This window comes from Bombina bombina, chromosome 2, assembly GCF_027579735.1.
Source record: "Bombina bombina isolate aBomBom1 chromosome 2, aBomBom1.pri, whole genome shotgun sequence".
In the NCBI taxonomy this organism is placed as follows: Eukaryota; Metazoa; Chordata; class Amphibia; order Anura; family Bombinatoridae; genus Bombina; species Bombina bombina.
This window is the reverse complement of record NC_069500.1, coordinates 1,118,386,157-1,118,458,245: the sequence shown is the minus strand read 5'-3', so window position 1 is coordinate 1,118,458,245 and position 72,089 is coordinate 1,118,386,157.

Below are 72,089 nucleotides of genomic sequence, written 5' to 3'. Positions count from 1 at the left end.
CAAAACTGAGCACACATATCATTCTCCAAGCAGATATTTAGACATGACATTTCAAAAAGCCACTGGCCTTATTATAGGGTATGATCCTCAAATCCCCTCTTTTTTTAAGTTCAAATGTGAGGGAGAGAAGGGAAGTAGTATCTTTGTCTTAGAATATATATCAAGTTAGTTGTTGGTGACTATTTGTGATGTGAAGGAATCTCCATCAACCAAAGGGTCTCTCCCTGAACAGTGTTATAAATTGAGCCCCCGGGTCGCGGCCACGGCCGCAGACCGCCAAGCAGGGTGTGCAGAAAAACAAGAGGAGCCATATGTCTTTACTACAGTTGTCCCTTTACTGTTTAAAGTAAACTATAGCTAGAAGGGGATTGCTATTGTCAACGCACATGCCTTGTAACAATTAGGTTCATCATCTAATCTAAATAAATTGCGTACCTTACCCATAACAGAACTTATTAACATTTTATATGGTTGCCAGATAGCCTGCCACTGGGGTCTGACGGCCCCTGTGTTACATTAATGCCGCATCAGCCCTCCGCCATTGTCTGATCGTAAAATTCTGATTCCGGAAAGGCCAGCAGTTTCTTCAGGGGGAGTCCATTTATCCAAGTCTGTCCCCATAAGAGTTTTCTTTGTTTGCCGTCGGGGGGTTGTTCAAATGGAAGGATGAGCTGCAAAGGATCGCGGAAGCTGGCCAGATCCCTAAGTCGTCCTCCATGACCCTTCTGACCCACATCCGCCTGGGTATTATTCGGCAAAAGGTCTGATGGCTCTGCTCTCTTAGTTGCTCGGGCCCTCTCGGGGTGATCTTTCATTGTGGGATTATATTCTGCAGTCGGGGTCCGGCGCTGACTCTCAATCCGATCCAGTTGGTTTGGTAATGAGGTGGCCGCTCAGGAGTTCTTTGCGCGTGGGGGCTCTCCCCTGAACCCGGTGTCATTGACGGGAGAGTTACTGTGGGCCAGCAAAGATTTCCTGTTGTGGTGTGGTTCAAATGGCCAGAAAATGCTGTAACTGAGCAGGGAAGAGCCCCGGCGCGCTGCGTCTACAGTGTGCATGGCTTTTTCAGCGCCATTTTGGCAAGTAGGTCTCTTGTCTTCTTCTGTATCTTTTATTTGTATGGCAGCGTGACCCAATTTGGCCATGAGGTTGTCAAATGGGGCTCTCTCCATGCGCGATTCTAAGAGCCTTTCAATATTTGCAAAGCATCCTTTATTTTGCGGCTCCATGTTCTCCTTATATTTCTTCCCCCTTTCAGGGTAGCTTGGATACTAGCTATATAGGTGACTGCTTCGGTAAACGGGAGGCTCCCAATAGTGAATTTAGTGGGAAGTGAAAATGACAGCGTCCATTCAAGCTTGATGATAAGTCCAGTTAAGGTCAAAGTGATATTAGAGTTTGAAGAGGATCAGTAAGCCAGGAACCCTAGCAGCACTGATAACCCGGCTCTTCCCGGGGGGGAGGTGAATGCCTAATATGCGGCTGACACCTTAGGCCTTAAGTTCCAATCTGTGATCTCAGCGTCATTCAAAACAGCGAGAAAGCGATATTTAGAGTCACAAGTGACAAAGCTTCAATGTCTCTATTATATTTGCTGGTTTCTATCTGTTATAAAATGATAATTGGCAGATTATCAAAATCTCTGCTAAGAGCTCCCAGAGAGTGCGTCCTATTCAGAACGCTGCTTGGACACGCCCCCCAGCAATTGCATTTTTACTCATATACTGAATTTTTATTTCATATTTCTTATATATTTTATTTTTTCCCCCTGACTTAATCAACTTAAGCACATTTGTTGCGCAAATACATTTTTTTATTTCTCTATCCACTGGTAATTTTTGAGGTGTGGGAGACCCTCTGCTGTTATTTGTTTGTTGTTGCATCCATTTTGCGCTGGTCTTTAAACTTCTTTGGTGTACTAAAGTGTCTTTACATAGAGATGAATGGGGACTATGTTTTCACTCTAAATATATATGTAATGCACAGTTTTTATGAAAATTATAATTTGGTTTTGACTAAACGAATATCCGAACGAAAATAAAACGCAACAAAAAAATACTGACAAAATTAGTCAGTAATCATTAGTTTCCTTTAATTGTTTTGGGGGGTTAATACTTACCTTTTGAATGTTGGAGATCCACACTAACCCGGTCCTCTTCTTGCTAGAGCCTCAGCCTTGATTGGCGCCCTGAACCTGCGCTAAAGTTAGTGGAGGTCGGTCCTGGGAGCTGAGCGCATTAAGCTTGCTTTTAGTGCGGCTTGAGCTCTGGTAACAACTTTTTCACCTGTAGCTTTAAACATTTACATTTATTTTAACAAAAATGTATGTAAATGTTTAACTAAGATTCAGTATTCAATTATTTTTATAAAACAAATACCAAATTTATATATATATTTTAAATTAAAAATAGCTTTTTTTTTCAGAGTTAAAAATGAAGCTATTTCAAATATTTCTTAACTCACCTTCAGCTTTAGTGCACTTTGATTAACGTATGTTCAGGTTAGCATGTGAGTGAAAGCCAGAATAGACTTTTGTAGTGTGACCCATAGAAGTATATCGAGAAAGTGAGTTAGTGCAGCTACGCTATCTGACCTCCCGGTGTAAGTGTGCCTTAGGGTTTTACTCTAATGAAGACTTTTTACTTGTAAAATAAGCACAAGAATATGAGTGTTATTGATTTAATTTGAGCAGTGTTAGCACTCAATAGCACTAATATTTGTGTGCCCCACTTGTTATCTAGCCCTATCTGTTTTGTGAGTTCATTATCATTGCAAGAGACATAAGCACCTTGTAATATTTTTCTGTTGTCTTGCAATAGTTTTACACAACAGACTTGTTGCCAAACTACCCTCATAACAACTTATATGAACTTACTTAAATAGACAAGGATTACCACTGCCATTTTATTAACAAAGCTTTTATTGTTCTGCAGTTCCTTATTTGGCCACCACAGCTAAATGCACTATAGTAAAAGGGACACACACTAGGGTATCACACCAGTACTAAATAGGGGGCGCTTTAACAGGGTGATAGCCAAATATCGACAATATATAACAAATCACAAAATGAACATTTAGTTGATCGGTATAAGTGAATCCCATGAAGAAAGTCCCAATAGATGTCACGAGTAGATCTTGGTTGCTCTGAAATAATCGTCAGATGATAATGCAGGATATTCCTATAACAGAAAACAAACAAAGACACCTCAAAGTCTACTATCATCAGCAAACATAATTAACTAAACCCTAATATAGATGTGTAAAAATAAGTGATAAACTTTAATGTGATATGAAAAATATATGAATACAGATATAATGCCTATAGGAGGAAGAAATGTGAATACCCAAATGTATAAATATATTGAAATATACTATGTGGTCTATTAATCCACAAAGGATCCAAAAATATGAGACAGAAGAATCATCATGTGATATGTGATCCCAAAGTCTATCTAAGAATATATATGTGTGTACCAATAAGTGTATATATGCTAAAAGTTGATACTAATCTAATAAATTTAAACGAATACCTCTCAAATATACATACCACTTGGGGGCTTATACCTCTCCACTATATTCCACTGGGGATCAAAATGGTAACCAATAGGTTCATACTGGTAACCAAGTGCCTATAAGTGCTATACAGAATACTGCCCTAAAATACTAGCAAACTACCTAATAAGTGAAATAAAAAAGTAATTAATAATTTAAAGGAAACCTATACCAAGAGTGTGTGTTAAAAAGCAGCCAAGTCCACATTTAAATTTAAACCATTGGGATGTAATGTGTTCAATTTGAAAATCCAAAAGGTCTCTCTCTGGCATAGTCTTAAAAATATATTAAATCTATGAGAATTGGGAATATGTTCAATAGGTGTGATGGACAAACAATCAATAAGTGATTTACAATGTCTAGATACACTATGATAATGATATTTGTTGTAAATATTTCTAACATGTTCCAATCATCTATAGCTCAACCGTCTACAAGTGTGTCCTATACTTAAAACCACATTTGCAGGATAACAAATATATTACATATGTGGATGCACATGTAATATGATTAACTATAGCAAAAGTTTGTTTGTGATTATGTGATGTAATTACACATCTTGCATTTCTTAGATTTACATTTAAAAGATCCATTTCTAGAATCCAATAATTTCCCTATAAGACAAGGTTTCAAAGAGTGCTTCACTACCTTACTTAGTTACAAATTATTTTTTAATGTTGGGGCTCTTTTAAAGACTATTCTCATTTTATCGTCAATAATTTTTCTCAAGATTGGATCCTTTTTAAGGATATTCCAATATTTGGCAATTGCTTTTTTGATTTCCCTATGGTGACTATTATATTGGGTAATAAACATAAGATTATTGGTACTATTATTTTCTGGTAGCAATGTTCCCATATTTGTGCCTTCTTTACCTAAATTACTCCGTACTAGATTTCTCCTGTTTTTTCTTGCTCGTAGATAGCTCTTTTCAACCATTTCTAATGGATAACCTTTTTCCTTGAAATGCTCTTTTAAGATATTACTTTGCTCATCGAATGTCAATATGTCACTACAATTCCTCCTAATTATCTTAAATTGTCCATAAGGAGCAATTGATTTCCAAGGGAGATAATGGTTGCTTTTATAATCCAAGAAGCTATTACCGAAAATTGTCTTAAAATTAGTTTGTGATCTAATTTATCCATAATCAGAAAATGACAACAGTAGGTCCAGATATACAATAGACTCTGTCTGTATAGAGCTAGTAAACGTGAGACCCATCTCATTTGAGTTTAGATTAAATTAATCTATTATGTTGAGAAGTCATCCATAAAACATCCATAGAAGACCAGACTCGACCTAAAGTTTGAATTATATATGTATTTGAATTCAAAAGTACCCATCTCTTCCCCATGGCCGTTCCTTTTGTTTGTAAAAAGAATTGGTCCTGGAACATAAAATAATTATTGTCCAAGGCTATTAAATGTAAAATAAACTGTTTTGTAAACATTGTAAATACCAATCCCTTTCCAAATATTTAGAAATAGCTTGTAATTCCATATTGTGTGGAATGTTGGAATACAAGGCTTGGACATCACTAGTAATCTCTAAATGATCACTCCCAATATGAAATTGCAGAAATGGAATAAGTAAATCAGAGGAGTCTCTGATATAAGAATCTAGGCCCAAGACATATTTCTTTAAAAAATAATCAACATAATAAGAAGCATTGTCAGTTAGGCTTCCTATACCGGCAATGATGGGTCTGCCTGAAGGAATTTTTTGTATCTATATGAATTTTTGGGAGGTGATAATAAAATGTGATGTTTGGTGTCTTAGGGACTAAAACACTTTTTCAGATTAGGATACAATCCCTTCTTTAAAGGCCAATTCAATAATCCCAACCAAAATGTTAAGATAACCATCTGTAGGATCATCCTGTAATTTTCTATAATATGAATCATCATTCAGAATTCTTTCTACTTTATTAAAATAGTCAGGGAGGTCTTGTGAAATGATTCCACCACCCTTATCAGCTTGACAAAGAACTAAATTATGGTTTGATCTCAAGGAATGCAAAGATTTCCTTTAATTTGGATTAATCTTACAAGTACCCATCTGTTTTTTTGTTTTTTTTGGATATTTGTAAGCTCCTCCATTACTATTTCTCTAAATATTTCAATATGATTATTTGATTATAACATTTTGGATTAAAATTGGATTTATTCCTAAATGTTGTATGAATATAGTCATTACTCAAATTAGCCACTAGCTCATCAGGATCACTATATATTATATTTTTCTGGATTCTGGTATCCATATTGTCAGTAAGAATTAGTAAAACCGTATGTTTTTTTTTTTTATTTCTCTTAAGCAAAATATTTTTACAATGCCAATTTTCGGGTGAACCTAATATAATCTACATAAAGATCAAAAACATTATGAGAGTTTGTTGGTTTAAATTCTAAACCATTAACTAGGTATCTTATTTTTTCATCATCAGATAATTGGTGAGAGGATAGATTGTATATCCCTCTGCTTAATTTCTGTAATCATTCTTTCTTGTAGGTTGTGCCATTTCCTCTTGACCCTTGTTTGCATTCTCTCTTTTTCTTTTTTCTGAGGGGTTTGGGTAGCTAAGGGTTCTAGGTAGCTTGCCATTTTCTTCTGGGACCAAGACTGTTGTTTTGGTCTCTGCTCTAAAAAACCCCTGCTGTTTTGATTTTTTAAGGTTCTATATATGCATTAGCAGATGTGGATGGAAGAGAAATGTCAGTCTCTTCCTCTACTTTATTTCTCAAAACTTCAAAAAGATTATTCGACTCATAGTTAACTCTAGTTGTTGATTTATTTTATAAAGAACCTATTTTTGGTTTACAATGATTTTCAGATCTTTGAGACAAGAAAATAACCCCTTAGGGTAGATTTATCATTGATCGAGCGGACATGATTCGCTATAGCATATGCTGTCGGCATTTATCATTGCACAAGCATTTCTAGTGAAATGCTTGTGCAATGCCGCACCCGCAATGCCGCACCCTGCTCACTGCCGGCCACAGAGAAATTAAGGAGCAGTGGTCTTACGATCGCTGCTTCTTAACTTCCATTTCTGGTGGACCAGAAACTTTGGCCGTAGAAAGCAGCATCCGATGCTTGATAAATCTACCCCCTTGTCTCCAGTGCTTATTATTTTTTCCTACATGGGCGGAGTATTGGGTCTTATTTTAATTTCTCAAAGTTCTGTTTCCATTTTGATTTCTATAGTTTTTTTTTTCTTTTTTACAGTTATCCATTCATTTGTATTCTTATAGTAACTTTTTATGTTTTTTTCCACTTTTACTCTTTGTTCTATTAAGTCTGTTATAAGTATATACCTCACCTTTCAAATAATCTTCATCATCCCTATCCATTTTCTGATTTTTATTTGAGATTAGATCTTTCTGAAAGGTGTCAGTTTTCTTTATAACTATTTTATTTAACTCCTCGTATTCAGGAGATGTTTTGAACTTATTTAGACTATTTTGGATGGTTTCAATAATTGTGCTTGTTTTTTCTACTAAGCTTTCTCTTTCCCTATGGGAGATTGAAATTTGCATCAGATTAAATGAACAATCATTTAGGGTTTCTTACCATTTCAGCAATAGATTTTGATCATTTTTAAAAGAATCATTTTTCAATAGTCTTAATCCTTGTGATATTTGATTTTTTTTTAATATACTTTTTCAGCATATCGATATCCAAACAATAGTGTTTAAAAGTGCATATACAGCGCCAACATCCAAACAGATACAAGCTCCCAAAGTGAGACCCCTAAAAACTAAAAAAATGAATACAAATATAGAAAGAGGGAGCACCAGCTATAGGCTAAAGTATCAGAATAACAGAATAATATTAAAATATTAAAATACATTTATTACCTTCACATAAACTAGGGTACCCTATGTACATATAACAATTCAATTGAAAACAATTAAAAAATTATTAAAAAAATAGTTAAAAACAATAAAGTGCCCCTCAGGTGAGAGGGGAATACCAAAACATATAAACACAAAAAAATGTGTATTAAAGGTCCCAAATGATATAAAAAAAGTCTTAAAAAGTGATGATATCCTTAACAAATCCAATTAATCCTTTGTGTATGATGGGGTATCCAAGAAATCAAAAATCAAAATAAAGATGGTTATCAAAAAATATATGATAAAAATAAAAATCAAAAAAATAAAAATCAAAATTGGAGAGAAGTGAGTCAAGTGAAAAAAGTGAATAAGAAATCCAATAGGATCCAAAAAATTGTAATACCTGTGAAAAACAAAAATCACATAGTGCAATAATGAATATAATATGAATATAAACTTAATTGAAAATAGGCTTACCCTATATGTAAACTCGAGCAGTGATTACTTATAACAGGTACATCAATGCGTTTCGGCCCCAAAGCTGGGCCTTTCTCAAGATGTCTACTGCTGGTGAAAGTATGGCTTAAATAGCCTATAGGGACCAATCAAGATGGGTGTAATTTCCCGCCTTAAATTGCCATTACATGTATCATGACAACCCTCTAATGCCCTTAATAAAGATGGTGGACACTGTCTCTTTTACTCCCTGTAATTTCCCACCTTAAAATGCCATTACATGTATCATGGCAATCCTCTAATGCCCTTAATAAAGATGGTGGCTACTGGCTCTTTTACTTCCTGTAATTTCTCGCCTTAAAATGCCATTACATGTATCATGGCAATCCTCTAATGCCCTTAATATGGTGGCTACTGACTCTTTCACTTCCGGTTCCGGCTCCGAGGTCACAGCCGGTTGCATGATGGAATTCGGGGACATGTAGTTCTGATATATACAGAGGATATTGATTTATTGTCAACAATGAACAATGTCTACACTCAATATTTGTCAGTTTCTCTAGTTTGGCAAGCAGAGAGCAGACATAATTTATCTAGTTTACCTTCTATAAGGGGAGTGGTATCTAACTAATCTGTATTAGACACCATCAGCAATCTTTTGTTAATGCTTACCTTAATTGACAACATCCTGGCAGCACCCTATAATCTTATACAAAATACCACTATAGAAAAATGGACACACACTAGTGTATCACACCAGTACTAAATAGGGGGTACTTATTAGGTAGTTTGTTAACACTTTAGGGCATTATTCTGTATAGCACTTATATGCAATTGGTTAACAATATTAACCTATTGGTTACCATTTTGATCCCTAGTGGAATATAGTGTAGAGGTATAGGTCCCCTAGTGGTATATATATTTGAGAGGTATTCATAGGAATTTATTAGATTATTATCACCTTTTAGCATATATACACTTATTGGTACACACATATATATTCTTATATAGATTTTGGGATCACATACCACGTGATGATTCTTCTGTTTCATATTTTTAAATCCTTTGTGGATTAATAGACCACATAGTATATTTCAATATATTTATACATTTGGGTATTTATATTTGTATTCATATATGTTTCATATCACATTAAAGTTTATCACTTATCTTTACACATTATATTAGGGTTTAGTTAATTATATTTAGTTATTTTTATTTATTTTTATTCTTTTTATATGAGAGTTACATATTGTTATGTATCACAATAAAATATACATGTACATTTATAATTGATCGTATCTGCCAGAGATGAATATAAATTGTATTTATTAGTTGTATTATCTAGTGTTCTAATTACACATGTATTATATTGTTGCATTTTTGTATATGTGGTATTTGGTTGCTATTGTCTCTAACCTGATACTATTGTGTCAGTGCTCTATTTATGTTATAGGAAGAGGCAGGCACAAAACATTGTTATGTTCTATTGGAGCAAAGGCTTTTAAGTAAAGAACAGTTGTTTGTATTATTACATCCTGATGAAATTACATTGATCACCTAGAAACAGGTTGCTGATTTTAAACAATAAATTCTTTTAACTATCCGCTGCTCTAGTTCCATTTTTGGAGTGTATTGACACAGTATTGTTGAGGGCAGCTGCTTTGAACGTCGAATTTGTCTCCCTCTGTGCCAGTCTTTTACTACTACCGAGAACGCAGCACTCCAGCTGTACCAGACTCACCTGATTTGCTGTATTAAGAGGGTGGAAGGAGCCAAGACCAGAGGGAGCAACGGGGGAGAGATGGTACTCAGGACCACTTTGGTTGGATTCACTGCTGCTGCATCTACTGTGTGTGGGGTCAGCCTAGCGGCTCAGAAGTCTTGGGCTGCTGTTTTAGCACAATTGTGTACTTTCCTACAAGTGTGTGGCTTGCCCTATTGTTGCCCTGATGGCAGTACACTTAGAGGCGCTTCTGTTTGTTTCATATTATAGGAATCTCCTGCATTATCAGCTAAATGCAGTTAGGGGAAGATAAATGGCATGATTAGGCTTGTTAAGAGTGCAGTGTGGACTCGCAATATTCAAGTTAACATAAGAAGGGGGCAAAATAAGTAAAGATTTATATTACAATTTCTATGTGGTTTACTTCCCTTTAAACAAGAACTAAATGGGGTAGATTTATCATAGTGTGAGCGGACATGATACAATGTAGCGTATAATGTCCGCTGCACATCAATAAATGCTGAGAGCATACGCTGTCGTCATTTATCATTGCACCAGCAGTTCCTGTGAACTGCTGGTGCAATGCCACCCCCTGCAGATTTATCATTGCACAAGTTCAGATTGGCCGCTAGCAGGAGGTGTCAATCAACCCGATCGTATTTGATTGGGTTAATTTCTGTCTGCGGCCTCAGAGCAGGTGGACAAGTTATGGAGCAGTGGCCTTTAGACCACTGCTTTATAACTTCTCTTTCCAGTGAGCCTGGAGCTCGCACAGAAACGGGGGCATCAAACTCCATACGGAGCTTGATTAATTGGCCTAATGTCATTGTTTTCTGAGATATGAAGTGATTTACATTATTATTTACATAACTGGAGATGGCTGTCTCAAGAAATACCCCTATCAGACAAAATAATGTAAACATAAACATTGTTTTTTAGCAAAACTTTCACTACTTTTTAATAAATATCTTCATGCTTAATTAACATTTAATTAACAGAAAGACAGACAGACCCCCTGTGCTAAAAATATCACACAATTTAATACGGCCAACATTTTTTTAGTGAGCCCTATTTAATGGATACTGCAGGTGTACTGTGTACCATCATCGTTCATATTACTCGCTCATATCAAGTGGTGAGTAAAGTGTTCCACTTGAGTGCAACAAATAATAGCGATAAAACATTTAGCGCTCATGGAGACCTGTATAAAAGTGTTAGGACTAGAATATATACATAACAAAAATGATTTAAATGAAAGAATTTCATATATATACACACACACACATACTATGACTAGGTGTAGGACTGGGCAGGGCTCATAAGTATATACAGTATATATATATATATATATATATATATATATATATATATATATATATATATATATATATATACATGTGTGTGTATGTATTGTATATATGTCTATTTAGGTGTTTACTTGTATGTGTGTGCTCATATACACAAATGTATGTATGTGTATATGCAATTTATGGATAGACCAATTGTTTCTGCTGAGGGCTCTTAACTACATCCATCGGCTGCACATGTCTACAATTATCTTCAACATGTAATTAAGAATAATAAAACATGTATTTTGTCTGGCTATATGATTTAAAGGATTTCAGGAAAACAACTTTACCATCCATACAGCAATATACCATTAAATGAATACTGACATAGACAATGGGTTACGTTGTTTACATTCTTATTTGCACCTTCTAAATTTAAGGGAGACATTGACCAATCACATAAGTACGATTTAGACAACCATTAACATTGAGACCTTAGAACAAACTCTGGTTAGACCTATGCAGCAGTATTTCATTCTGCACCTAGTATTATTAAATGTTGTCATACCTTACCTCTACGTAAACATAGGGATTGTAACAAAACAATTCTATAATTAGAGACATGCTGAATCTGCATATTCTACACCTTGCACCTCTGTTAATCTGATCATTTTATGATCATAGTTCATAATTGATTATTATTTTCTTTTATTGTATAATATATTTTTTGTATATCTTTCTGCGGGGTCAAGTTGGTGCTTGGCATCTCAAATATTGCTCTTTTTGTTCATTTTATATGATTGCTCTTTGCTGTGTATAATTCCTGAGTCAATTCAAATCAGAATATGACCCGTTAAGTGTGGCGATTTAAACATCAGCTTGGGTGGTTTGGCTTACTTTTCTGTACTATATTAAAATACATATTTTTTACATTCAGATTTACATTCAAATTCTAAACTGTAGGATTTTTCTTAGGCTATTTTGTGAAAATGTTTGTAGGAATTACAAACAATTACACTGAAGAGAAACATACTTGATAAATTAAAAATTAAAGCACCCTTCTGAACGAGCAAGACGTTGCTGGGTTACATTTATCTTGGACTTTTTAGCAGTTTATCAAAACATGTATATATGTTTATCTATCTACTTTATGAAACTTTTTAATTAATATCAGTGGGTATACAATCTTTTCTTTTTTTGTTAAAGAGAATATAATCTTTAAAAAATGGTGCCAAAAGTATATCATATTAAAAAAAAGCACTATTTTTTCATTGGTCTTACTTTGGAATCATGGTAAATACTTACTGTGTCCTGGCAATGTATTTGATGCAGATTTATTCCTTCTAAGAAATGAGCCTTAAAAGTGCTGTAATCATTCCTAGGCCACATCATGCTGGGGATTGCAATTTTACATGCACACCCTAGGATGGACATGGAAAATGAAACTGGGCTGTGGGCAGCAGGCAGCTGGCAGAGGTATAGTGTGTCATCAAAATGTTACCCCATGCCACCTTAAGCTTACACTCCACTGGTTTGGTATCATGTTTTAAGCTATCCCTCAATAGTGATGTCGCGAACAGTTCGCGGAGAACAGTTCCCGGCGATCTTAGCTTGTTCGCGTTCGCCGCGGCGGGCGAACATATGCGATGTTTGATCCGCCCCCTATTCGTCATCATTGAGTAAACTTTGACCCTGTATCTCACAGTCTGCAGACACATTTCAGCCAATCAGCAGTAGACACTCCCTCCCAGACCCTCCCAGCTCCTGGGCAGCAGCCATTTTAGATTCATTATGATCCTGCATTCTAAGTGAGAGGAGTGATAGTGCTGCTGCTGGTGATTTTATAGGGAAATTGATAGCTAGGCTAGTGTATTCAGTGTCCACTACAGTCCTGAAGGACTCATCTGATCTTTGCTGTAAGGACAGCACCCCAAAAAGCCCTTTTTAGGGCTATAACTTCAGCCCAAAAGGCCCTTTTTAGGGCTAGAACTTCAGTCGTTTTCTTTTTGTAATCTAATTGCATTTGCTTATCAGTTTGCTAGTGTAATCTAATTTCATTTTCCATCAGGCCTGTGTGTCAGGCCCACAGCATATACTGTGATTAATTGCTCTGTGCCACCACTCATATCTGGTGTAACATTAGTGTAAATTTTAAAAAAAAAACTTTTACATCAGTTCGCTAGTGTAATCTAATTTCATTTTCCATCAGGCCTGTGTGTCAGGCCCACAGCATATATTGTGATTAATTGCTCTGTGCCACCACTCATATCTGGTGTAACATTAGTGTAAATTTAAAAAAAAAAAAAACTTTTACATCAGTTTGCTAGTGTAATCTAATTTCATTTTCCATCAGGCCTGTGTGTCAGGCCCACAGCATATACTGTGCCTAATTGCTCTGTTTTCCACCACTCATATCTGGTGTAACATTAGTGTACATTTTTAAAAAAAAAAAACTTTTACATCAGTCTGCTAGTGTAATCTAATTTCAGTTGCCAGGCCAGCCTGCCACTGCCAGCCTCAGTGCCACCACTCATATCTGGTGTAACATTAGTGTAAATCTTTTTTAAAAAAAACTTTTACATCAGTCTGCTAGTGTTATTTAATTTTAGTTGCCAGGCCAGCCTGCCACTAGTGCCAGCCTGTGTGTCAGGCTCCCAGCATATACTGTGCCTACTTCCATCCTCAGTGCCACCACTCATATCTGTTTTAACATTAGTGTAACTTTTAAAAAAAAAAAACCTTTTACATCAGTCTGCTAGTGTTATTTAATTTCAGTTGCCAGGCCAGCCTGCCACTAGTGCCAGCCTGTGTGTCAGGGTCCCAGCATATACTGTGCCTACTTCCATCCTCAGTGCCACCACTCCTATCTGTTGTAACATTATTGTAAATTTTGTTAAAAAACCTTTTACATCAGTCTGCTAGTGTTATTTAATTTCAGTTGCCAGGCCAGCCTGCCACTAGTGCCAGCCTGTGTGTCAGGCTCCCAGCATATACTGTGCCTACTTCCATCTTCAGTGCCACCACTCATATCTGGTGTCATTAGTGTAATTTTTTTTTTTAAAAAAACTTTTACATCAGTCTGCTAGTGTTATTTAAGTTTAGTTGCCAGGCCAACCTGCCAGTGCCACTAGTGCCAGCCTGTGTGTCAGGCTCCCAGCATATACTGTGCCTACTTCCACCCTCAGTGCCACCACTCCTATCTGTTGTAACATTAGTATAACTTTTTTTAAAAAAAACTTTTACATCAGTCTGCTAGTGTTATTTAATTTTAGTTGCCAGGCCAGCCTGCCACTTGTGCCAGCCTGTGTGTCAGGCTCCCATCATATACTGTGCCTACTTCCATCCTCAGTGCCACCACTCATATCTGTTGTAACATTAGTGTAAATTTTTAAAAAAAAACTTTTACATCAGTCTGCTAGTGTTATTTAATTGCAGTTGCCTGCCTGCCAGCGTGTGTCCCAGGCCCACTTTCCAACTAGTGCCACCAATCATATTTGTTATAACAGTAGTGTAAATATTTAAAAAAAAACTTTTTTGACTGTGAAACATCAGTCTGTTAGTGTAATCTAATTGAAGTTGCCTGCCTGCCAACGTGTGTCCCAGGCCCACTTTCCAACTAGTGCCACCAATCATATTTGTTATAACAGTAGTGTGTAAATATTTAAAAAAAAAACTTTTTTGACTGTGAAACATCAGTCTGCTAGTGCAATCGAATTGCAGTTGCCTGCCTGCCAGCGTGTGTGCCAGGCTCACTTGCCAACTAGTGCCACCAATCATATTTGTTATAACAGTATTGTAAATATTAAAAAAAAAAACTTTTTTGACTGTGAAACATCAGTCTGCTAGTGTAATCTAATTGAAGTTGCCTGCCTGCCAGCGTGTGTGCCAGGCCCACTTGCCAACTAGTGCCACCAATCATATTTGTTGTAACAATAGTGTAAATATTTAAAAAAAAAACTTTTTGGACTGTGAAACATCAGTCTGCTATTGTAATCTTATTGCATTTGCCTGCCTGCCAGCGTGTGTGCCAGGCCCACTTGCCAAGTTAGTCGCACCACTCATATTTGTTGTAACAGTAGTTTAAATATTTAAAAAATAAACATTTTTGACTATGAAACATCAGTCTGCTTTTTTGTGTCAGGCTCACAGCGTATACTGTGCCCACTTGCCCAGTGCCGATAATGAATGGGAAGGCGGACAGCGCCTAGGACTATATACCGGCTACACTATTAAGAAGACCCCCTATTGGGTCTGGGAGAGATAGCAGTGAAGGGTATATAGGAGTGCCTGGGGCTTAGGTATAGTCAGGAATCACACTTTCGGTTAAAAATACATAAAACAGTTTATTACAACATACCCAATAAAAACAGAAAAAATTTGAATTTTTTTTTAGATAAATTCAACCTTTCGGTGGTTGGACCAAGTTGCTGGGACCCTTGTTTAAGGGTCTTTACGTAAATTAATCAGTTTATCATCCGATTAACACAAATGGCGGGGTGGGGAGTTTAAATCCTCCAAAAAATTAAAAATGTGTATAAAACAGATACTGTACTTTAACACAATAATAAATTGACACGGGTTCACAATGTATAATGTGTGACAACAGTGGTGAAAATCAGTGGTTCCAAAACTGTGGTTAAAAAATGGTGTGAAAAAAGATAAAAGATAAAATCCAAAAAAAATTCTGTTAGAAAATTTTCAAAAAACCTTTTTCTAAAAAACAAAAAAAAAAAAAATAAAATAAAAAAAAATAAAAGCAAAACCGGTTTCAAAAAAGATATTCTCATGGATAAAAAATGTGGATAAAAAATGTGTGCGATAGTGATAATGGTAATGTGTGATAAAAGTGATGATACAATAGTATTACAATATGAATAGTGATTTTAATCAGATCTCTAATCTGCCATAATACAGGTCCTGATAGGGAAATGATCTTACCAAATATACAATGACAATTTTATCAGATTGAAAACAATTATGATAACTCTGATCAAGTATCCGTTATAAAACAGGCGGATAACAATGTTATTATCAACACTAGAAACGATTATAAATGTATTAAAATTATTACAAATATTCTATAACATATACAGATAAATGGTGATAAAAGTCCAATTTAGTTATAGTCCATAATATTGGAAGACTGGTAGGAAGAGATAAAAACAATAATCTTAGAAACTGTCCTGGTCCCGAGTCCTAGTCCGTACAGCATGGACCTGAAATCAAAAACAGAAAAAATCCTCACATAAAGGGCCTATAGGGTGAAGTCTAATGGTTATCAAACTTACCCCAAAATGCCAAAAGTCCTGGTACTGATGAAGCCTCACAAATCTCTACGCGTTTCCGCCCTGCCGCAGGGCCTTTTTATCTTGAAAAAGGCCCCGCGGCAGGGCCGAAACGCATAGAATATTATGGCAGATTAGAGATCTGATTAAAATCACTATTCATATTGCAATACTATTGTATCATCACTTTTATCACACATTACCATTATCACTATCGCACACATTTTTTATCCACATTTTTTATCTACGAGAATATCTTTTTTGAAACCGGTTTTGCTTTTATTTATTTTTTTATTTTATTTTTTTGATTTTTAGAAAAAGGTTTTTTGAAAATTTTCTAACAGAATTTTTTTGGGATTTTATCTTTTTTCACACCATTTTTTAACCACAGTTTTGGAACCACTGATTTTCACCACTGTTGTCACACATTATACATTGTGAACCCGTGTCAATTTATTATTGTGTTAAAGTACAGTATCTGTTTTATACACATTTTTAATTTTTTGGAGGATTTAAACTCCCCACCCCGCCATTTGTGTTAATCGGATGATAAACTGATTAATTTACGTAAAGACCCTTAAACAAGGGTCCCAGCAACTTGGTCCAACCACCGAAAGGTTGAATTTATCTAAAAAAAAATTCAAATTTTTTCTGTTTTTATTGGGTATGTTGTAATAAACTGTTTTATGTATTTTTAACCGAAAGTGTGATTCCTGACTATACCTAAGCCCCAGGCGCTCCTATTTTCCCTTCACCACTTGCCCAGTGCCACCACTCATATCTTGTTTAATAATAGTGTAAGTGTACATTTAAAAAAAATAAACTTTTTGGATTGTTAAACATCAGTCTGCTTTTTTGTGTCAGGCTCACAGCGTATACTGTACCCACTTGCCCAGGGGCACCACTCATATTTTGTTTAATAGTAGTGTAAGCGTACATTTAAAAAAAAAAAATGACAGGCAGAGGCAGGCCACCCCGCAGGTGCCGTCGTGGTTGTGGTGCTGTGATTCTCTTTGACCCTACAATAATGCACAGTGTTCAGATGCCACATGCCATGAATGTGAAAAGTTCTGAGGAGGACCTAGTTGCATGGCTAACACAGGACACCCAATCTTCTACAGCTTCCGCTCCGAACCTTGATGCACCATCCTCCTCCAGCTTAGCTTCGGGCACCTCTCAAGTTACCACTCGCCCGCCTGCCGCCACCACTAACACTAGCACCACAGCCACTTCACTTGATCTGTCAGAGGAGTTATTTACACATCAGTTGGAAGAAATGAGTGATGCGCAAGCATCATTGACAGAGGATGTAGATAACAGTGATATGTCTCAGTCAGGCAGCATTACAGACATGGACGTACGGTGTGATGATGATGGTGATGTTGTACCCGCTGCTGCTTCCTTTGTTGATTTGTCAGATACAAGTGAAGCGGTTGATGATGATGCGTCCGTGGATGTCACGTGGGTGCCCGCTAGAAGAGAAGAAGAAGAGGGGGAAAGTTCAGATGGGGAGACAGAGAGGAGGAGGAGGAGGCGAGTTGGAAGCAGGGGGAGGTCGTTGCAAGGAGCTAGTGGCACAGTCAGACAGCATGCATCGGCACCCGGGGTCAGCCAGACAGCACGCTAATCAACGCATGCTGTTGACACCACCAGAATGCTGTCATTGCAGAGCTCAGCAGTGTGGCATTTTTTTTGTGTGTCTGCCTCTGACAGCAGCGATGCCATTTGCAACCTGTGCCAAAAGAAGTCCAACACCCACCTAGGTACAACTGCTTTGCGAAGGCACATGGTATCACATCACAAACGCCGATGGGATGAACACATGAGTAGAAGCAGCACACAAACTCTAAGCTGCCAACCTCCTCCTGGTCCAGCATCTTCAGCCACGTCAACCACTGCTGTACTCCTTGCCCCCTCTCAACCATCCGCCACTCAGTCTCTCTTACGTAGCAGTTCTTGGTCATCTGCCCACAGTCAGGTGTATGTCAAGGACATGTTTAAGTGTAAGAAGCCAATTTCCCAAAGTCACCCCCTTGCCCGGCATCTGACAGCTGGCTTTTCTGAACTCTTAGCCCGCCAGCTTTTACCATACAAGCTGGTGGAGTCTGAGGCATTCAAAAAGTAATGGCATGTCCGGCACACAGTGTTGGGGCAAGGGTCCATCTGACCACTGATAGCTGGTCTGCAAAGCATGGTCAGGGCAGGTATATCACCTACACTGCACATTGGGTAAACCTGCTGACGGCTGACAAGCATGGAATGCATGGCTCTGCAGAGGAGTTGGTGACACCGCCACGACTTGCAGGCAGGCCTGCTGCTACCTCCTCTACTCCTCCTACTCCATCCTCTTCCATAACCTTTTCCTCGGCTGAGTCCTCTTCTGCTGCTTCGTCTTGCTCCACATCAACGGCACCACCCCAGCTCCCCAGGTACTATTCAACATCCCGGATATGGCAGTGTCACGCCGTCTTAGGGTTGACTTGCCTGAAAGCAGAGAGTCACACTGCACCAGCACTCCTGTCCGCCCTGAACGCACAGGTGGATCAGTGGCTGACTCCGCACCAACTGGAGATTGGCAAAGTTGTTTCTGACAATGGAAGTAATTTGGTGGCGGCATTGACATTGGGCAGGTTGACACATGTGCCGTGCATGGCACATGTGTGTAATCTGATTGTACAACGCTTTGTGCATAAGTAGCCAGGCTTACAGGACGTCCTGAAGCAGGCCAGGAAGGTGTGTGGCCATTTCAGGCGTTCCTACACGGCCATGGCTCACTTGTCAGATATCCAGTTGCAAAACAACCTGCCAGTGAGGCGCTTGATTTGCGACAGCCCGACACGTTGGAATTCAACACTCCTAATGTTCGTCTGTGTGCTACAACAAGAAAAAGCTGTTAACGAGTATTTGTATGACCAGGGTGCTAGGACAGCCTCTGGGGAGCTGGGGATTTTTTTGCCACGTTACTGGATGCTCATGCGCAATGCCTGTAGGCTCATGCGTCCTTTTGAGGAGGTGACAAACCTAGTCAGTCGCACCGAAGGCACCATCAACGACATCATACCATTTGTTTTCTTCCTGGATCGTGCCCTGCGAAGAGTGCTGGATCAGGCCGTAGATGAGCGTGAAGAGGAAGAGTTGTGGTCTCCATCACCACCAGAAACAGCCTTATCAGCATTGCTTGCTGGACCAGCTGCAACACAGGAAGAGGATTGTGAGGAAGAGGAGTCAGAGGAGGAATGTGGCTTTGAGGAGGAGGAGGAAGACCAAGCACAACAGGCATCCCAGGGTGCTCGTTGTTGTCACCTATCTGGTACCCGTGGTATTGTACGTGGCTGGGGGGGAAGAAGATACCTTCAGTGAGATCAGTGAGGATGAGGAACGGGACATGATTAGCTTGGCATCCAACCTTGTGCAAATGGGGTCTTTCATGCTGTCGTGCCTGTTGAGGGACCCTCGTATAAAAAAGCTGAAGGAGAACGACCTGTACTGGGTGTCCACGCTACTAGACCCCCAGTATAAGCATAAAGTGACTGAAATGTTACCGAATTCCCGCAAGTCGGAAAGGATGGATCAGTTAAAAAATAAATTAAAAAGTATGCTTTACACAGCGTATAAGGGTGATGTCACAGCACAACAGGAATCTAACAGGGGAAGAGATGAAAGTAATCCTCCTCCTCCCACGACCACACCGGCAAGGACAGGACGCTTTCCAGACGTGTTGTTGATGGAGGACATGCGGACCTTTTTAACTCCTATGCATCGCCACAGCCCTTCGGGATCCAGCCTCAGAGAATGACTCAACCAACAGGTAGCAGACTACCTCACATTAACTGCGGATCTCGACACTCTGAGGAGCGATGGACCCCTTGACTACTGGGTGTGCAGGCTTGACCTGTGGCCTGAGCTATCCCAATTTGCAATCGAACTTCTGGCCTGCCCCGCTTCAAGTGTCCTGTCAGAAAGGACCTTCAGTGCAGCAGGAGGTATTGTCACTGAGAATAGAAGTCGCCTAGGTCAAAAAAGTCTTGATTATCTCACCTTTATTAAAATGAATGAGGGATGGATCCTGAAGGGACTGACATTGTGCGATACATTCGAGTAAAAAAGGCCTGATGAGATGAGCTGCCTTGGGCTACAAATGGTACACATGCAGCTATATTTTTTCTTCCAATGCCGGATGACTTGCGTGACTTATCCGCCAACAACTAGAGTTCAAGCCCCAATGTTTTAGGGCACTTTCTAACTGTCAAACAAACATCAATTTTTCTGGCCGCTGCTACAGCAGCGTCTGCAACAATAGCTAATTTTTCAGGCATTTGTACATGCCTAATTTTTCTGGCCTCTGGTGCTGCACTGTGGCTACAAAACCCAAACCAGAAAAAAGGCACATAACAGGGATTAAACTGTTAAGAATAGTACTACTTAACACACCACTCATATCTGGTGGCACAGTAGATTGCACGCGTAGTGCCCCAAATTTGAAGTAGGAGGACCGACCAAGCATCTTTTTCCATCTCCCGGTTCCTAAAAATTATCTCCGGGTTCCTAAAAAGGATGCCATACCTGTACTCGATTGTGCAAAACGAAGTCATGGCATATGGGGTCTTTCATGCTGTCATGCCTGTTGAGGGTTGGGGACCCTGGTATTAAAAGACTGAAGGAGAACGACCTGTACTAGGTGTCCAAGCATCTTTTTCCATCTCCCGGTTCCTAAAAATTATCTCTGGGTTCCTAAAATCGATGCCATACCTGTACTCAATTGTGCAAAAGGAAGTCATGGCATATGGGGTCTTTCATGCTGTTGTGCCTGTTGAGGATCGGGGACCCTTGTATAAAAAGGCTGAAGGAGAACGACCTGTACTGGGTGTCCAAGCATCTTTTTCCATCTCCCGGTTCCTAAAAATTATCTCCGGGTTCCTAAAATCGATGCCATACCTGTACTCGATTGTGCATAAGGAAGTCATGGCATATGGGGTCTTTCATGCTGTCGTGCCTGTTGAGGGTCGGGGACCCTCATATAAAAAGGCTGAAGGAGAACGACCTGTACTGGGTGTCCAAGCATCTTTTTCCATCTCCCGGTTCCTAAAAATAATCTCCGGGTTCCTAAAATCGATGCCATACCTGTACTCGATTGAGCAAAAGTAAGTCATGGCAGATGGGGTCTTTCATGCTGTCGTGCCTGTTGAGGGTCGGGGACCCTCGTATAAAAAGGCTGAAGGAGAACAACCTGTACTGGGTGTCCAAGCATCTTTTTCCATCTCCCGGTTCCTAAAAATAATCTCTGGGTTCCTAAAATTGATGCCATACCTATACTCGATTGTGCAAAAGGAAGTCATGGCATATGGGGTCTTTCAAACTGTCTGGCCTGTTGAGGGTCGGGGACCCTCGTATAAAAAGGCTGAAGGAGAACGACCGGTACTGGGTGTCCAAGCATCTTTTTCAATCTCACGGTTCCTAAAAATTATCTCCGGGTTCCTAAAATCGATGCCATACCTGTACTCGATTGTGCAAAAGGAAGTCATGGCATATGGGGTCTTTCATGCTGTCGTGCCTGTTGAGGGTCGGGGACCCTCGTGTAAAAAGGCTGAAGGAGAATGACCTGTACTGGGTGTCCAAGCATCTTTTTCCATCTCCCGGTTCCTAAAATCCATGCCATATACACGTCCCCTGATAGGGGACACCGCAGTGGAAGGTGCCCGGCCACAATTTCTTTTCACAAAAAGCAATCCCGGACCCCAACCTGTACTCTATTGTGCAAAAGGAAGTAACCTTACCATGGGTCACAGACCGCACATCTTGTAATTCTCTGTCTGGGAAATTATATATCTATCAAATCTATCTATTTATCTATCAAATCTATCTAACTATCAATCGTATCTATCAAATGTATATTGCATCTATTGATCTATGTAATTCGTATCTATCAAATGTATATTGCATCTATTGATCAATGTAATTCGTATCTATCAAATGTATATTGCATCTATTGATCTATGTAATTCGTATCTATCAAATGTACATTGCATCTATTGTTCTATGTAATTCGTATCTATCAAATGTATATTGCATCTATTGATCTATGTAATTTGTATCTATCAAATGTATATTGCATCTATTGATCTATGTAATTCGTATCTATCAAATGTATATTGCATCTATTGATCTATGTAATTCGTATCTATCAAATATATATAGCATCTATTGATCTATGTAATTCGTATCTATCAAATGTATATTGCATCTATTGATCTATGTAATTCGTATCTATCAAATGTATATTGCATCTATTGATCTATGTAATTCGTATCTATCAAATGTATATTGCATCTTTGATCTATGTAATTCGTATCTATCAAATGTATATTGCATCTATTGATCTATGTAATTTGTATCTATCAAATGTATATTGCATCTATTGATCTATGTAATCTATGTATCTATCTATCAAATCTATCTATCTCGTGGCCGGACTGTTTTGTGACAGCCACTTGTGTTTCGGCCAAATTTGAAGTAGGAGGACCGACCAAGCATCTTTTTCCAACTCCCGGTTCCTAAAATCCATGCCATTGCCATATACACCTCCCCCGATAGGGGGAGTAACAGGTATTAAACTGATCAGAATAGTACTACTTAACACACCACTCATATCTGGTGACACAATAGATTGCACACGCAGTGCCCCAAATTTGAAGCAGGAGGACCGACCAAGCATCTTTGTACATCTCCCGGTTCCAAAAATCCATGCCATATACACGTCCCCTGGTGCCGCAACTGCCTCTGGGAACCTTACCATGGGTCACAGACCGCACGTCTTGTAATTCTCTGTCTGGCAAATTATATATCTATCAAATCTATCTCTTTATCTATCAAATCTATCTAACTATCAATCGTATCTATCAAATGTACATTGCATCTATTGATCTATGTAATTCGTATCTATCAAATGTATATTGCATCTATTGATCTATGTAATTCGTATCTATCAAATGTATATTGCATCTATTGATCTATGTAATTTGTATCTATCAAATGTATATTGCATCTATTGATCTATGTAATTCGTATCTATCAAATGTATATGGCATCTATTGATCTATGTAATTTGTATCTATCAAATGTATATTTCATCTATTGATCTATGTAATCTATGTATCTATCTATCAAATCTATCTATCTATCTCGTGGCCGGACCATGGGTCACAGACCGCACGTCTTGTAATTCTCTGTCTGGCAAATTATATATCTATCAAATCTATCTCTTTATCTATCAAATCTATCTAACTATCAATCGTATCTATCAAATGAATATTGCATCTATTGATCTATGTAATTCGTATCTATCAAATGTATATTGCATCTATTGATCTATGTAATTCGTATCTATCAAATGTATATTGCATCTATTGATCTATGTAATTCGTATCTATCAAATGTATATTGCATCTATTGATCTATGTAAATCGTATCTATCAAATGTATATTGCATCTATTGATCTATGTAATTCGTATCTATCAAATGTATATTGCATCTATTGATCTATGTAATTCGTATATATCAAATGTATATTGCATCTATTGATCTATGTAATTCGTATCTATCAAATGTATATGGCATCTATTGATCTATGTAATTCGAATCTATCAAATGTATATTGCATCTATTGATCTATGTAATTCGTATCTATCAAATGTATATTGCATCTATTGATCTATGTAATTCATATCTATTAAATGTATATTGCATCTATTGATCTATGTAATTCGTATCTATCAAATGTATATTGCATCTATTGATCTATGTAATTCGTATCTATCAAATGTATATTGCATCTATTGATCTATGTAATTTGTATCTATCAAATGTTGATCTATGTAATCTATGTATCTATCTATCTCGTGGCCGGACTGTTTTGTGACAGCCACTTGTGTTTCGGCCAAATTTGAAGTAGGAGGATCGACCAAGCATCTTTTTCCAACTCCCTGTTCCTAAAATCCATGCCATTGCCATATACACCTCCCCCGATAGGGGGAGTAACAGGTATTAAACTCATCAGAATAGTACTACTTAACACACCACTCATATCTGGTGACACAATAGATTGCACGCGCAGTGCCCCAAATTTGAAGCAGGAGGACCGACCAAGCATCTTTTTACATCTCCCGGTTCCGAAAATCCATGCCATATACACATCCCCTGGTGCTGCAACTGCCTCTGGGAACCTTACCATGGGTCACAGACCGCACGTCTTGTAATTCTCTGTCTGGCAAATTATATATCTATCAAATCTATCTCTTTATCTATCAAATCTATCTAACTATCAATCGTATCTATCAAATGTATATTGCATCTATTGATCTATGTAATTCGTATCTATCAAATGTATATTGCATCTATTGATCTATGTAATTCATATCTATCAAATGTATATTGCATCTATTGATCTATGTAATTCGTATCTATCAAATGTATATTGCATCTATTGATCTATGTAATTTGTATCTATCAAATGTATATTGCATCTATTGATCTATGTAATTCGTATCTATCAAATGTATATGGCATCTATTGATCTATGTAATTTGTATCTATCAAATGTATATTTCATCTATTGATCTATGTAATCTATGTATCTATCTATCAAATCTATCTATCTATCTCGTGGCCGGACCATGGGTCACAGACCGCACGTCTTGTAATTCTCTGTCTGGCAAATTATATATCTATCAAATCTATCTCTTTATCTATCAAATCTATCTAACTATCAATCGTATCTATCAAATGAATATTGCATCTATTGATCTATGTAATTCGTATCTATCAAATGTATATTGCATCTATTGATCTATGTAATTCGTATCTATCAAATGTATATTGCATCTATTGATCTATGTAATTCGTATCTATCAAATGTATATTGCATCTATTGATCTATGTAAATCATATCTATCAAATGTATATTGCATCTATTGATCTATGTAATTTGTATCTATCAAATGTATATTGCATCTATTGATCTATGTAATTCGTATATATCAAATGTATATTGCATCTATTGATCTATGTAATTCGTATCTATCAAATGTATATGGCATCTATTGATCTATGTAATTCGTATCTATCAAATGTATATTGCATCTATTGATCTATGTAATTCGTATCTATCAAATGTATATTGCATCTATTGATCTATGTAATTCATATCTATTAAATGTATATTGCATCTATTGATCTATGTAATTCGTATCTATCAAATGTATATTGCATCTATTGATCTATGTAATTCGTATCTATCAAATGTATATTGCATCTATTGATCTATGTAATTTGTATCTATCAAATGTTGATCTATGTAATCTATGTATCTATCTATCTCGTGGCCGGACTGTTTTGTGACAGCCACTTGTGTTTCGGCCAAATTTGAAGTAGGAGGATCGACCAAGCATCTTTTTCCAACTCCCTGTTCCTAAAATCCATGCCATTGCCATATACACCTCCCCCGATAGGGGGAGTAACAGGTATTAAACTCATCAGAATAGTACTACTTAACACACCACTCATATCTGGTGACACAATAGATTGCACGCGCAGTGCCCCAAATTTGAAGCAGGAGGACCGACCAAGCATCTTTTTACATCTCCCGGTTCCGAAAATCCATGCCATATACACATCCCCTGGTGCTGCAACTGCCTCTGGGAACCTTACCATGGGTCACAGACCGCACGTCTTGTAATTCTCTGTCTGGCAATTTATATATCTATCAAATCTATCTCTTTATCTATCAAATCTATCTAACTATCAATCGTATCTATCAAATGTATATTGCATCTATTGATCTATGTAATTCGTATCTATCAAATGTATATTGCATCTATTGATCTATGTAATTCATATCTATCAAATGTATATTGCATCTATTGATCTATGTAATTTGTATCTATCAAATGTATATTGCATCTATTGATATATGTAATCTATGTATCTATCTATCTATCTATCAAATCTATCTATCTCGTGGCCGGACTGTTTTGTGACAGCCACTTGTGTTTCGGCCAAATTTGAAGTAGGAGGACCGACCAAGCATCATTTTCCATCTCCCGGTTCCTAAAATCCATGCCATATACACCTCCCCCGATAGGGGGAGTAACAGGTCAGAATAGTACTACTTAACACACCACTCATATCTGGTGGCACAATAGATTGCACGCGCAGTGCCCCAAATTTGAAGTAGGAGGACCGACCAAGCATCTTTTTCCATCTCCCGGTTCCAAAAATACATGCCATATACACGTCCCCTGGTGCCGCAACTGCCTCTGGGAACCTTACCATGGGTCACACACCGCACGTCTTGTAATTCTCTGTCTGGGAAATTATCTATCTATCAAATCTATCTCTTTATCTATCAAATCTATCTAACTATCAATCGTATCTATCAAATGTATATTGCATCTATTGATCTATGTAATTCGTATCTATCAAATGTATATTGCATCTATTGATCTATGTAATTCGTATCTATCAAATGTATATTGCATCTATTGATCTATGTAATTCGTATCTATCAAATGTATATTGCATCTATTGATCTATGTAAATCGTATCTATCAAATGTATATTGCATCTATTGATCTATGTAATTCGTATCTATCAAATGTATATTGCATCTATTGATCTATGTAATTCGTATATATCAAATGTATATTGCATCTATTGATCTATGTAATTCGTATCAATCAAATGTATATTGCATCTATTGATCTATGTAATTCGTATCTATCAAATGTATATTGCATCTATTGATCTATGTAATTCGTATCTATCAAATGTATATTGCATCTATTGATCTATGTAATTCATATCTATTAAATGTATATTGCATCTATTGATCTATGTAATTCGTATCTATCAAATGTATATTGCATCTATTGATCTATGTAATTTGTATCTATCAAATGTTGATCTATGTAATCTATGTATCTATCTATCAAATCTATCTATCTCGTGGCCGGACTGTTTTGTGACAGCCACTTGTGTTTCGGCCAAATTTGAAGTAGGAGGACCGACCAAGCATCTTTTTCCAACTCCCTGTTCCTAAAATCCATGCCATTGCCATATACACCTCCCCCGATAGGGGGAGTAACAGGTATTAAACTCATCAGAATAGTACTACTTAACACACCACTCATATCTGGTGACACAATAGATTGCACGCGCAGTGCCCCAAATTTGAAGCAGGAGGACCGACCAAGCATCTTTTTACATCTCCCGGTTCCGAAAATCCATGCCATATACACATCCCCTGGTGCTGCAACTGCCTCTGGGAACCTTACCATGGGTCACAGACCGCACGTCTTGTAATTCTCTGTCTGGCAATTTATATATCTATCAAATCTATCTCTTTGTCTATCAAATCTATCTAACTATCAATCGTATCTATCAAATGTATATTGCATCTATTGATCTATGTAATTCGTATCTATCAAATGTATATTGCATCTATTGATCTATGTAATTCATATCTATCAAATGTATATTGCATCTATTGATCTATGTAATTTGTATCTATCAAATGTATATTGCATCTATTGATATATGTAATCTATGTATCTATCTATCTATCAAATCTATCTATCTCGTGGCCGGACTGTTTTGTGACAGCCACTTGTGTTTCGGCCAAATTTGAAGTAGGAGGACCGACCAAGCATCATTTTCCATCTCCCGGTTCCTAAAATCCATGCCATATACACCTCCCCCGATAGGGGGAGTAACAGGTCAGAATAGTACTACTTAACACACCACTCATATCTGGTGGCACAATAGATTGCACGCGCAGTGCCCCAAATTTGAAGCAGGAGGACCGACCAAGCATCTTTTTCCATCTCCCGGTTCCGAAAATACATGCCATATACACGTCCCCTGGTGCCGCAACTGCCTCTGGGAACCTTACCATGGGTCACAGACCGCACGTCTTGTAATTCTCTGTCTGGCAAATTATATATCTATCAAATCTATCTCTTTATCTATCAAATCTATCTAACTATCAATCGTATCTATCAAATGTACATTGCATCTATTGATCTATGTAATTCGTATCTATCAAATGTATATTGCATCTATTGATCTATGTAATTCATATCTATCAAATGTATATTGCATCTATTGATCTATGTAATTTGTATCTATCAAATGTATATTGCATCTATTGATCTATGTAATTCGTATCTATCAAATGTATATGGCATCTATTGATCTATGTAATTTGTATCTATCAAATGTATATTTCATCTATTGATCTATGTAATCTATGTATCTATCTATCAAATCTATCTATCTATCTCGTGGCCGGACCATGGGTCACAGACCGCACGTCTTGTAATTCTCTGTCTGGCAAATTATATATCTATCAAATCTATCTCTTTATCTATCAAATCTATCTAACTATCAATCGTATCTATCAAATGAATATTGCATCTATTGATCTATGTAATTCGTATCTATCAAATGTATATTGCATCTATTGATCTATGTAATTCGTATCTATCAAATGTATATTGCATCTATTGATCTATGTAATTCGTATCTATCAAATGTATATTGCATCTATTGATCTATGTAAATCGTATCTATCAAATGTATATTGCATCTATTGATCTATGTAATTCGTATCTATCAAATGTATATTGCATCTATTGATCTATGTAATTCGTATATATCAAATGTATATTGCATCTATTGATCTATGTAATTCGTATCTATCAAATGTATATGGCATCTATTGATCTATGTAATTCGTATCTATCAAATGTATATTGCATCTATTGATCTATGTAATTCGTATCTATCAAATGTATATTGCATCTATTGATCTATGTAATTCATATCTATTAAATGTATATTGCATCTATTGATCTATGTAATTCGTATCTATCAAATGTATATTGCATCTATTGATCTATGTAATTCGTATCTATCAAATGTATATTGCATCTATTGATCTATGTAATTTGTATCTATCAAATGTTGATCTATGTAATCTATGTATCTATCTATCTCGTGGCCGGACTGTTTTGTGACAGCCACTTGTGTTTCGGCCAAATTTGAAGTAGGAGGATCGACCAAGCATCTTTTTCCAACTCCCTGTTCCTAAAATCCATGCCATTGCCATATACACCTCCTCCGATAGGGGGAGTAACAGGTATTAAACTCATCAGAATAGTACTACTTAACACACCACTCATATCTGGTGACACAATAGATTGCACGCGCAGTGCCCCAAATTTGAAGCAGGAGGACCGACCAAGCATCTTTTTACATCTCCCGGTTCCGAAAATCCATGCCATATACACATCCCCTGGTGCTGCAACTGCCTCTGGGAACCTTACCATGGGTCACAGACCGCACGTCTTGTAATTCTCTGTCTGGCAAATTATATATCTATCAAATCTATCTCTTTATCTATCAAATCTATCTAACTATCAATCGTATCTATCAAATGTATATTGCATCTATTGATCTATGTAATTCGTATCTATCAAATGTATATTGCATCTATTGATCTATGTAATTCATATCTATCAAATGTATATTGCATCTATTGATCTATGTAATTTGTATCTATCAAATGTATATTGCATCTATTGATATATGTAATCTATGTATCTATCTATCTATCAAATCTATCTATCTCGTGGCCGGACTGTTTTGTGACAGCCACTTGTGTTTCGGCCAAATTTGAAGTAGGAGGACCGACCAAGCATCATTTTCCATCTCCCGGTTCCTAAAATCCATGCCATATACACCTCCCCCGATAGGGGGAGTAACAGGTCAGAATAGTACTACTTAACACACCACTCATATCTGGTGGCACAATAGATTGCACGCGCAGTGCCCCAAATTTGAAGTAGGAGGACCGACCAAGCATCTTTTTCCATCTCCCGGTTCCAAAAATACATGCCATATACACGTCCCCTGGTGCCGCAACTGCCTCTGGGAACCTTACCATGGGTCACACACCGCACGTCTTGTAATTCTCTGTCTGGGAAATTATCTATCTATCAAATCTATCTCTTTATCTATCAAATCTATCTAACTATCAATCGTATCTATCAAATGTATATTGCATCTATTGATCTATGTAATTCGTATCTATCAAATGTATATTGCATCTATTGATCTATGTAATTCGTATCTATCAAATGTATATTGCATCTATTGATCTATGTAATTCGTATCTATCAAATGTATATTGCATCTATTGATCTATGTAAATCGTATCTATCAAATGTATATTGCATCTATTGATCTATGTAATTCGTATCTATCAAATGTATATTGCATCTATTGATCTATGTAATTCGTATATATCAAATGTATATTGCATCTATTGATCTATGTAATTAGTATCTATCAAATGTATATTGCATCTATTGATCTATGTAATTCGTATCTATCAAATGTATATTGCATCTATTGATCTATGTAATTCGTATCTATCAAATGTATATTGCATCTATTGATCTATGTAATTCATATCTATTAAATGTATATTGCATCTATTGATCTATGTAATTCGTATCTATCAAATGTATATTGCATCTATTGATCTATGTAATTCGTATCTATCAAATGTATATTGCATCTATTGATCTATGTAATTTGTATCTATCAAATGTTGATCTATGTAATCTATGTATCTATCTATCAAATCTATCTATCTCGTGGCCGGACTGTTTTGTGACAGCCACTTGTGTTTCGGCCAAATTTGAAGTAGGAGGACCGACCAAGCATCTTTTTCCAACTCCCTGTTCCTAAAATCCATGCCATTGCCATATACACCTCCCCCGATAGGGGGAGTAACAGGTATTAAACTCATCAGAATAGTACTACTTAACACACCACTCATATCTGGTGACACAATAGATTGCACGCGCAGTGCCCCAAATTTGAAGCAGGAGGACCGACCAAGCATCTTTTTACATCTCCCGGTTCCGAAAATCCATGCCATATACACATCCCCTGGTGCTGCAACTGCCTCTGGGAACCTTACCATGGGTCACAGACCGCATGTCTTGTAATTCTCTGTCTGGCAATTTATATATCTATCAAATCTATCTCTTTATCTATCAAATCTATCTAACTATCAATCGTATCTATCAAATGTATATTGCATCTATTGATCTATGTAATTCGTATCTATCAAATGTATATTGCATCTATTGATCTATGTAATTCATATCTATCAAATGTATATTGCATCTATTGATCTATGTAATTTGTATCTATCAAATGTATATTGCATCTATTGATATATGTAATCTATGTATCTATCTATCTATCTATCTATCAAATCTATCTATCTCGTGGCCGGACTGTTTTGTGACAGCCACTTGTGTTTCGGCCAAATTTGAAGTAGGAGGACCGACCAAGCATCATTTTCCATCTCCCGGTTCCTAAAATCCATGCCATATACACCTCCCCCGATAGGGGGAGTAACAGGTCAGAATAGTACTACTTAACACACCACTCATATCTGGTGGCACAATAGATTGCACGCGCAGTGCCCCAAATTTGAAGCAGGAGGACCGACCAAGCATCTTTTTCCATCTCCCGGTTCCGAAAATACATGCCATATACACGTCCCCTGGTGCCGCAACTGCCTCTGGGAACCTTACCATGGGTCACAGACCGCACGTCTTGTAATTCTCTGTCTGGGAAATTATATATCTATCAAATCTATCTATTTATCTATCTATCAAATCTATCTAACTATCAATCGTATCTATCAAATGTATATTGCATCTATTGATCTATGTAATTCGTATCTATCAAATGTATATTGCATCTATTGATCTATGTAATTCGTATCTATCAAATGTATATTGCATCTATTGATCTATGTAATTCGTATCTATCAAATGTATATTGCATCTATTGATCTATGTAATTCGTATCTATCAAATGTATATTGCATCTATTGATCTATGTAATTCGTATCTATCAAATGTATATTGCATCTATTGATCTATGTAATCTATGTATCTATCTATCAAATCTATCTATCTCGTGGTTGTGCAAATGGACTGTTTGTGGTTGTTTGTGGTGCGTTACACAGGGAGTTTGGTCTGTCACTGTTAAGCGGGCATAACCCTTACACTACCTGATCGATACCTGATGTTTTAAAGCACGTTATTCCAAGCAATTTAGGAATGTTAGGTGATTTATGCCCTTTATGGCTTAAAACCAGACTCTGCATCAGCTATGTAATTTTACGTGGGAGTTTTGCCATGGATCCCCCTCCGGCATGCCACAGTCCAGGTGTTAGTCCCCTTGAAACAACTTTTCCATCACTATTGTGGCCAGAAAGAGTCCCTGTTGGTTTTAAAGTTCGTCTGCCTATTGAAGTCAATGGCGGTTTACCCGGTTCGCCGGTTCGTGAACAGTTGTGGAAGTTCGAGTCCGCCATTCGCGAACCGAAATTTTTTGGTTCGCAACATCAATAATTTACACTACTGTTACACCAGATATGAGTGGTGGCACTGGGCAAGTGGGCACAGTATATGCTTTGAGCCTGGCACACACGCTGGCAGGCAGGCAACTGCAATTAGATTACACAAGCATACTGATGTTTCACAGTCAAAAATTTTTTTTTTTTAAATTTACACTACTGTTACAACAGATATGAGTGGGGGCACTGGGCAAGTGGGCACAGTATACGCTGTGAGCCTGGCACACACACTGGCAGACAGGCAACTGCAATTAGATTACACTAGCAGACTGATGTTTCACAGTCAAAAAAGTTTTTTTTTTAAAATTTGCACTACTGTTACAACAGATATGAGTGGTGGCACTGGGCAAGTGGGCACAGTATACGCTGTGAGCCTGGCACACACGCTGGCAAGCAGGCAACTGCTATTAGATTACACTAGCAGACTGATGTTTCACAGTCAAAAATGTTTTTTGTTTTTTAAATTTACACTACTGTTACAACAGATATGAGTGGTGGCACTGGGCAAGTGGGCACAGTATACGCTTTGAGCCTGGCACACACGCTGGCAGGCAGGCAACTGCAATTAGATTACACAAGCAGACTGATGTTTCACAGTCAAAAAAGTTTTTTTTTTTTAAATTTACACTACTGTTACAACAGATATGAGTGGTGGCACTGGGCAAGTGGGCACAGTATATGCTGTGAGGCTGGCACACACGCTGGCAGGCAGGCAACTGCAATTAGATTACACAAGCAGACTGATGTTTCACAGTCAAAAAAGTTTTTTTTAAAAAATTTGCACTACTGTTACAACAGATATGAGTGGCGGCACTGGGCAAGTGGGCACAGTATACGCTGTGAGCCTGGCACACACGCTGGCAGGCAGGCAACTGCAATTAGATTACACAAGCAGACTGATGTTTCACAGTCAAAAAAGTTTTTTGTTTTTTAAGTTTACACTACTGTTACAACAGATATGAGTGGTGGCACTGGGCAAGTGGGCACAGTATACACTATGAGCCTGGCACACACGCTGGCAGGCAGGCAACTGCAATTAGATTACACAAGCAGACTGATGTTTCACAGTCAAAAAAGTTTTTTTTTTTTAAATTTACACTACTGTTACAACAGATATGAGTGGTGGCACTGGGCAAGTGGGCCTGGCACACACGCTTGCAGACAGGCAACTGCAATTAGATTACACTAGCAGACTGATGTTTCACAGTCAAAAAAGTTTTTTTTTTAAATTTACTCTACTGTTACAACAGATATGAGTGGTGGCACTGGGCAAGTGAGCCTGGCACACACGGTGGCAGGCAGGCAACTGCAATTAGATTACACTAGCAGACTGATGTTTCACAGTCAAAAAAGTTTTGTTTTTTTAATTTACACTACTGTTACACCAGATATGAGTGGTGGCACTGGGCAAGTGGGCCTGGCACACACGCTGGCAGGCAGGCTGGCAACTGCAATTAGATTACACTAGCAGACTGATGTTTCACAGTCAAAAAAGTTTTTTTTTTTTTAAATTTACGCTACTGTTACAACAGATATGAGTGGTGGCACTGGGCAAGTGGGCACAGTATACGCTGTGAGCCTGGCACACACGCTGGCAGGCAGGCAACTGCAATTAGATTACACTAGCAGACTGATGTTTCACAGTCAAAAAAGTTTTTTTTTAAATTTACACTACTGTTACAACAGATATGAGTGGTGGCACTGGGCAAGTGGGCCTGGCACACACGCTGGGAGGCAGGCAACTGCAATGAGATAACACTAGCAGACTGATATTTCCCAGTCAAAAAAGGTTTTTTTTTTTAAATTTACAATACTGTTACAACAGATATGAGTGGTGGCACTGGGCAAGTGGGCACAGTATACGCTGTGAGCCTGACACACACGATGGCAGGCAGGCAACTGCAATTAGATTACACAGGGAAAAAAAACAGACTGATATTCTAGCCCTAAAAAGGGCTTTTTGGGGTGCTGTCCTTACAGCAGAGATCAGATGAGTCCTTCAGGATTTTAGTGGACACTGAATACACTAGCCTAGCTATCAATTTCCCTATTAAATCAGCAACAGCTACACTGTCCCTCCTCTCACTAAGAAAGCAGCTTCCGAATGAATCTGTCTGCAGACAAGCTATGTTTGCCGGGAACTATTCTCCGACGAACAATTCGAGACATCACTAATACACACACATTGGAGCACTTTCTAGTCAAACATATTCATATACCATATCCGTTCTAACCCTTTGAAAAAAAATTGTTAATCTAAAAAAAAAAAATTAGGTTTATATATGTGTTTAATACTTTAATGTATTTTTTATGTGTTTTGTGCAACTTTTTTTTTAAAAAACTTACAGTTTACTTCAAGTCGTAGTCAATATTTTAGCGCAGTTTTGGTTTTCGCTCGAACGCAAACTATAACTTTCAACTTGTAATACCATTCCAAATTAGCACTATTGATATAGCCATTGAAATGAATGGTTGTCCTTGAGCAAATTAGGACACGCTTACCCTTCTTTGGTTAATGCGCTTTACCATGGACTTGTAATATCATAGTTGTGGGCTGATGGTAGCATGGTCAAACTAAACTGGTTATCGTACACACTATCGTTAGTGCACCACTTGCAATCTTGCCCTATGAGTTTTTCAAGAAGCTAGGTAGGTAAATTTATTTTTGTATCAATGCATGTACTTTTTTATGAGTTAAAGGGACAGTCTACACCAGAATTGTTATTGTTTTAAAAGATAGATAATCCCTTTTTTACCCATTCCCCAGTTTTGCATAACCAACACAGTTATATTTATATACTTTTTACCTCTGTGATTATCTTGTATCTGAGCCTCTGCAAACTGCCCCTGTTTCAGTGATAGATCCCAGGTAACTTCACGTGCATGAGAACAGTGTTATCTATATGAAATTCATGAACTAACACCCTCTAGTGGTGAAAAACCTGTTAAAATGCATTCTTAAGAGGTGGCCTTCAAGGTCTAAGAAATTAGCATATGAACCTCCTAGGTTAAGCTTTAAACTAAGAATACCAAGAGAACAAAGCAAAATTGGTGATAAAAGTAAATTGGAAAATTGGTTAAAATTACATGCCCTATCTGAATCATGAAAGTTTATTTTGGACTAGACTGTCCCTTTAAGAAAATTGGCCTGTAGATTGCTTTTGGTTCTTGATGTTTGAGATGTTTGCAGTATTTTTTTTTATACTGGTTGAATATTAACTAGTAAAAATCAATTAATATGTTGTCATATTTTTCTTATATTTGGTTTGGAGTGTTTTTTACTTGCCTTTGAATAACTTTTATGGACAGTTTACAGAAAGTGAAAATTTAACATTTACTTTTTCCAATTTCCAAGAAAGTTTTGGTACGTGAACAATATCACCATTTAGAAGTATTTCTATAAGGTTTTACATATTTTCATTTGCTTCTTATCAGCATTTTCAATCTGCATTTCATATTTCATGAAAATCTATTTGGAAAATTATTTATTTTGAAAAGTCTTCCTAGGGATTTATAGGAAAAGTGTATTGAAAGGTTTGCTAATCTGAATATTGATCCATAGTTTTGTCAGTTTTAAAGTCACTTTTATAATATGTGTTAAGCACAATGTTTTAATTTCCTGTTTTTTTCTCTTTTTTTAGATAATAATCTAAATCCTTATCTGAAATATTTTTTAAACACAGAAATTTATTAAACAAATTCAAGGAAATAAGAAATATTCAATTCTATTTAAAGAAATAATAATATTTAAACTAATGAATAGGGTCGCGATCCGATATACGGCGCAGGTTTCGGCGCAAGCATGGAAACCTGCGCCGCCCATAGTTTCACCTTGCACAGCGAGCTATCACATATACGGCGCCGACAGTTGATAAAGTGCCGTAAGTCGGACAAACTAGCGATGTCCAGAAATAAGCGTAAGTACAAATTTCTAATCTAAAGACTTAAATCTGCCGTTACTGTCTAACATGCCTCCCAAAAAATACCCCTCTATCCGCAATCCCCCCTCTCACTCCTAACAATAAATGTATTAACCCTTAAACCGCCACTCCCGGACCCCGCCGCCACCTATATTATATGTATTACCCCCTAATCTGACCCCCCTACACCGCTGCCACCTATATTATATGTACTACCCCCTAATCTGACCCCCCTACACCACCGCCACCTATATTATATGTACTACCCTCTAATCTGACCCCCCTACACCGCCCCCACCTATATTAAATGCATTAACCCCTAATCTGAGCCCCTACACCGCCGCCACCTATTTTAAATATATTAACCCCTAATCTGACCCCCCTACACTGCCGCCACCTATTTTAAATATATTAACCCCTAATATGATCCCCCTACACCGCCGCCGCCACCTATTTTAAATATATTAACCCCTAATATGATCCCCCTACACCACTGCAACCTATTTTAAATATATTAACCCCTAATCTAATCCCCTTACACTGCCGCCACCTATATTAAATATATTAACCCCTAAACCTAAGTCTAACCCTAACACCCCTAACTAAATACTTACCTATAAAATAAACCCTAAAATAGCTACAATATAATTATTAATTACAATGTAGCTATTTTAGGGTTTATATTTATTTTACAGGTAACTTTGTATTTATTTTAACTAGGTACAATAACTATTAAATAGTTAATAACTATTTAATAGCTAGCTAGTTAAAATAATTACAAAATTACCTGTAAAATAAATCCTAACCTAAGTTACAAATACACCTACACTATCAATAAATTAATTAAATAAACTACAATTATCTCAACTAAAATACAATTAAATAAACTAAACTATATTACAAAAAAACAAACACTAAATTACAAAAAATAAAAAAAGATTACAAGAATTTTAAGCTAATTACACCTAATCTAAGCCCCCTAATAAAATAAAAAAGCCCCCCAAAATAATAAAATGTCCCTACCCTAAACTAAATTACAAAAGTAATCAGCTCTATTACCAGCCCTTAAAAGGGCCTTTTGTGGGGCATTGCCCCAAAGTAATCAGCTCTTTTACCTGTAAAAAAAAGAACAATCCCCGCCATTAAAACCCACCACCCACACACCCCTACTCTAAAACGCACCCGATCCCCCTTAAAAAAACCTAAGTCTAACACCCAAGTCTCCTTACCTGTCCTGAAGACCGGTGGAGAAGGTCCTGTTCCAGGTGGCGGCGGTGTAGGTGGATTAGATTAGGGGTTAATAAATTTAATATAGGTTGCGGCGGTGTAGGGGGCTCAGATTAGGGGGTAATATAGTTATTATAGGTGGCAGCGGTGTAGGGGGATCAGATTAGGGGTTCATAAATTTAATATAGGTGGCGGCGGTGTAGGGGGGTCAGATTAGGGGGTAATACATATAATGTAGGTGGCGGCGGGGTCCGGGAGCGGCGGTTTAGGGGTTAAACACTTTATTAGGGATTGCGGCAGGGGATTGCGGTTGACAGGTAGATAGACATTGCGCATGCGTTAGGTGTTAGGTTTTATTTTGCAGGCAGTTTAGGGAGTTACGGGGCTCCAATACTCAGCGTAAGGCCTTCTATGGCTGCATTTTGTGGCAAGGTGAAAATGGAGTAAGGTTTCTCCATTTTCACCACGTAAGTCCTTATGCTGTATATTAGATACCAAACTGCGCATGTTTGGTATATCACTCTATGGGCCAAAAAACTACGGCCGAAGGGTGAAATATATGAGCGTAACTTCTATGTTACGCCGTATATAGGATACCAAACCAGTGCAAAATATGGCGTCGCCGGCTTTTGCGGGCAAGGCTGCATATCGGATCAGGCCCTAGTTTTGGAGATCAACCATTATGTTGCTTGATAAAAAATACTCATCAATATCTTTAAAATATGCTGTCTTAATAATTTTCTTCTACTTATAGAAAGAAATACCGCTTATTTCAAATAGTTCTAAATTAATGACATCTACCATGTGGCAGTAATTTCTACATATATTAATCATTACTTCATAGAATATGTTCAGGAATTAACTGCCAAGTAATACGAAATTAACACAATTTAATTATTTCTTATGTAAGTCACATATACTCATATTCAAGTTACTTGGTAACTACATTTATTCGTTGGAAAAGCTCTTTACTGACTGTTGGTATACACAATAATATATTTATACAAAGAAATTTACTTTTAATAGATTGACTTCCTTTATAAGGCCAGCTATTTAAAAGAGGCATTGTTTACAGTCTGAAAATGTGATATGAATTTTAGCTGCCGTTTTAGTTACTGGTACTTCTTGGCTAGTTTCCATGGAGACTGAAAAATATAGTTGAACTAAAATCTTTCAAGAAACCAATATTTTATAACACTATATATAATGGGACAAAATATAATTTTAAATATGTGCACGCTAATTGTGTGTCATTTAACAATACTGTATATCAGACGTTATAATTAAATATATAGTTACGAAAAAGCTCTAATACCAAGATAGAGCTAGATTACGCTATAGTATGCGCGCAAGCTATATTAGGTTTTTGAGGCAGTTTGTGGGCAAGTCAGATTTTGTCTGTATTACAAGTTGAAAGTAAATGTGAACACATAAGAGCTGTCCTTATTTATGCTATAATGATTACTGCAACCTCAGAGCTCTCATTACCCTTATAATAACATTGGCTGATAAAATATTGCATAAAAAGTTATCAGGGTTAAAGTGTTAGAAAAAAAGGCAAGCAAATGACTTTAATATAGAGATACATGCATATATGTGTCTAAATATGTATATGCATGTATATATATATATATATATATATATATATATATATATATATAAGACTAAATTTAGGGGGCGTGAGAGAGTAGGTAATATTGCTAATTTGCTTTGAATGGTGCCACCCTTATAGTAAATATAAAATATATAGTCAAGATAGAAAAAATACCAGGGTATATGAGATTACCCTAGAACAGCAAGGGAATAAAAGGCACACATAAAAGACTTTCAAAAATTTATTAATAATAAGTTCCCAAAAACACATTTAAGTATATAGCGATATCTTATCTGTCAATTTCAGTCACCACTACAGACAGCAAAATCTAAAACATTTAAAGTGCACTGAGACCTAATTCTTTCCCTATACTATAGATCACAAAAAGACATCATAAACAGTAAGGGGTTAACCAAGAAACTTATGTTTATAGCGAATTGTACAAAAATCTAATGTTTATAGGACATTTATGATAAGTAGGCAAAATACATGTGATACATATGGCTGCAATCCAAACAGAGGTGAACTATATTTTGTATCAAAAAGCGCTTTTTTTACTCTTTGTATGTACCAGGGAATCTCCTCTTAAGCAGTGGCGTCACTACAGGGGGGCTAGGGGGGGCATTTGCCCCCCCACGAAAATGGCTTGCCCCCCCGCCTGCCCCCCCCCCCCGCAACTACAAGCCCCGGCAGTGCCGACACTAACACTTTTATAATTCTGGAGGAGAGAGGATGAGGAAAGACTGGGTTGGTGGTTGGGATAAGAGTCAGGAGTATCAATGTGACAATGTGAGATTATTTATTTTTAAATTGTGTTTTTATTTGATTTGCTCTGTCAGCGCAGCCATTACTGAGCGCACATGGCACTGTATCACTGAGCGCAGCCATTACTAAGTGCAACCAGCACTGTACCACTGAGCGGCTGTCTGAGACTGTGGGGACACGTGATGTCGATTGAGACCATGATGAGGGTAAAGGCAGCGCGCCACCATCTCAGTGAAATCCTTGACCGACCAGCTGTCCAACTGGCTCTGGTGGTAGTAAGTTCATTAGTTCAATTTAAATTATTCAATTTCAAATTTGGAGGAGGATGTCTTCAAATCCCGCCTCACACCACAGCACAGCACGTGCCTCATGCCGGCTCAACATGCGGCAGCTAATATTACCCCATGTCTGTGTAAAAGTAATGGCAATATCGGCATCATCATGCTGTGCTGTGCTGGCCTGGCATGGCAATTTTTGCTCAGCTCCTCCTCTCCTCCAGATCAGTTGTCAGTTCCAGGGTGGTCACGTCGTTCCCTAACCACCACACACTGCAGACAGCATGACCGGAGACTGGAAGAGGGAGGAGCAAACCAGCAGCAGCAGGTGATGTCACTTTGTGTGCAGTCGATTCTGCAGAAGCGCGGGGGAAGGAGCTGGGCTGGCAGACAGTGTGGCACACAGTCTGTGTGCTGCTGTCTCAGACTCTAACTGACCACTGATGACTGGTCACTGTGTGTGGTGGCAGCGGCGGCTCATCATTGCATTAGACCGGTGGTCTGTAGACTGTGACAACGTTGTCCCCGGTAACTTCGGTAAGAGAGAGCTCAGCTGATTCTGGTGGTGGGTAGGGGTAGTAATTAGGAAAAACAAATCAATTATGACACAACAAGTGACAAGGATAATTTAGCAAATTATATTACCTTCTCCCCACCCCCAGCAGTTCCTTTTGCACTTGGATTGAAATTTTACTGGCAAACCCTGAACTAAAACAATAATATTAAAAATAAGAATTGTAATAAATTCAGTGTTAACAGTGACATTAGGTGTTGTTGCATGGAAATGAATTGGTTAAAAATTACTTTCTATATAATGAGTCACTTTTATTTAATGTAATATTTCCTGGTTGAACAATCATTGTATGTGATATCAGTAATTAAGTTGTAAGCTCTTCATGTAGTACAACTACTGTGTGTTGATAACCCTGCCAGTAAGTTTAGTTAAGTGTGATTTCTTGCCTTTTTTTGCTGAAGCTGGATGTTTTCATGAGCTGATAATAAGTTATACAGGGAGTTTAAAAAGCCAGTGGTGTAGATGAAAAGACTATACAACTAAATTCAAATACTGTACCTGTGCAGAGAGCTGTCATGGCTCTTATAATACTAGGTTAAGTTATCACTGATCTAATGCACACCTGCACCAGCTCTCTGATCAGGCTCTGTTTTAAGATTCAGATGGGCTATGCACAGCACAGCATATGTACATATTCCCTAGAAACAATGATAACATTTTTGCTAATAACAGTAAATATGCTTCTATTTAAAACTGAAATTAATGTTTGAACATTTTAGATCTTTGGCACAGTGTAAAGACAGCATTTTCCCCCCTCTGATCTTGCCCCAGTGAAATTTCTACTCGCCCAGGGCGAGTGGAAAAGTGGATATATATATAACGTTTAAACAGTCAACAGAACATTCATGGATGGATGTTACATTCATCCATGAATGTTCTGTTGAGTGTTAAAGCGTTGGAAAAAAAAAAAAAAAATCCCCCAATTTGTTATTTACAAATTTAAAAAAAAGTTGGCATCATCATGGTATATTATCATGGATGGATGTTACATCCATCCATGATCATGATTCATGAATGTTCTGTTGAGTGTTAAAACGTTAAAAAAAAAATAAGAACCCAATTTGTTATTTACAAATTTAAAAAAGTTGGTATCATGGTATAGTAAGTTCATCTACTTCCTGCTTGGTAATTGGGTCTGCAAGTTGACTTCAGGAGCAGCAGGACAGGTCAATCAACCATTAAAAAAAATCATTAAAAAAAACAAAAAAAAACCAGAATACATGATGATTGATTGATGAATGATTCACTGTGTTTCAGTCAGATATAGACACCCTGATATGATGGCATGGGTCTGGTCTGCACCCTTAAAAGTTATAATCTAGTCAAAATTAAAATTAATCTTTTAGATAGAGCAGCAATTTTTCTAATTTACTACTTTGATAATTTTTTATTCATTCTCTTGGTATCTTTTTTTTTTTTTTTAAAAAGGCAAATATGTAAGCTTAGGAGCTGGCCCATTTTTGGTTCAGAACAAGGGTAGCACTACATTTAGACACCAATCAGAAATCCCTACCCAGGTTCTGAACCAAAAATGGGCTAGCTCCTAAGCTTACATTCTTGCTTTTTCCAAGAAAGATACCAAGAGACTGAAGAAAAAAATATAATAGGAGTAAATTATAAAGTTGCTTAAAATTGCTGCTCTATCTGAATCATGAAAGTTTAATTTTGAATAGATTGTAACTTAATATCCTGATTGTGAATTACCAGACACAAAATGTAGAAAAATAGGTAGAACAGCAAAAAGTAAATTAGTAATGAACCTTTAATATCTAAATCCAACTTATGTTCCAACAATGTGTTAATATATTTGAGATAAATTCAATGTTTATGTCATTTTTTATTAGAGTACAAATTTAGATTAACCCACAGCTAATATTTAATTTGATAGACTTCTATTTTCTATTTATGTCCATGTATATATATCCTGGTATCTTATGTTATAATGGAAGACATAAGATGCATTACTCTTTGTATTTTTAATACTTGCTTAGTTGTTTAACTTTTCCATTTATATCTGTGTTTTATTTTCTTATGAAAAAATATAGACTGTTGTAATTGTTTTGTTGTCATCTTTCGGTATGTGTGTGTGTGTGTATGTATATGTGTGTGTGTGTGTGTGTGTGTGTATGTATATATATATATGTAAATGTGTATGTATGTGTGTTTATACGTGTGTGTGTGTGTATGTATATGTGTGTGTGTATGTATGTATATGTGTGTGTGTGTGTATGTATGTATATGTGTGTGTGTGTGTATGTATGTATATGTGTGTGTGTGTGTGTATGTATGTATATGTGTGTGTGTGTGTGTGTGTGTGTATGTATGTATATGTGTGTGTGTGTGTATGTATATGTGTGTGTGTGTGTGTGTATGTATATGTGTGTGTGTGTGTATGTATATGTGTGTGTGTGTATGTATATGTGTGTGTGTGTGTGTGTGTATGTATATGTGTGTGTGTGTATGTATATGTATGTAAATGTGTATGTATGTGTGTTTATACGTGTGTGTGTATGTATGTGTGTGTGTGTATGTATATGTGTGTGTGTGTGTGTATGTATGTATATGTGTGTGTATGTATGTATATGTGTGTGTGTATGTATATGTGTGTGTGTGTGTGTATGTATGTATATGTGTGTGTGTATGTATGTATGTGTGTGTGTATGTATGTATATGTGTGTGTGTGTGTATGTATGTATATGTGTGTGTGTGTGTATGTATATGTGTGTGTGTGTATGTATGTATATGTGTGTGTGTGTGTGTGTATGTATATGTGTGTGTGTGTATGTATATGTATGTAAATGTGTATGTATATGTGTGTGTGTGTATGTATGTATATGTGTGTGTGTATGTATATATATGTGTGTGTGTATGTATGTATATGTGTGTGTGTGTGTATGTATGTATATGTGTGTGTGTGTGTATGTATATGTATGTAAATGTGTATGTATGTGTGTTTATACGTGTGTGTGTATGTATATGTGTGTGTGTGTGTATGTATGTATATGTGTGTGTGTGTATGTATGTATATGTGTGTGTGTATGTATATGTGTGTGTGTGTATGTATATGTATGTAAATGTGTATGTATGTGTGTTTATACGTGTGTGTGTGTGTATGTATATGTGTGTGTATGTATATGTATGTAAATGTGTATGTATGTGTGTTTATACGTGTGTGTGTATGTATATGTGTGTGTATGTATATGTATGTAAATGTGTATGTATGTGTGTTTATACGTGTGTGTGTGTGTATGTATATGTGTGTGTGTATGTATATGTATGTAAATGTGTATGTATGTGTGTTTATACGTGTGTGTGTGTGTGTATATGTATGTAAATGTGTATGTATGTGTGTTTATACGTATGTGTGTGAGTGTGTATGTATGTATTTGTGTGTGTGTGTATGTATATGTGTGTGTGTGTATGTATATGTATGTAAATGTGTATGTATGTGTGTTTATACGTATGTGTGTGAGTGTGTGTGTATGTATATGTGTGTGTGTATGTATATGTATGTAAATGTGTATGTATGTGTGTTTATACGTATGTGTGTGAGTGTGTATGTATGTGTGTGTGTGTGTGTGTGTGTGTGTATGTATGTGTGTGTGTGTGTATGTATATGTGTGTGTGTGTATGTATATGTGTGTGTGTGTGTGTGTGTGTATGTATATGTGTGTGTGTGTGTATGTATATGTGTGTGTGTGTGTATGTATATGTATGTAAATGTGTATGTATGTGTGTTTATACGTATGTGTGTGAGTGTGTATGTATGTATGTATATGTGTGTGTGTGTATGTATATGTGTGTGTGTATGTATATGTATGTAAATGTGTATGTATGTGTGTTTATACGTATGTGTGTGTGTGTATGTATGTATATGTGTGTGTATATATATGTATGTAAATGTGTATGTATGTGTGTTTATACGTGTGTGAGTGTGTATGTATGTGTGTGTGTGTGTGTATGTATATGTATGTAAATGTGTATGTATGTGTGTTTATACGTATGTGTGTAGTATGTATATATGTGTGTGTGTGTATGTATATGTATGTAAATTTGTATGTATGTGTGTTTATACGTGTGTGAGTGTGTATGTATGTATGTATGTATATGTGTGTTTATATATGTATGTGTGTCTGTATGTATATGTGTGTGTGTGTGTATGTATATGTATGTAAATGTGAATGTATGTGTGTTTATACGTATGTGTGTATGTATGTATATATGTGTGTGTGTGTATGTATATGTATGTAAATGTGTATGTATGTGTGTTTATACGCATGTGTGTGAGTGTGTATGTATGTATATGTGTGTGTATATATGTATATGTGTGTGTGTATGTATATGTGTGTGTGTGTGTATGTATATGTGTCTGTGTATGTATGTATATGTGTGTGTGTATGTATATGTATGTAAATGTGTATGTATGTGTGTTTATACGTATGTGTGTGAGTGTGTATGTATGTATATTTTCTATGTATGTCCATGCATATATTTCCATGCATATTATGTTATAAAGGAAGGAAGATATAATATGCATTACTATTGTATTTTTAATACTTTTTTTCCTTTTCCATTTATATATATATTTTTTTTCTTCTGAAAAAATAAGGACTGTGTCTGTTGTAATTGTTTTGTTATCTTTGTGTGTTTGTGTATTAGGAAAACTGTTTAAAGTTTCTCTTTTAAGTATTAGGTTAGAACAATAAAAAGGTATCATTGCATACCGCATTACTCTGGTATTTTGGAATCTAATTTATGTATTATTTAGTTTATTTTCAGTGGTATGACTTAGTGGTGAAAATTCTTAGTGCCCCCCCGGTTTGACTGTGGTATCTTATGTGCCCCCCCTATTTATTTTTCCTAGAGTCGCCACTGCTCTTAAGGCAAATAAATGTGTCGCAATTAGTATTGCTGGATAAAGAGTCTCTAGCAAGTGTAGCAATTCAGTTGAAAAACACAGCATATACGGCATATACTTAGCTTAAGTCCTCCGGTTTTTGTTGTTTCCACTTGTCTTCAGCTTGCAAGCACCTGTGATGATTACTTGGCGTGTGACGTCAGCAATAGTGGGAGTGGTATAGCGTCACCAGGGACTGTGAGTGGCTGTAGACAGGAGGATCCAGTTGAATCGAATTTGCATCGTATATTCACCTATCGTATAGGCACAACTTCCATTGCACTCCAATAGCACACTCCTCAAACCACTTACTCCACTGTCGGAGTCACACCAGAAGAATTCGTAGCTCACTTGAAATGTACAGCTGCATGTATAGAGCCAAAATGTCTCTGAAGAAACATGAGATTCAGGGAAAAGGTCTAGACAGGTGCACTAGAAATCCTGGCCCACGGTACATTCATCAGGTACCTGGGTTCTCACTTAAAGCTCCTTAAAGCTGTATCACTTTTAACCCTGTATACAAAAAAGCCTCTCAAAACTCAAAATTGTGTTAGAAAGAAATGACTAAATAAATTTTGGTTCAACCTAATTCCTGGTTACCCCCAATACTTTCAAATACACAATAGAAGAGAGATAGAAATTACCCTCTATCCTGGCGCACACTTCAAACAGATGTTTATTATATTAAAAAATGAAAATTTACAAAAAGTGGACAAATTCAAGCTTATCGTTTAAACCTTTTGGGAATCTAGTTCCCAGTCTGTAGATCCATTTGGCCTCTTTTTGCAGGAGGACCCTATCATTATTGCCACCACGTCCATTTGTGATGCCTTTATCTATTATGATAAACTTCAATGAATCTACATTTTTATTATGTACATTACAAAAATGCCTGGCAACATTAGTTTCTCTGGAGTGAAGAATATCGTCCCTGTGCTCCTGTACTCGGTCCTTTACCAATCTTTTCGTTTTTCCAACGTAAAACACCGGACAGGAGCACCGCAGAAGATATATCACCCCTTCCGATTTGCAGTTAAAAAAGAATCTTATGTCAAAAATCTTTCCATCCTGGACAGAGAATTGTTTAGTGCTATCCATGTGGGCACAGTATACACAGTGCCCACATGGAAAGCTACCCTTAATACCTCTGTCCTTTCTCAGCCAATCAGAGGCCGAGGGGCCCCTTGAAAATTGGCTCTTCACCAATTTGTCCTTTAAACTCTGTGCTTTTCTAGCTGTCAGCAATGGGGTATCCCCCATCACACTGTTCACTTTTTCATCAAGGGATAAGATGTGCCAATTTTTCTTGAAAACTGACCTCTGATTGGCTGAGAAAGGACAGAGGTATTAAGGGTAGCTTTCCATGTGGGCACTGTGTATACTGTGCCCACATGGATAGCACTAAACAATTCTCTGTCCAGGATGGAAAGATTTTTGACATAAGATTCTTTTTTAACTGCAAATCGGAAGGGGTGATATATCTTCTGCGGTGCTCCTGTCCGGTGTTTTACGTTGGAAAAACGAAAAGATTGGTAAAGGACCGAGTACAGGAGCACAGGGACGATATTCTTCACTCCAGAGAAACTAATGTTGCCAGGCATTTTTGTAATGTACATAATAAAAATGTAGATTCATTGAAGTTTATCATAATAGATAAAGGCATCACAAATGGACGTGGTGGCAATAATGATAGGGTCCTCCTGCAAAAAGAGGCCAAATGGATCTACAGACTGGGAACTAGATTCCCAAAAGGTTTAAACAATAAGCTTGAATTTGTCCACTTTTTGTAAATTTTCATTTTTTAATATAATAAACATCTGTTTGAAGTGTGCGCCAGGATAGAGGGTAATTTCTATCTCTCTTCTATTGTGTATTTGAAAGTATTGGGGGTAACCAGGAATTAGGTTGAACCAAAATTTATTTAGTCATTTCTTTCTAACACAATTTTGAGTTTTGAGAGGCTTTTTTGTATACAGGGTTAAAAGTGATACAGCTTTAAGGTGTTGCAAGGATACTTGGGAAAAAACACCTGTAAGCAATTAGGTATCTGCATAAAAGAAGATGTCCACTGAGGACTCCACATGCCCTGATGATTCCCTGTAACACATACTGGAGGTGGGGGAGAAACGTGCGTTGGCACTATGTGTTCATGAGAACCCAGGTACCTGCTGAATGTACCGTGGGCCAGGATTTCTAGTGCACCTGTCTAGACCTTTTCCCTGAATCTCATGTTTCTTCAGAGACATTTTGGCTCTATACATGCAGCTGTACATTTCAAGTGAGCTACGAATTCTTCTGGTGTGACTCCGACAGTGGAGTAAGTGGTTTGAGGAGTGTGCTATTGGAGTGCAATGGAAGTTGTGCCTATACGATAGGTGAATATACGATGCAAATTCGATTCAACTGGATCCTCCTGTCTACAGCCACTCACAGTCCCTGGTGACGCTATACCACTCCCACTATTGCTGACGTCACACGCCAAGTAATCATCACAGGTGCTTGCAAGCTGAAGACAAGTGGAAACAACAAAAACCGGAGGACTTAAGCTAAGTATATGCCGTATATGCTGTGTTTTTCAACTGAATTGCTACACTTGCTAGAGACTCTTTATCCAGCAATACTAATTGCGGCACATTTATTTGCCTTAAGAGGAGATTCCCTGGTACATACAAAGAGTAAAAAAAGCGCTTTTTGATACAAAATATAGTTCACCTCTGTTTGGATTGCAGCCATATGTATCACATGTATTTTGCCTACTTATCATAAATGTCCTATAAACATTAGATTTTTGTACAATTCGCTATAAACATAAGTTTCTTGGTTAACCCCTTACTATTTATGATGTCTTTTTGTGATCTGTAGTATAGGGAAAGAATTAGGTCTCAGTGCACTTTAAATGTTTTAGATTTTGCTGTCTGTAGTGGTGACTGAAATTGACAGATAAGATATCGCTATATACTTAAATGTGTTTTTGGGAACTTATTATTAATAAATTTTTGAAAGTCTTTTATGTGTGCCTTTTATTCCCTTGCTGTTCTAGGGTAATCTCATATACCCTGGTATTTTTTCTATCTTGACTATATATTATATATATATATATATATATATATATATATATATATATATATATATATATATATATATATATATATATATATATATATATATGTGTGTGTGTGTGTGTGTATACAGATGTATTTATGTATTTATATGTGTATTTATGTATTTAAAGACATATATACACATATAAACACACACATGCATGAGTATACATATATAGACACACACACACATACTGTATATACAGTATATATATTTATATATATATATATATATATATATATATATATATATATATATATATATATATATATATATATATATATATATATATATATATATATATATATCAAAATAAAGAGAATATTGCATTGAGCAATGATACTTTTTTATTGGACTAACTATACATTTATAAGTTCACAAGCTTTCAGAAGAATTACTTCCTTTCTCAAGTCTGAAGCAATACTGACCAATTCAATGGAATTTACAGATTATGGGTCTGATTTATCAAGGGCCGAATTGCCCCTGATGCCCCTGTTTCCGCACAAGCCTTTAGGCTCGCCGGAGACAGCAGTTATGAAGCAGCGGTTTTAAGACCGCGGCTCTTTAACTGGTTCGCTGCCTCTGAGGCTGCGGACATCAATCTGCCCGATCCTATACAATCGTGTGGATTGACACCCCCTGCTAGCAGTTCACCAGGTTTGAAGCCAGAGCTGGGAGGACCACAGACTGGCTTCTAACCGCATGGGTCCAGTGAGCTGTGGGTAACAACTACCTCTAACTTTCCCTGTGTTTCTCATCACTCTAGGAGGATTGACGCTTACCGCTAATGTGCTGAGCTTTGCTTGACTCTGGACAGAACTGCTATTTATCTAACTGCCTCTGTGACTTTATTTTGAATTTGGCATGGACTGTGCAATTTCTCTATGGGTACCCTGAAGCTTGAGAACTGAGATTAATTTAATCTTTGAATGCCAATAACTTTACCTCCTCATTACCTCCTATGGCAGGGTTGCTCACTATGTATATGTATTTTCTTTGATGCGATATCCTGTGTGTAATAAATTATTTATCTGTATTATTCAGGCTTCTAATGGTTTTTTATGTATGCTGGTTTTCTATTGAACTTTTTTTTTCTTTTTTTTTTCAACTTTTTTCGGCTCCATTGAAATCTATGTGGGTAATGCAATTTTGCGTTTGTGGCTTCTCAAAGTCTATTTGTTACGGCGAGTTTGCGAACATGAGAGCTGAAACCTTTTGCTTTCAACTCGTAATATAAACACTTATCTCGGAGCACAAAAAATTACTTCTAGTGTCTTTAACACTCAAACGCAAACAACCGCTCCACTCGTAATCTAGTCCATATCTGGTGCATACATATCCATTATTACATCTTTAGTTTTACTAAAACATACTATGCCAACTAAAGTTTCCCTTGGCCTCTTTTTTAATATTTGAGATTATATACTGACTCATTGAAGGATTGTTCCAGCTCACATAAGGATTTTTCACAACACATAGGAATTATGAATTTGGACGTACCTCCAAAGTACTGTTGTACTATTTTAAATTTGTCTCACATTTATTAAAGACAGGCTATTAGAAGCTTCAATAGAGACTTAAAAAAGGATAATTTATTTCCATTTCTCTTAAATAAATTGCTTAATATATGACAATTCATATAGTATTATTTTCAAAATTGAATACATTTAATATAATATTGATTCTTAATTTTTATTAAACTGCATAAGGTTGATTTAAAGTTTCAACAAGGATCTTCTCTGAGCTTTAATTGCCTGATTTTTCTCATTACAATTGATAAAATAAAAACAACTACCAGCAAATGAATGACATGTTAATTATCTCCTTATAGCCTAAATGTATTAATGATGGTACTATATAAAATATTTGTAGTATTTATACTACCTTGGTACATCTTCTGCGAAAAGTTGCCGGTGCATCTATTAGTCCCTGAAAGTTCTCTTTAAAACAAGTGTCATTCAAACTATGTAAAATGTGAACTCATAAAATTCAAGCACCAGCAAGTGGATACAAGAGCATTCTGAGACCTCATAGCTTCTCAGCAAACTGATCCCTCACTTCTGGAAGTCACGGTAACTACACAGGACCAGCATAAGCTTAAAATAAATCACCAGTTATTCTTTAAAATAATCTATTAAAATGACAACAACAAAAAAACATGCAAAGGAGTCACTACCGTTCTTTGCTTTCTTAACAACTTGACTTCTAATTGGACAGTTAAACCATTCTCTTACTAAAGTTTAAGTTTGGTATTTTTTTGGACCATTCAATTGTAATCAGGATCAAAGTACATGTGCAATCATTAGGTGTTTCTTGCATAAAAATGCAATGGATCCATGGTCATTAGAAGATTAATTGGTAAAGATTGAACATTACAGTAAAAATATAATGGCCCATTAGTATTTATACTCATTTAATTATCTACAGTTTTAACCAAAAATACTCCTATTAATGACCCACACTCTAATATGTCATGGCTCTGTACTAGGAAGTTATTACAGATGAACCACTTGCAACTCTCTTTTTCTGTGTCTGACATTGACCCACACGCTTTACACAGGTAATGTGCATGATGGAAAATCCATACATCTTGTACAGCTTTAATTGCAATTTTTCCAGCAATCTCAGGAATATGTGTTTTTGTTATAAAAAATGAATGGACTGGCTACTGATCTGTTATCCCTCCAATCATGGATCTTTCCTATATCATATGCTATATGCTTTTCTAAAAAATAAAAATTGGAGATGCTATTCTGCTTTACAAAAATCTTTTAGTTTATACTATTTTGGTAGAAATAGATCCACAATGTCATTTTATAGGTAAAATTAATTAGGCTCTGTGTACCTTGGAATTGCTTTATGCACAGAATTTGTTGTTACTAATAATTGCACCGCTTTTGTCCGTCATTTTATTTTAAATTGGGAACCACGGTTAAAAAAGAAGCCTCTCAGATACTTGAAACTTTGACAACAGATGGCTCTCTACACTGGCAATCACAAACATTTCATCCATTGATAGCCCAAAATAATGTATATAATATTTAAACATATATTTAATCTACTGCACAATATTACACCAATTTTGCAAAATCCTATAATATTTTTTTCTTGATTCTTGGAGTCTTGATGTAGTGACTTCCTCTACCATAGGTTCTTGCGCATGGTCTTTCCATGATCTCCTTATTATGCATTTAAAGTATTCAAGGTATCTCTCAGTAAGACCTCTATAGATACTTCAGTAATTTCATGATTCTTTTTTTAATGAAGACAATGTCAATCATTGGACATCAAATCTTGTTTTTGAAGGATAATGGTCAAGTTGATGACCTTATCCTGTGGGGAGCTTTGATGGCTTACATCATCAGTAGCATCTCTATTTTAAAAAATGTTGCATATTTCAAGGTATTTGACTAAAAAATGTATGCATAGATATATATGTCTCTAAGTATACAGGGAGTGCAGAATTGTTAGGCAAATGAGTATTTTGACCACATCATCCTCTTTATGCATGTTGTCTTACTCCAAGCTGTATAGGCTCGAAAGCCTACTACCAATTAAGCATATTAGGTGATGTGCATCTCTGTAATGAGAAGGGGTGTGGTCTAATGACATCAACACCCTATATCAGGTGTGCATAATTATTAGGCAACTTCCTTTCCTTTGGCAAAATGGGTCAAAAGAAGGACTTGACAGGCTCAGAAAAGTCAAAAATAGTGAGATATCTTGCAGAGGGATGCAGCACTCTTAAAATTGCAAAGCTTCTGAAGCGTGATCATCGAACAATCAAGCGTTTCATTCAAAATAGTCAACAGGGTCGCAAGAAGCGTGTGGAAAAACCAAGGCGCAAAAGAACTGCCCATGAACTGAGAAAAGTCAAGCGTGCAGCTGCCAAGATGCCACTTGCCACCAGTTTGGCCATATTTCAGAGCTGCAACATCACTGGAGTGCCCAAAAGCACAAGGTGTGCAATACTCAGAGACATGGCCAAGGTAAGAAAGGCTGAAAGACGACCACCACTGAACAAGACACACAAGCTGAAACATCAAGACTGGGACAAGAAATATCTCAAGACTGATTTTTCTAAGGTTTTATGGACTGATGAAATGAGAGTGAGTCTTGATGGGCCAGATGGATGGGCCCGTGGCTGGATTGGTAAAGGGCAGAGAGCTCCAGTCCGACTCAGACGCCAGCAAGGTGGAGGTGGAGTACTGGTTTGGGCTGGTATCATCAAAGATGAGCTTGTGGGGCCTTTTCGGGATGAGGATGGCGTCAAGCTCAACTCCCAGTCCTACTGCCAGTTTCTGGAAGACACCTTCTTCAAGCAGTGGTACAGGAAGAAGTCTGCATCCTTCAAGAAAAACATGATTTTCATGCAGGACAATGCTCCATCACACGCGTCCAAGTACTCCACAGCGTGGCTGGCAAGAAAGGGTATAAAAGAAGAAAATCTAATGACATGGCCTCCTTGTTCACCTGATCTGAACCCCATTGAGAACCTCTGGTCCATCATCAAATGTGAGATTTACAAGGAGGGAAAACAGTACACCTCTCTGAACAGTGTCTGGGAGGCTATGGTTGCTGCTGCATGCAATGTTGATGGTGAACAGATCAAAACACTGACAGAATCCATGGATGGCAGGCTTTTGAGTGTCCTTGCAAAGAAAGGTGGCTATATTGGTCACTGATTTGTTTTTGAATGTCAGAAATGTATATTTGTGAATGTTGAGATGTTATATTGGTTTCACTGGTAAAAATAAATAATTGAAATGGGTATATATTTGTTTTTGTTAAGTTGCCTAATAATTATGCACAGTAATAGTCACCTGCACACACAGATATCCCCCTAAAATAGCTATAACTAAAAACAAACTAAAAACTACTTCCAAAACTATTCAGCTTTGATATTAATGAGTTTTTTGGGTTCATTGAGAACATGGTTGTTGTTCAATAATAAAATTAATCCTCAAAAATACAACTTGCCTAATAATTCTGCACTCCCTGTATATGTGTGTGTGTGTGTGTGTGCGCCCATACATATTTACACATATAAAGACATAAATACACACACATATACAAATATTTAGACATATATATATTTATTGTCATAAAACATATCCCTTTAAAACCATTTTAAATATTTTTTTCATTAGTAAAAAATATTTTTTTAATAAAAATGTTTATGTATGAGTGTAATACTTTATTTCATGCTAATTCTTTTAGCACTATTGGAGCTTTCGCTCGGGTGCAAGCCATAATTTTAAACTTGTAATATCAATGATATTTAACCATTGAACGTATAGGGCATGCTAAAGGGATGTTGGCTGTGCTAATTTGCTAGCATTTTTAATCTGGCCATACTCTTTTCATAGGTTTTTATTAAGTCGTTTTATACGTAATAAATAGAATTCTATAAATTCAATAAATAAAATATTTTAAACTTTGTGTAGATTATTATTCTTTTAATATGCTGTTATCTATTATATTTAGTATTTGAATTCAAGGAAGATGTGGGGGACCTTTGCTCCCCTCCATTCATTAGGTTTATTTAATTATTTTTGTGTTTCAAATTTTTTGGGGGTTTGATTTATTATTACAAAGTTCCTTTGAATGTCTATAAATGTCTTCTGCTTTTATTTTTCTTTGTACTTTATAATGTACCCTTATTTTGCAGTTTGTACATACATTTGTCTTGACTCTATAAGTTTTTTAAAGGTTGCATTATTTATCTAGGTGTGTTTTTTGGTGCATGCCTTCAATATCACACTGGGTCATCCTATGCACATTGCCCTTCATAGGGCTAGATTACAAATGAGGTGCTATTTTAAAGTGCGCCTGTAAAGACCTCTGGTTAAAAATAAAAAGTTGCCCCAATTGCACCCTAGATTAAAAAAAAAAAAACTGCCCAAACAGTTATAAGGGGTTAAAGTGAGGGGATGTGAAGTGCCTTTACATGGAGGTCAATGTGGGACTGTGTCATGCTCGCATTGTGTCGTACTTGTAATACCAGATGTACATGCATTGGTATTACTGAGTGGAGCGCAAATATCTTGCTTGCGTAAGTGCAATGTTGCGCTCCACTCATTATCTAGCCCATCATGTGCATACCTAGTTTATTGAATTAGTTTATTCTCAGTTTTGTGATGCACTGTTATGATGTTTGTATACTATTGCCTCAAAAAAACATTTTTTTCAAAATCTAGAAATTATGGATGATAGTTTTCAAAATAAAAATTAAATTAAAAACCAATGTGTACTAACTTGAAAACTGTATTACCTTAGAAGTAGATGTATCATATGAAATTTGGGCATATTTTTTTAGTGCTTTTTGATAAAAATCCTTTATCTAGTTTCCACAGAATCTATGAGTAGATCAGTGCAGAATAATATTTTCTTTATTTGTATAGGTCAAACAAACTTGCAAGTAAAAGCCAGGTTAAGGACAGTAAAATATAATTTTCAAGCTTCAATTATGTAAGTACTCATTTAAAATGTAGAAATGTAGAAATATCTTACAAATATACATTTTGGGCCCGATTATGAGTGGAGAGCAAAAAATTGATATTTGCGCTCCATTCAGTAATACCAGCATACACAAATGTGAGCTGGTATTACAAGTTCGGTGCAATGCAGACGCTACCTCATGTTCACATTGCACGGACGCTTTGAGCATGAGAATATAACATATATATGTGTTTATATGTGTACCCATATACCTCAATGTAAAGGCACTTTTCAGTGTTGTTTATTTTTTCTAACACCCCACACCTGCACACTCTAACACCTCATAACTGCTTCTTGAAGTAAATGCTACTTTTTTTATGAATAACTACAACACACTTTCTTTTGGGGGCAATTGGGGCTACCGCAAGTTTGAGGTAGCAATAACCAGCCACTTGTAATGCCTGGTTAATTATTGCTCAATAATTTAGCACTCCTTTTGTAATCTAGCTCTTTAATTGTGAAAATATAATTTTCATATAAATGTTTCAACATGCATTTGTTAGAAATTTTGTTAAAAAACAAAACAAAAAACACAATAGGTGATTATGTTACACAGAATGTTGTAAAACAATGCTAAAACTAAAAATGTACATCACACTAGTGATTAATGAACAGATCGGGTCAGATTACAAGAATGGTAAAAAATGTTTTACGCTCGTGTGCAAACACCAAAGTAAATTTTTAATGCAGGCACGTTAGAGTGCATATTAAAAGTTGAAAGCAAATTGTTTGTAAGCGAGCAAAAGCCGATGCAAGCTAACTTCAGGACTTTGGATATTGCTACCTCGTTAACTTCTCCTCCACATAGACTTCAATGGAGCTCGCTGAAGAAAAAACCTAACACTTATTGTTCACTGTGGCGATTGCGCTTTGCTGTTCCACAACTAATTAGAGCAATGTTTCACCCAAATTAGCCTCTCAGTGCCGCTTTATTGTCTCACCCTTCATCATGACTCCACTGGTGGTAGCTTCTCTGACATACATTTCACCACTTAGGTGTAGCTTATTCACAAATGATCCTCATTTCTGCAATCCTTTTTATAGTGTCCTTACAATGTCCTCATTGGTCCAATTCCCTGTTATAAATTGTGCTTTATCAATATATAAATTGTTTACAGTGGTAGATACAAACCAATAAGTCCATCTAATAAGGCAATCAGTATATTCTCAAAATGTTAATGCGTATTAAATTATCCAAACAAACTTATGCAAAACTGTTCTTGCTGGCAGTAGTCTCTATTCACTACTCACTCTTATGTAAAGTAATTATTGAATGCATTTCTTCAACATTGAACTACATGTCTTAATATATTTCAATGTTTTAATAAAATCATTTTATGTAAAATCTTTAACCAATAAAGTCATAGTATTTCATCATAAGATTCATCTATAGTTTAAGTTTGTCAGATTGGTCAAAGTTAAACCCTGTTTCCACATGCTTATTAGTTTAGCTTGTGTGAGTTAATTTATTTTAATCTTAGTATTGTAAACACCTTTTGTGGGATGAAATGCTATAGCTAGTTTCCCTGTCTATTAATATTGAAAATATTTTGACAAACCTGCATCAAACACAGCTTCATCAATCTCAATGAAACGTGACAAGCTGATAGATTGATTTATTGTTCATTGTCTAGTAGCAGTGGTTATTAAGATATAACGGTTTAAAAATATATGTTGCAACATGTTTATTAGCAGCATTTGTCAGAGTAGGATTATGTGAAACGTAGTCCCAGATATTTTTCTGTATGGCTCTGTATAGCCTGCGAGACAGTGATTCCCTGCTACTGTGTTTCTAACCTGTAGAAGGTATGTGTATGTGTGTGTATACACATACATATATACAGCGCCAGCATTAAAAAGATACAAGCTCCCAAAGTGAGATCCCTATAAACTCAAAGAAGTTGACTATAATAAGTGAAGAGGGAGTGCCAACTAAGCTGAAGTATCAAAATAACAGATATTAAACTAAAATGGGAAATACAAGTGAAAAATACAATAGTGAATTACATTTATTATCACATAAAATAGGTTACCCTATATATATAAAACTATTAAAAATAAAGAATTAATAAATAAATATAGAATTAATAACTACAACACACTTTCACTTTGTTGTTTATTAATTCTATATTTTTAATAATTTTATATGTATTAGGGTACCCTATTTTATGTGATAATAAATGTAATTCACTATTGTATTTTTCACTTGTTTTTCCATTTTTGTGTAATATCTGTTATTTTGATACTTCAGCCTAGTTGGCGCTGCCTCTTTACTTATTATGGTAGTCAGACTACATAGATACATTAGACACAATGGGGGGTAGTCTATTTTACCTGTCTTCGCCGGCCCAATATGCCCGCCTAAGCTCGCCTCAAATCGCCGCCGTGGACCTGCAAAAATTCGCCTAATTTATCAAAAAAGCTGTCAAAAAAATGTGCACCAAGTACAGTATGAGCAGCGGACTGTGATAGTTATCACTCATCCGATCTCGCTGCTCTACGGCTTTTTTACAGCTTTCTTGCTAGCCTGTCACTAAGCACCCACACTAAACTACACTGTTCTACCCCCTATACCGGCGCCCCTGGAGCCCCCCGCAACTAAATAAAGTTACTAACCCCTAAACCGCCACTCCTAGACCCCGCCGCAACTGTTATAAATGTATTAACCCCTAAACCTCCGCTCCCGGACACTGCTGCCACCTACATTATACCTAGTAACCCCTATCCTGCCCCCCCTATATCGTCGCCCTCTATAATAAAGTTATTAACCCCTATCCTGCTGATCCCGTACCTCGCCGCAACTAAATAAATAGTTTAACCCCTAAAACGCCGCTCCCTGACCCCGCCGCAACCTATATTAAATTTATTAACCCCTATCCTGCCCCCCCTACACCGTCGCCACCTATAATAAATTTATTAACCCCTATCCTGCCCCCCACTACACCGCCGCCACTGTAATAAAATTATTAACCCCTAAACCTAAGTCTAACACTAACCCTAACACCCCCTAACTTAAATATTAATTAAATAAATCTAAATAATATTTCTATTATGAAATAAATTAATCCTATTTAAAACTAAATACTTACCTTTAAAATAAACCCTAATATAGCTACAATATAAATAATAATTACATTGTAGCTATCTTAGGATTTATTTTTATTTTACAGGCATCTTTCAATTTATTTTAACTAGGTACAATAGCTATTAAATAGTTATTACCTATTTAATAGCTACCTAGCTAAAATAAAGAGAAATTTACCTGTAAAATAAAAACTAACCTAAGTTACAATTACACCTAACACTACACTATACTTTAATAAATTATTCCTATTTAAAACTAAATACGTACCTGTACAATAAACCCTAATATAGCTACAATGTAATTAATAATTACATTGTAGCTATTTTAGGAATTATATTTATTTTACAGGTAACTTTGTATTTATTTTAGCTAGTTAGAATAGTTATTAAATAGTTATTAACTATTTAATAACTACCTAGCTAAAAGAAATACAAAATTACCTGTAAAATAAATCCTAACCTAAGTTGCAATTAAACCTAACACTACACTATCATTAAATTAATTAAATAAATTAACTACAAATAACTACAATTAAATACAATTACATAAACTAACTAAAGTACAAAAAAAAGCTAAGTTACAAAAAATAAAAAAATAGGTTACAAATATTTTAAAAATATTACAACAATTTTAAGATACTTACACCTAATCTAAGCCCCCTAATAAAATAACAAACCCCTCCAAAATAAAAAAATGCCCTACCCTATTCTAAATTTAAAAAGTTCAAAGCTCTTTTACCTTACCAGCCCTTAAAAGGGCATTTTGTGGGGCATGCCCCAAAGAATTCAGCTCTTTTGCTTGTAAAAGAAAAATACAACCCCCCAAGTTCAATCCGATTGGCTGATCCAATCAGCCAATCGGATTGAACTTGAATCTGATTGGCTGATTCAATCAGCCAATCAGATTTTTCCTACCTTAGTTCCGATTGGCTGATAGAATCCTATCAGCCAATCGGAATTGAAGGGACACCATCTTGGATGACGTCCCTTAAAGGAGCCTTCATTCGTCGGTAGTCCGTCGGTAAAGAAGGATGTTCTGCGTCAGTGGGATGAAGATTGAAGACCCCGCTTGGAAGATGACATCGCCTGGATAGAAGACTTCTTCAGCGCCGCTTGGAGGATCACTTCATCGGATGGAAGATTTCTTCAGCGCCGCTTGGAGGATAACTTCTGGCGCTCCGGGTCTCCTCTTCGGTTCCATCGCTGCTCGGCTGAGTGAGGACGACTCAAGGTAGGATCATCTTCAGGGGATTAGTGTTAGGTTATTTTAAGGGGGGTTTGGGTTAGATTAGGGGTATGCGGGTGGTGGGTTTTAATGTTGGGGGGGTTGTATTTTTCTTTTACAGGCAAAAGAGCTGAATTCTTTGGGGCATGCCCCACAAAATGCCCTTTTAAGGGCCGGTAAGGTAAAAGAGCTTTGAACTTTCTTAATTTAGAATAGGGTAGGGCATTTTTTTTATTTTGGGGGGGTTTGTTATTTTATTAGGGGGCTTAGATTAGGTGTAAGTAGCTTAAAATTGTTGTAATATTTTTAAAATGTTTGTAACCTATTTTTTAATTTTTTGTAACTTAGCTTTTTTTATTTTTTGTACTTTAGTTAGTTTATGTAATTGTATTTAATTGTAGTTATTTGTAGTTAATTTATTTAATTAATTTAATGATAGTGTAGTGTTAGGTTTAATTGTAACTTAGGTTAGGATTTATTTTACAGGTAATTTTGTATTTCTTTTAGCTAGGTAGTTATTAAATAGTTAATAACTATTTAATAACTATTCTAACTAGCTAAAATAAATACAAAGTTACCTGTAAAATAAATATAATTCCTAAAATAGCTACAATGTAATTATTAATTACATTGTAGCTATCTTAGGCCTAGGTTTGGAGTTTGGCGGTAGCCGTGAAAACCAGCGTTAGAGGCTCCTAACGCTGGTTTTAGGCTACCTCCGGTATTTGGAGTCAGTCAAAAAAGGGTCTAACGCTCACTTTTCAGCCGCGACTTTTCCATACCGCAGATCCCCTTACATCAATTGTGTATCCTATCTTTTCAATGGGATTTTTCTAACTCCGGTATTTAGAGTCATGTCTGAAGTGAGCGTTAGAATTCTAACGACAAAACTCCAGCCGCAGAAAAAAGTCAGTAGTTAAGAGCTTTCTGGGCTAACGCCGGTTCATAAAGCTCTTAACTACTGTACTCTAAAGTACACTAACACCCATAAACTACCTATGTACCCCTAAACCGAGGCCCCCCCACATCGCCGACACTCGGTTAAATTTTTTAACCCCTAATCTGCCGACCACCACCTACGTTATCCTTATGTACCCCTAATCTGCTGCCCCTAACACCGCCGACCCCTATATTATATTTATTAACCCCTAACCTGCCCCCCACAACGTCGCAGCCAGCTACCTACAATAATTAACCCCTAATCTGCTGACCGCAAATAGCCGACACCTACATTATAGCTATGTACCCCTAATCTGCTGCCCCTAACACCGCCGGTCCCTATATTATATTTATTAACCCCTAATCTGCCCCCTTCAACGTCGCCTCCACCTGCCTACACTTATTAACCCCTAATCTGCCGAGTGGACCTGAGAGCTACTATAATAAAGTTATTAACCCCTAATCCGCCTCACTAATCCTATAATAAATAGTATTAACCCCTAATCTGCCCTCCCTAACATCGCCGACACCTAAATTCAATTATTAACCCCTAATCTGCCGACTGGAGCTCACCGCTATTCTAATAAATGTATTAACCCCTAAAGCTGTCTAACCCTAACCCTAACACCCCCCTAAATTAAATATAATTTTAATCTAACGAAATTAATTAACTCTTCTTAAATAAATTATTCCTATTTAAAGCTAAATACTTACCTGTAAAATAAATCCTAATATAGCTACAATATAAATTATAATGATATTATAGCTATTTTAGGATTTATATTTATTTTACAGGTAACTTTGTATTTATTTTAACCAGGTACAATAGCTATTAAATAGTTAAAATAATTACAAATTTACCTGTAAAATAAATCCTAACCTAAGTTACAATTAAACCTAACACTAGAATATCAATAAATTAATTAAATAAAATACCTACAATTACCTACAATTAAACCTAACACTACACTATCAATACATTAATTAAATACAATATCTACAAATAAATACAATGAAATAAACTAACTAAAGTACAAAAAATAAAAAAGAACTAAGTTACAAAAAATAAAAAAATATTTACAAACATTAGAAATATATTACAACAATTTTAAACTAATTACACCTACTCTAAGCCCCCTAATAAAATAACAAAGCCCCACAAAATAAAAAAAATGCCCTACCCTATTCTAAATTACTAAAGTTCAAAGCTCTTTTACCTTACCAGCACTGAACAGGGCCCTTTGCGGGGCATGCCCCAAAGAATTCAGCTCTTTTGCCTGTAAAAAAAAACATACAATACCCCCCCCAACATTACAACCCACCACCCACATACCCCTAATCTAACCCAAACCCCCCTTAAATAAACCTAACACTAAGCCCCTGAAGATCTTCCTACCTTATCTTCACCTAACCAGGTATCACCGATCCGTCCTGGCTCCAAAATCTTCATCCAAGCCCAAGCGGGGGCTAGACATCCATCATCCGACGGCTGAAGAAGTCCAGAAGAGGGTCCAAAGTCTTCATCCTATCCGGGAAGAAGAGTAGATCCGGACCGGCAACCATCTTCTTCAAAGCGGCATCTTCTATCTTCATCCGATGAGGACTGGCTCCATCTTGAAGACCTCCATCGTGGATCCATCCTTCTTCTCCGACGACTAGACGACAAATGACGGTTCCTTTAAATGATGTCATCCAAGATGGCGTCCCTCGAATTCCGATTGGCTGATAGGATTCTATCAGCCAATCGGAATTAAGGTAGGAATATTCTGATTGGCTGATGGAATCAGCCAATCAGAATCAAGTTCAATCCGATTGGCTGATCCAATCAGCCAATCAGATTGAGCTCGCATTCTATTGGCTGATCGGAACAGCCAATAGAATGCGAGCTCAATCTGATTGGTTGATTGGATCAGCCAATCGGATTGAACTTGATTCTGATTGGCTGATTCCATCAGCCAATCAGAATATTCCTACCTTAATTCCGATTGGCTGATAGAATCCTATCAGCCAATCGGAATTTGAGGGATGCCATCTTGGATGACGTCATTTAAAGGAACCGTCATTCGTCGTTCAGTCGTCGGCCAGGGTGGATGTTCCGCGTCGGAGGTCTTCAGGATGCTGCCGCTCCGCTCCGGATGGATGACGATAGAAGATCCCGCTTGGATGAAGACTTCAATCGGATGGAAGACCTCTTCTGCCCCGCTTGGATGAAGACTTCTACCGGATGGAGGACCTCTTCTTGCTCCGCTTGGATGAAGAATTTGGCTCGGCTGGGTGAAGACGACTCAAGGTAGGGAGATCTTCAGGGGCTTAGTGTTAGGTTTATTTAAGGGGGGTTTGGGTTAGATTAGGGGTATGTGGGTGGTGGGTTGTAATGTTGGGGGGGGTATTGTATGGTTTTTTTTACAGGCAAAAGAGCTGAACTTCTTGGGGCATGCCCCGCAAAGGGCCCTGTTCAGGGCTGGTAAGGTAAAAGAGCTTTGAACTTTAGTAATTTAGAATAGGGTAGGGCATTTTTTTATTTTGGGGGGCTTCGTTATTTTATTAGGGGGCTTAGAGTAGGTGTAATTAGTTTAAAATTGTTGTAATATATTTCTAATGTTTGTAAATATTTTTTTATTTTTTGTAACTTAGTTCTTTTTATTTTTTGTACTTTAGTTAGTTTATTTCATTGTATTTATTTGTAGATATTGTATTTAATTAATGTATTGATAGTGTAGTGTTAGGTTTAATTGTAACTTAGGTTAGGATTTATTTTACTGGTAAATTTGTAATTATTTTAACTATTTTAGCTATTAAATAGTTCTTAACTATTTAATAGCTATTGTACCTGGTTAAAATAAATACAAAGTTACCTGTAAAATAAATATAAATCCTAAAATAGCTATAATATCATCATAATTTATATTGTAGCTATATTAGGATTTATTTTACAGGTAAGTATTTAGCTTTAAATAGGAATAATTTATTTAAGAAGAGTTAATTAATTTCGTTAGATTTAAATTATATTTAACTTAGGGGGGTGTTAGGGTTAGGGTTAGACTTAGCTTTAGGGGTTAATACATTTATTAGAATAGCGGTGAGCTCCAGTCGGCAGATTAGGGGTTAATGTTTGAAGTTAGGTGTTGGTGATGTTAGGGAGGGCAGATTAGGGGTTAATACTATTTATTATAGGGTTAGTGAGGCGGATTAGGGGTCAATAACTTTATTATAATAGCGGTGCTGTCCGGTCGGCAGATTGGGGGTTAATAAGTGTAGGCAGGTGGAGGCAACGTTGTGGGGGGCAGATTAGGGGTTAATAAATATAATATAGGGGTCGGCGGTGTTAGGGGCAGCAGATTAGGGGTACATAGGGATAATGTAAGTAGCGTTGGTTTACGGAGCGGCAAATTAGGGGTTAAAAATAATATACAGGGGTCAGCGATAGCGGGGGCGGCAGAATAGGGGTTAATAAGTGTAAGTTTAGGGGTGTTTAGACTCGGGGTACATGTTAGAGTGTTAGGTGCAGACGTAGGAAGTGTTTCCCCATAGCAAACAATGGGGCTGCGTTAGGAGCTGAACGCGGCTTTTTTGCAGGTGTTAGGTTTTTTTTCAGCTCAAACAGCCCCATTGTTTCCTATGGGGGAATCGTGCACGAGCACGTTTTTGAGGCTGGCCGCGTCCGTAAGCAACTCTGGTATCGAGAGTTGCATTTGCGTTAAATATGCTCTACGCTCCTTTTTTGGAGCCTAACGCTGACATTATATGGACTCTCAATACCAGAGTTATTTTAAAGGAGCGGCCAGAAAAAAGCCAGCGTTAGTTACGCGGGTCGTTACCTACAAAACTCTAAATCTAGCCGTTAGGGTTTATTTTACAGGTAAGTATTTAGTTTTAAATAGGAATAATTGATTAAAGTATAGTGTAGTGTTAGGTGTAATTGTAACTTAGGTTAGTTTTTATTTTACAGGTAAATTTCTCTTTATTTTAGCTAGGTAAGCTATTAAATAGTTAATAACTATTTAATAGCTATTGTACCTAGTTAAAATAAATTGAAAGTTACCTGTAAAATAAAAATAAATCCTTAAATAGCTACAATGTAATTATTGTTTATATTGTAGCTATATTAGGGTTTATTTTAAAGGTAAGTATTTCGTTTTAAATAGGATTCATTTAGTTCATAATAGAAATATTATTTAGATTTATTTAATTAATATTTAAGTTAGGGGGGTGTTAGGGTTAGTGTTAGACTTAGGTTTAGGGGTTAATAAATTTCTTACAGTGGCGGCGGTGTAGTGGGGGGCAGGATAGGGGTTAATAAATGTATTATAGGTGGCGACGGTGTAGGGGGGCAGATTAGGGGTTAATACATTTAATATAGGTTGCGGCAGGGTCCAGGAGCGGCGGTTTAGCGGTTAATACATATATTATTGTTGCGGTGGGCTCCGGGAGCGGCGGTTTAGGGGTTAATATATATAGAGTAGCTTGCGGTGGGCTCCGGGAGTGGTGGTTTAGGGGGTAATAACTTTATTTAGTTGCGGCGGTGTAGGGGGGACAGATTAGTGGTGTTTAGACTCGGGGTACATGTTAGGGTGTTAGGTGCACACATCTCCCATAGGAATCAATGGGATGTCTGGCAGCAGCAAACTTGTACTTTCGCTATGGTCAGACTCCCATTGATTCCTATGGGATCCGCCGCCTCCAGGGTGGCGGTTTGAAAACCAGGTACGCTGGGCCGTAAAAGTGCCGAGCGTACCTGCTAGTTTTTTGATAACTAGCAAAAGTAGTCAGATTGTGCCGCACTTGTGTGCGGAACATCTGGAGTGACGTAAGAATCGATCTGTGTCGTCACAAAATTCTACTTTTGCCGGTCTCTAGCCTTTGATAACTAAGGCGAATCAGCCTCGCCACAAATACGCTGTGGAATTCCAGCGTATTTGAGGTTGACGGCTTGATAACTAGGCCCCATTGTATACTACACCTACAAACAATACAATCACATTACAAACTTGTACTAAATATACACTGCTTATACACACATATTTTTTACAATAGAAAAAACTAGGAAATGTAATGGCACAAAAGTTAAATGTCAGAGTTTATGCTCCTAAACAAACATTAAAAAGCATGTAGGCCTAGATTACAAGTGGAGTGCTATTCACAGCACAGGGCACACTATCCAAATCATGGATACTAAGCGCACAGTATGGTATTACAAGTGAATGGTAAAATAGTTTTACCAGAGAATGTTAGCACAGCTGATGATATTTTTAGGTATTGGTATAACTATTTTTGTATATTATGTTTTTGTATTAAAAAAAAAATTGGCACTTTGATAATTGGAGGCCTATTTATCAAGCCATTCCTCAGAGTAATTGTGGCGAGCTTGATTTGCCTCATTCATCCAAGCCTACAGACCAGCAAAAGTTGAAATCTATGACGTAACATACGACCCGCCGGTCTCAGTCCGACACAGATCAATGCTTACGTCATTGCAGATGTTACGAATGCAAATTCGGCACTATCTGACTACTTTTGCTAGTTAACAAATATCTAACAGGTATGCTCACCACTATTCCAGTCCAGCGTACCTGCTTTTCAATCCGCCGCCCTGGAGGCGGCGGATGCCATAGGAATCAATGGGAGTCTGAAAGCAGCGAAAGCTTATGTTCGCTGCTGCCCGATATCCCATTGATTTCTATGGGAGAATAAAAGTTATGTTTACACCTAACACCCTAACATAAAACCAGAGTCTAAACACCCCTAATCTGCTGCCCCGACACCGCCCCCACCTACATTATACTTATTAACCCCTAATCTGCTGCCCTGACACCGCTGCCACCTACATTATACTTATTAACCCCTAATCTGCCACCCCTACATCGCCGCCACCTACATTATACTTATTAACCCCTAATCTGCCACCTGACACCATCGCCACCTACATAAAAGTATTAATCCCTATCCCACCACTCCCGGACCCCGCCACCACCTAAATAATGTATTAACCCCTATCCTGCCACTCCTGGAGCCCACCACAACTAAATAAAGTTATTAACCCCTAAACCCCTGGCCTCCCACATCACTACCACTTACTAAACTTATTAACCCCTAAACCGCCAGCCCCTTACATCGCAATAAACTAAATTAACCTATTAACCCCAAAATCTTACAACCCGCTAACTTTATATTAAATATTAACTCATCCCTATCTCATAATAAATTAAAACTTAGCTTTAGATTTAAATTAAACTATATTAAACTATTTATTAACCTACCCTAACTATTATACTGAAATTACATTAAACTATATTAAACTATTTATTAACCCACCCTAACTATTATACTGAAATTACATTAAACTACATTAAACTATTTATTAACCTACCCTAACTATTATACTGACATTACAATAAACTATATTAAACTAATAATTAATCTACCCTAACTGTTATACTAAAATCACATTAAACTACAAATTAAATTAAATATATTATATAGTTAAAAACATAACCCTACTCAAATAATTAGAATCTACTATTAAAAATTACAAGTTACAAAAAACTAACAACTAAGTTACAAAAAAAATAAACACTAAGTTACACCAAATAAAAAAAAAAAATCAAATATTTAAACTAATTACACCTAATCTAAGAGCCCTACGAAAAAAGCCCCCCCAAAATAAAAAAAAAACCTAACCTACAATAAACTAAAAATAGCCCTTAAAAGGGCCTTTTGCGGGGCATTGCCCCAAAGAAAGCAGCTCTTTTATACAAACAACCCCTCAATAGTAAAACCCACCACCCACACAACCAACCCCCCCAAATAAAAACCTAAGCTCCTCATTGCCCTGAAAAGGGCATTTGGTTAGGCATTGCCCTTAAAAGGGCATTTAGCGCTTTTTCCTTGCCCAAACCCTAATCTAAAATTAAAACCCACCCAATAAACCCTTAAAAAAACCTAACACTAACCCCCGAAGATCCACTTACAGTTTCTGAAGACCCGACATCCATCCTCAACGAAGCTGGCAGAAGTCCTCAACGAAGCGGCAGAAGTCTTATCCAACCGGGCAGAAGTCTTCATCCAGACGGCATCTTCTATCTTCATCCATCCGGCACGGAGCGGCTCCATCTTCAAGACACCCGGCGCGGAGCATCCTCTTCTTTCTACGTCTTCTTCAACAATGAATGTTCCTTTAAATGATGTCATTCAAGATGGCGTCCCTTAGATTCCAATTGGCTGATAGGTTGAAAAAATCCTTTTGGCTTTTGCAATCAGGCAATAGGATTGAACTTGCATTATATTGGCTGATTGGAATAGATAATAGAATGCAAGCTCAATCCTATTGGCTGATTGGATCAGCCAATAGGATGAAAGCTCAATCCTATTGGCTGATTGCAACAGCCAATAGCATTTTTTCAACCTTAATTCCGATTGGCTGATAGAATTCAATCAGCCAATCAGAATTTAAGGAATGCCATATTGGATGACGTCATTTAATGGAACATTCATTGTTGAAGAAGACGTCGAAAGAAGAGGATGCTCCGCACCAGATGTCTTGAAGATGGAGCTGCTCCACCCCGGATGGATGAAGATAGAAGATGCCGTCTGGAGGAAGACTTCTGCCCAGTTGGATGAAGACTTCGGCCTGCTTGGATGAAGACTTCTATCGGCTTCTCTGAGGACTTCTGCCACTTCGTTGAGGATGGATTTTGTGTTTTCAGAAACTGTAAGTGGATCTTCGGGGGTTAGTGTTAGGTTTTTTAAGGGTTTATTGGGTGAGTTTTAATTTTAGATTAGGGTTTGGGCTGAAAAAGAGCTAAATGCCCTTTTAAGGGCAATGCCCATCCAAATGCCCTTTTCAGGGCAATGGGGAGCTTAGGTTTTTTTAGATTAGGTTTCTATTTGGGGGGATTGGTTGTGTGGGTGGTGGGTTTTACTGTTGGGAGGGTATTTGTATTTTTTTGTTACAGGTAAAAGAGCTGATTTCTTTGGGGCAATGACCAGCATAAGGCCCTTTTAAGGGCTATTGGTAGTTTATTGTAGGCTAGGGTTTTTTTATTTTTTGTGGGGGGCTTTTTTATTTTGATAGGGCTATTAGATTAGGTGTAATTAGTTTAAATATTTGATAGTTTAGTTTTTATTATGTGTATCTTAGTGTTTATTTTTTTTGTAACTTAGTGTTTGCTATTTTGTGTAACTTAGTTGTTAGTTTTTTGTAACTTTGTAATTTTTAATAGATTTAAATTATTTGAGTAGGGTTAGGTTTTTAACTATATAATATATTTAATTTAATTTGTAGTTTAATGTAATTTTAGTATAACAGTTAGGGTAGATTCATTATTAGTTTAATATAGTTTATTGTAATTTTATTATAATAGTTAGGGTAGATTAATTAATAGTTTAATATAGTTTAATATAATTTCAGTATAATAGTTAGGGTAGATTAATTAATAGTTTAATATAGTTTAATTTAAATCTAAAGGCAAGTTTTAATTTATTATAAGATAGGGATGAGTTAATATTTAATATAAAGTTAGCGGGTTGTTAGGTTTAGGGGTTAATAGGTTCATTTAGTTTATGGCAATGTGGGGGGCTGGCGGTTTAGGGGTTAATAGGTTTAGTAACTAAGGGGTAGTGATGTGGGGGGCCATGGGGTTTAGGGGTTAATAACTTTATTCAGTTGCGGTGGGCTCCGGAAGCGGAGGGATAGGGGTGAATATATTTAGTTAGTTGTGGTGGTGTCAGGGAGCAGCGGAATAGGGGTTAATAAGTTTATTAGAGTTATGGTGGGCTCCGGGAGTGGCAGGATAGGGGTTAATAACTTTATTTAGTTGCAGTAGGCTCTGGGAGCGGCAAGAAAGGGGTTAAACATTTTAGTTTAGTGGCAGTGTTTAGTGACAGTATATAAATAAAGCTGGGAAAAAGCCGAATAGCAGCGAGATCGATGACTGTTAGTTAACAACAGTCTGCTGCTCATCATCCCGTACTTGGTGCGTGGCTTTTTGACAGCTTTCTTTATAAATATGGAGAGCGTATTCAGGTCCGTGGCTGCGATGTTAGGCGATGTCAGGCGAGCATATTGGTGCTATTGAATGCAAGAAGGTTGATGGCTTGATAAGTAGGCCTCTTGGACTGTGATGTGTCTCTCATTACCCCTTCCTGATTGGGAACTGTGTGTGTTTTTTTAATTAATATACAGTTTTATGGGAGGTTGCTGGTACTCTAATATGTAGTTTCTCTCCTTTTATTCCCTTCTCTATGTCTTTATTTTCCTTTTTTCTTGATTATTATTAATTTTAAGTACCTCCGTGCACCGCTGGATATTTATTGAAATTTTTCATTTATCAAGGGTTCCCAATTGATCAAAATGTGGCGCCCAGGACCACATAAAGGACCACATATAGATCTCTTCCTCCCTGGGTCCCTAACTTACACAATGCCTTCTACCTAACACACTGAGATATAATTAAGGGTGACACAAGCCCTTTATAATTTCCCAAGACAAAAACAAAACATGGAAATAGACTACACTCTCAAACTGGACTGGGTACACATCCTATGACACTCTAAAACACACAGCCCTGTTTGCTCACCAGCATTCAAAGACAGATTCACAGCTTTCAGTGACTCAGGCAGTTAACCCCAAACAATTATTATTGCAAAGTCCATAGGGAAATAACAAATTGAGATTATTAACACAACACATATAAATTCTGGAACTCTCTTGCAAGCACACTGCTAGATTAGAGATTAGAGTTAAAGCATTTGGCCGAATGGGGATAGGCCCAGGGCTAGGTCAAAGTCTGTTCCTCCCTGGTTCCATAATCAACAGCCACACAATGCTTGTTTGTATCTCAGCATGGTTGGTTGAAGACATGCATATTACAAGTTAAAAGTAAACGGGTACAGTCAAGCTCAAACAAAATTTGCGCTTATGGGATTAGCGTGACTGAAGACCTAGAGTAAAGTGTAAGGGTTAAAAAAAAGTTGTATCAAAAACAACATAAATACTTTAAAAGAAACTATTACACTCATATATATATATATATATATATATATATATATATATATATATATAAATATATATACTTTCTGATAAAACATTACATATAAATATTAATAAAAAACATTTTTAAGGGTTAAACATTATATGACAAGCAAAAATATATTTTATACTAAAATCATAAAAGATATAATAGGAGGTGCCTATAATAAATGTATGTAGAGAAGGGGGGGGGGACAGATATGGTGTTATAAAATATGAGAAACCAGGTGGCGTTATGTAAAAAGCCAAATGGAAATAGCAGAGTGATTCTACAAAATGCGTAAAAAATTGTTATTATTCAACATCAGCATGAAAAAGTGTATACTTTCTATAAGTAAGAAAAAAAATCCAAATTATAACTGTTCAATTTGATGTGCATATAAATACAAAAAACATTAGTATCCCTTCAAATCAGAAAAAATATGTAAATTGATAGTCAGTTGCAAATATGGATACAAAAACCATTAGTGTTCTTTCAGTAAAAAGGAAAATATAAATTGGTATTAAATAAAAAAAAGGAACCAAAGTTCATAAGATATAACATGTGATTCGTGGTTTCAAGTGAATCTGCAAGTAGGGAAAGAGTTCAGTGTTTGAGGCTGCTTCTCTTGGTGCTGGCGGTGAATCAGGTATCTATAAAACAAAAGAAAAAAGAGAGCGCCTCATAGTGTAGATATCTCTGTGCCAAAAGGTGATAAAGTGTAGTGGTGTCCAGTGGAAAGGTACTCACAAGTGAGGTGGCACTTTTCGTTAAAAAAGTGCAGACAGGCAGGCTGACGTTTACAGCAGTCAGTACGCTGGCAAGTGCTGCAGTGGAATCTAGTGATACGTCTCGCTGTCAGGAAGTCATCAAACAGGACCCCGGTGATGATTGGAGCCGTGCTCCATGGAGTGTGTCCTAATCCAGACAACTAAAAAGCCGGTTATAACTCCAGAGGTGGCAAATGGTTTGACGGTTTGGACTGCTGAAAGAAATAGTGCTGCTGGAACTGGACCTTGGTGACCCAGTGTAAATTGATCCGTGCTGTAAGGCTGGTAAAAGTTGACAAACAATGCCCCAGTGACGTCTCAAAGTTTATGAGTACGGGAAAGAATTGAGAACAGTCCAAAATAGACAAAATTAAAAACAATTTAATAGAGCTAATAACGCGTTTCTCTGCCGCTAGCTCCTGGCCGTTTCATCAGATAAGTTACATACAAGGTTTTAAAACAGGTTTAAAAATGATGATTCTGAGCAAAATGATCATAATTAGATAAAAAATTATGATCCAATATTTGAATATAATATTAGAGAATAAGCTTATTCTCTA